Consider the following 62511-nt stretch of genomic DNA (forward strand, 5'->3'; position numbering starts at 1 on the left):
GGACCTGGCAGAGGGAGAAGCTGAGAAGAAAGATCATTTGCACAAGTAGTCTTTAACCTGCACAGCCATTTTATACACACCACTTTGTCCCAATCTGTCCAATCCTAAACAGTGTTTCACATTTGCTCTTTTCTTCCCGACTTTTTTTTGGGTATTTTTATTGAAAATGTTTCAATTATAAATAAAGTGACGCAAGGAAAGGAAAGGAAAAAGGTACAAAACTGGGTAGAAAGAAACAATATATGAATATATAAAATATACGAAGAAAGCTCTAACCCACACATTATTATATAAATTCAATATTATTATCCCGACGCATATGTAAATGTTAAAAGAAAGCCTACTGCATTTTGTATAAAGTCCTCAACTTCAAGATGTGTTCAAAGCAATAAAATTGTACCTAATAAAATTAGATACTAAGGGGAGGATATGGTTGGTTCCTTGCAAGTGGAAGGAAAGCTAATGGAGGAAGAAGGCCAGCAGGTAAGAAACTCTGTACATTAAGAAGTATACACAAGAGGGGGAGACTATAGCAGGAGTCTACATTTACCACTATGTTCTTTTCAGCTAGAAAAAGTATCTTTGACCTGCATTCTGCACTATCAATGAGATAATTTCAACAACTGTGGCTTGTCAGGCAAGCCCTTTGTTTTCCTCTGGACAGCCAGTTAGGCTGAGACATGGTGCCGAGACCATGGTCATCTAGATGGCTTTATGGATGAGTTGGGATTTGAACCTGGGTCTTCCCAGTACAACATCCTAACCATCAACCCATGTTGGATCCTGATGTAGCACTCCCATGCATCAGCTTCTTAGCCCTTTCCCTGTGTAGTGTGGCTATTCCCAAACATTGTGACTCCGGGTCCTTTAAAGGGGGAACAAGTCAGTTGACAAAGAAATGCTAGAGAATGGTTCATGAGTTCCTAGTAATGAGCAAAAGGGGCATTGTAGTTTATAATTAGTGCCGAATTCTTCTAGTGCAAACTGGTCCTCTGGCAGGAGGAAGAAGGGGAATGATGCTGGCAGCAGAATGGGGAAACAGGACAAGAAAAACTGCAAAGTTGCAGTGTCATTAAAATAAGCAGCAATGCAAAGAACAGGAACTGAAACTGCAGGTAGGGGAAAGTGCGGAAGGTTAACAATTTGAGCCACTTTCAACAATATAGCAGAAAGGTCAACAACAACTTTGAGCCTAACCAAATTTGTTATGGCACAAGCTTTTGTAGACAGAAGCCCATTTTATTTGTGGATCGAGGACCCAACCCCCGCAATGTGGAATGAATACACAAGGACACGTGATATAAGGTTAATGGGCAAGAAAAGGCCACAACTTTATTGATTACAACAGTGAAAAGGTATTGGCTTAGGCATTGGATGTCTAAAACAAGGGGGGGTTATTCACCAGTAGGTGGAGCCTGTTGATGCTAATCCAACTATAGGCTCTCCCCTGATGTCACCGAGGGTCGTGCCATGGCCTCCCGCCAAGCAGGCATCGGACAGAATACACAACCACCAGATTCCTTTAACGGAATACCCAAAAATTGAAGGCATAGGCGATGGCCACACCTAGCCTTCCCACACAGCATAACACCCAAATCCAATGCCTAACCACCACCCGAGCCGAAAAGGCTCGCCGCCAATACCCTCACAGCTGCAACCAATCCCTAATGCTGCTGATGAAGCTATCCAGCCAAATGTCATTCCCTTGGTCTGAGAGATGAACCCCGTCATTCTGGTACAAGGCCTTGTCGCCAATCCGGATACGGTCATGAGAAATGACTCGGCCATTCATAAAGCACACCCAACGGGCTATTGCCCGATTCAAGAGTTTCCTGGTTTTTTCAATGGCCATACAGCTCTGCGCACCGTGCCAAACAGTTCTCTTCAGGAAGGAGGACCAGAACACCGTTCCGGAGGGGCGCTGTGCGAAAGAAGGGGAAGCAGGGAAGCAAAATCGGAGGCTGCGACAAGCCGCTCCAAGGAGCGCCACTCACAACTAGGTGAGGACACAGACGGGGGTGGGGGTGACAAAAAAAGGGGGGTGTCCGAAGCAGTCACACGAGGGATACGGCGGGGAGGCAGCCAAGTGAAAACTGCCTGCAGCTAGAAGGCTTTTATAGGAGCTTTTTACAGTGCGCTGCTGCTTCAACGTTTGTACCACAGTTTGAATGGGAAAACAGTTTGAATGGGAAAACAGTTTGAATGGGAAAACACCCAACCCCACGGAAGGAATTACTGGTAATTACTGGGAGCAAGATAAAGGAAGAAAAGAGGCCAGCGCACACAACAAGCAAATTAAGGCAAACCTCCCTGGTCAAGTTCCTCTTCCTTGGATCCACGTGGTCGCCTCCCCACAGTTGAGCACACAGAAGAGAAGGATGGTCTTGACTCATGACGGGACGACGGAGAGTGAGGCCGAGGAGGGGCTGGCGGTGCAGCATTTAGGCTGCTGTACACGCCCCCCTCGGCGGCACCTGGTTGGGTACCTGCCGATGGGCGTGGGCGCCAGCCAGGTAAGTGGGGGAGGCAGGGGGCTAACGCCCCCTGCTAGGGGTGGAGCTCGGGCTCCCGTCCACAACCACTCCCCTCTCTTCCAAGGAGGAGAGTCTTTATCATCATATATATTCATGTCATGTCACAATAAATCTGTAGGAGTGGTGTTTAGTTTTGTTCAGAGTAACGCCACTGAAATGAAGGAATATGACTAAATTAGGCCAATTTATTTCAACGTGTCTGTTCTGAGTAAAAATTAATTGGCCTAATTTAGTGTTGAATATCATCCCATGTCTTTAAAGTACCAGAGCGTCAGGAACTGCTGACCACTGCTCCACGGGGCAAACAGGGTCAATGCATTTTCAAAGCACAAAACCAGTTAAATGCTAGTTTCAGTTATACAAGAAGGCTTCTACAAAGAACTAAGAATGGTCTGCAAGATCAGGCCAATGGCCCAAATAGCCTGGCATCCTGTTCTCACAGGGGCCACCCAGACACCTAGGGGGAAATCAAAAGTGGGAGCTGAGCACAAGAGCCGCCTCACCTCCTTTCATTTCCAGCAACTGCTATTCAGAAGCATTACTGCCTCTGACCATGGAGAGAGAGCATAGCCATCATGACTAGTAGTTAATTCCAAACTTAATAAACACCCATTGTCCATTCCCTGACAAAAAATCCCCATGGGGATAAACTGACCTAAATCTATATCCCTTTCAAACTCTTACTTACTGGAATCTTGGTGAGCCCAAGAGATAAATCACCTGCATTTTTCAAACAAGGATCTCCTTATTCAATTGACTTCATCAGCTGCTGGGGGAAGCTTGGCAGATTTATAAATTTGGGACAACCTAGTGAGACCACCCAATCCATGAACAAGAAACCAGTACCTCTGGTTACGTACTTAATTCGTTCCAGAGGTCCGTTCTTAACCTGAAACTGTTCTTAACCTGAAGCACCACTTTAGCTAATGGGGCCTCCTGCTGCTGCTGTGCCGCAGCACGATTTCCCGAGGTACTATTTCTGGGTTAGCGGAGTCTGTAACCTGAAGCGTCTGTAACCTGAAGTGTATGTAACCCGAGGTACCACTGTATATGATGATAATGGCAAATGATCCTTTAAAAAAAAAGTAACAGGAATTGTGCCATTTATTTTTAAAAATCAAAACAGTAACTAAACAAGAATTTTGTGAAAAGTTCTGTCGTGTCCCAAAGCATTGGTGTAATTGACTAGCCTGCAGCTGTGTTAGCAACAATGGAAGATACCAGGGGGATTGGAATCCAGGAAGGTAGAAAAAATGTCTCTCGCTGGCGTTCTGGGCGGGTCTCAAACTTTGTCATTTTCTTCTAGCTCAGCATCTCTTAAAAAGCTCCTGCCCTTTTGCCTTTGGAGTGGACAGAGCAAGGATACAGATGGAGCTGGTAACTGGGGCAGGAGTGCTCCTTCTTCTTTTTCTGCTCACAGCCTTGTCCTTCAAACTTCACAAAGCTAGAGGCCAGCTACCTCCAGGACCCGCTCCCTGGCTCTTTCTGGGGAACCTCCTGCAGAAAGAGGTCCTGCCTCTACACAAAACCTACCCCAAGGTAAGTGTCCTCTCTTGCAAGGCTGCCCCTGGAATCCTTTCGTTAAAAAGGCAGAGAATAAGAAATGGCTCAAGAAGCAAAGGCAGAAATAAAGGCAGGAGGTGAATGCATATGTGAGATTTCCAGGAATACGAATCCAAGAATGATATCTTACAGCTCAATGACTCGTGCTTTTCTTGGATTCTGTCCTCAGCTTTTTGAGAAGTATGGCTCAGTCTTCACCATCTGGCTGGGGCCAAAGCCTGTGGTTGTGCTTTGTGGATATGATGCGGTCAAAGGTGCATTGGTGGATCACGCTGAAGCATTTGGTGGGCGGCCACCCATAGCTCTCCTTGAAAAAGTGACTGATGGCTACGGTGGGTGCTCTTAACTATCTTATCTTCCCCTTAATTTGAGATGCAGTTGCCAAGAGTCATGGCAATCTTTCCCAGGAATTGATGGCTATCAATCTTCTTACAAATCTTGGGGACAACAAGCCATGTAAATCCTTTGGGAGAAGATCCTTGCCTCTGGACAAAACATGCTGCAGGCTTCAGTGTTGTCTGATTAAACATAAATGCAACAGTGCCAATTGTATTTTTCAGGGCTCATCAACTCAGACAATGCAAGATGGAGGGAACTGCGCCGCTTCACTCTCTCCACACTGAGGAACTTTGGCATGGGGAGGAAACGGATGGCTGAGCGGATGCAAGAGGAGGCAAACTGCTTGGTGGAAGTGCTGGCAGCCAAACAAGGTTCTCTAGGCACCTTCCTGGTCTAGTACAGAGATGGGGAACCTGCGGCATTCCACATATTGTTGGACCCCAGCTCCCTTCAGCCACAGTCAGCATAACCAATGGCCAGGGTTAATGGAAGCAGGGTTCCAAAATATTTGGAACATGCTAGATTCCCATTCCTGGTATAGGGAACACAGAGCAGCCCTTCCTTTAGGGTGCGAACAGTTAAAGAGGAAGTAAAGAAGGGTATGCTGGGGCATATAGACGTGTGACCAGGAGCAGGGGAATGCTGTGGACGTAGTGTATCTTGATTTCAGTAAAGCTTTTGACAAAGCCCCCCATGATAGTATTGCAGAGAGGTTGGTAATATGTGGGCTGGATGAGATAACTGTTATGTGCTTTTGTAGCTGAATAGTTGTTGTGCTCACTAATGGTTTCTCATCATCTTGGAAAAAAGGAGGAGGAGGAGGAGGAGGAGGAGGAGGAGTTTCCAAATCACCTCCAAAGGTAGCCCCACACAGAGTGCATTGCAGTAGTCTAAGTGGGAGATAACCAACGCATGTATCACTCTGGTGAGACAGTGCGCAGGCAGGTAGGGTCTCAGCCAGCGTACCAGATGGAGCTGGTAGACTGCCGCCCTGAACACAGAATTGACCTGTGACTCCATGGAGAGCTGTGAGTCCAAAATGACTCCCAGGCTGTGCACCTGGTCCTTTAGGGGCACAGATGCCATTCAGGACCAGGGAATCCCCCACACCTGCCTGCCCTCTGTCCCCCAGAAACAATACTTCTGTCTTGTCAGGATTCAACTCAATCCGTTAGCTGCCATCCGTCCTCCAACCACCTACAGACACTCACACTAGGACATTCACCACCTTCACTGGTTCCAATTTAAATGAGAGGTAGAGCTGGATATCATCCGCATACTGGTGAACACCCAGTCCAACCCCCCTGATGATCTCTCCCAGTGACTTCATATAGATGTTGAAAAGCATGGGGGAGAGGATAGAACTCTGAGGCACCCCACAAATGAGAGCCCAGGGGTCTGAACACTCATCCCCCAACAGCACTTTTTGGACACGGCCCAGAAGTGGGGTGCCCCAGGGTACTGTCCTGGGCCCGTTGTTGTTCAGCATCTTTATAAATGACTTGGATGAAGGTATTGAGGGAATGCTAATCAAATTTGCAGATGATATCAAACTGGGAGGGGTAGCTAACGCTGCAGAAGACAGAATTGGGATTCAAAATGGCCTTAACAGATTGGAGACCTGGGCCCAAACTAATACAGTGAAATTCAATGCAAGATTCTACACTTTGGCATGAAGAACCCATTTCCCTGCTCATAACACATGCATTGGCATGTATCTCTAATGTGATAGATGTACATTTCTCATAGGTTAATGACTGGCTGGATTGTGGTAGTGAATTCTGCCATTCATTTCACCTTTTGTCCTTGCCAATATCTTAGGTGTGTATGTCTGTGGAGGCATTAAGGCAGCGATCCTATGGCCATTTACCTGGGAGTAAGCCCCACTGAACACAGTGACTAACACATCTCTCTTTTGGTAGCTTTCTTTAGGGAGCAAAATTGCTTGCTCCCATGCTTTTCATAATGCTTGTTTTAATCAGCCTCTTCATGTTACATTTTTTTCAGAAATGTGTCTTGCTAGAGCTGCTGTATTTTCCATATAAATTCTGTGTGGAAAAATTGATTTCATGATGAATTCAGATGAAATTCACTTCTTCTTCTTCATCTTTTTAAAAAAGTTCATCACTTTGGCACATCACCTTCACTTATTTGAATGTGCCAACCTTGAGCTTTAATTTCAGAACACACAGAGATAAAAGATCCAAATGCCAAACTATCGGTCACCGAGAAAGTTCACAAAGCTTTGACGGATGAAGGGCAGAGGATACAAAGGCCAGTCACCTTTTTAACCCTCTCTTTGCGGTTGTAGGGCAGGCCTTTGATGCACTGCCAGACATCGGAACTGCTGCTTCTAATGTGCTCTGCTCTGTTATCTTTGGGAGCCGATTCAGCTATGAAGACCCCCAATTAAAGGAGCTCTTGGATGTAATCAAGAAATTTATGAACCTCGTTTTGCATGTCTCCGGAGCGGTACGTCACCCTCATGCACTAGGAAAACTGGGGACTTCTCCCAGTCATTGAAAGTGTTCATTTATGCAGAATGCTCCTTTTATGAGTAAACATTCTTCTGCATTCTGAAGGAGAACAACCTGGAAATAGGTTTTCCATGTTAGTGAGTAAGCCACTCCCGAACTTAAAAGGGGGGGTTTGCGGGCTAACGCCCCCATCCACATCCTCGCGGGGCTGGAGCCAGCCCCGGGGGACTCGGAGTTCTCATTCCTCATTATTATTCATTTTGGTAGCACCAGCCTATTGGCTGGGGGCGGGCCCACCTGAGAGCACTTAAGGTCAGGTCAGCCCGGGCTCACCCCTTTCCATCTGTGGGAGGGGGCGGGTATAGCCACGCAACAAGGGTTGACACCTATCCTGTATAATACAGGATAGTCCTGTCAGCGGTGTAGCTAGCTGCTTGGGTGCCCGGGTGGGGCGAACTACCCATGGGGGCAGGGCGAGCCAAGGCAAGGAGCGCTGCATGGAGCCTCTCCGCAGCCTCCCCCTCAGCTGTAGGGCAGCTGAGGTGGTGGGCAGACACAAGTCTCATGTTGCTCCAAAAAGCAGCATGGAGCTTGCAGGCAGTCAGCCCGCTGCCTCCTCCTCAAGAGAGACACATGGCTCAGGCACGCTGCAGTGTCCCCCGCTTCGCCTAGCTATCAGTGGCGTAGGAAAGGAGCTGTGGTGGGTGCGGGAGTTATTTTTTCCCAAAAAAGAAAAGTGTCGTGAGCCCAATTTTTATTTATTTATTTTAAAAACACAAATTTTGCCATTTTGTCACACACACCCCTTAGTGATGACACCCAGGGCGGTCCGCACCCACCACACATCCCTTCCTACACCACTGAGTCCTATATTTCAATGTAAAATGCTGAGTCCTATATTGATTTCATGCAGAATGCAGTTTGTCCTGTATTTCAGGTCAACTCTCTTCCTCTCCCTCCCCCCCCCCTCCAAGTTAGGGATCCTCTCCAAATGCTTGTGTGTGAAAAGGGGTTTGAAAGGTTATGTATTTAAGTTCTGGGTAGCAAAGCACAGACAGATTTACAAATTTATGTGTATGTGTGTGTGCATGCATGCATGTTTGTATGTGTGTCAAATTCCAGAGGGGCCATTCTGTTAGACTGTAATAGATTGTTTTGAAGTCATTTCAGCACCAGATTTTAAAAATAAAAATCACCCCACCCCCCCTTGCCCTGCCCTGTATTTTGCCAGAAGGAATGTGGCAACCCTTCTCTAATACATGGGTGCATATATTAACGTGTGAATTGGGCCAAAGGTGGGAAAGTAAGGCACTAAAGATGGGGGCGGGGGGGGAGGGAATCACTGTCTCTAATGCACTGCATTGCTTTGTCCCAGGCATACAATACTATCCCAAGGATCATGGACTTCGTACCTGGACCCCACAAGAATTTCTTCACTGACTCTTCCAAGCTCTGCCAGTTTATCCGAGATAGCGTGGAATCTCACAAATTGAACCTGGATCCACAAAATCCTGGTGATTTTATTGACTGCTTCCTGCTCAGGTTGAATAAGGTAGATGAGAAATTTGTCGGCGGGAGGGAAGCTAAGGGAAGTGGCTTGTTGCGTGTAACTACAAAACTTGTATCTTTTCAGCCTGGGGATTCCCCACCCCACCCCAAAAGCTTAGGGCAGACTATTTTGATTGGAAATTGGCTATGCTCCCCAGAAAATTTTACGTATGTGTCATATAATGTCATCAACATGTCCACCTTGCTTGGCCATAGCCAGCAGTACACATATCAGTCGGAGATGCTTATCAGGTAATGGGGGAACATGAAAATTTTGAGGGCCCCTTGAAGTGGAAGGCAGTGAGAGGAAGACACCAAGTGCATCAGTCTAGAGCTCCAAAGGAACATAAAAAGCAGGGTCCAGAAGAGGAGAGGAGGAGGCTCTGGCTGAGAGGCGTGTAAGGCACATGGCCTTCCTTTGCACAGAGGGAAATGCTGAGCCACAAAAGTTATCTGTGGCAGGGCCCCACAGAGGGGTAGGTGGTGGAGGCAAGGGAGTAAGACACATCAGATATTAGGAGTTTGCTTGTACAAAGGCCATAGGAGAAGGAACTGGATCACCTTCACCTCAGTCCCTTTTCTTTTCCATTCAGCCATGAACCTAATCTGCTACCTCTATCCAGATGGGTGGGACAGCCTCAGTAAGTTCCATGGGACATCCACATTAATGTGTAGAGTATTGCATAGGATTGTTGCTTTTGGTGGTCCCTTCCTATAGCTTGATCTAGAATAGGGTTACCAGATGTCCCCATTTCCCGGGGACAGTCCCTGGATTTGCGAATAAGTCCCTGGACAAATTCCATCCTTGGAATGTCCCCAGATTTCATCTAATGTCCCCGGGAAACACAGCAGCGGCAGTCTCAGCAGCCCGGAGCTGTTGGCTCTGGCTGGCTTCAGGAGCTGCTCGGAAGTCCCCATATGATGGTGGTTCAGGGGCTCTAAGATGCAGCTTCCAGGCTGCCTCCACCTTCACTGACCCCAGCAACTAAGCTGTGAAGGGAGGCTTCATGCTGCCTATCGGAGCTTGCGTGCAAGCAGGAGGGGGCAGGGATCTCTCAGTTAGGCAACAGGAAGCCTCCCTTCCCAGCTGAGGGATCCCCACCACCTCCTGCTTGCACGCAAGTAGGAATGGAATTGGGGCTGCTCCAATGGGAAGGGAGGCATTGCACTGCCCGAGCCTTACCACCACCACCGCTCTTGGCCCTCCTTCTCCGCCTTCCATGCCTGGCCCACCACTGAAGAACCAACAACTCAGGGGCTGCCCAGGCTCATGGAGAAAGGAGATAGGAGCCTCAGAGGAAGGGGAAATGTGGCGGTTGAGGTCAAGGCAGTGGCCGCCCCTCTGCAACTAGTATCGCTGCAGCATCAACATCCCAAACGTGTAGTATTTATTTATTTATTGTGTCCCCGGATTCATTGAAAAAAATCTGGTAACCTTAATCTAGAATGGAGCTAAAGCCGAGAAAACCATCTTGACGGCTTACTTATGCACAGCTGTCTGGTGTTGCACAAATTCTGGTCCTTTATTTTAAGCAGGCATTTCCCTTCCACCTCTTCCCTTTCTTTCTGCATTAATTTACAGGAACAAAGCTCTGCTCAGAATATGTGTGTTGAAGACCTAGTGATGACTGCGTTTGTCCTCTTTATTGCTGGTATAGAGACCTCAAGCAATAGCATCTTCTATGGCCTCCTGTTGTTGGCAAGGTTCCCACACATACAAGGTACACACTTTTAGCACCCCAACAGACACTTCCAGATATTTCAGAGCTCCAGCTTAGCTCTCTAACCACCCCCACCCCCAGTCTGTGGTGTCTCTCCCACAAAACTACAGGCTGTTTCTCTCTCCACAAGCGCCACCCTTAGAGAAAGTGAAGGAAGCCATGCCCACCACCCTCTAGTAGGAGTCTCTGCTTCCCGAGCTGTTGCTAAACTCCTCTACTTAACAGCTGGGACATCCTGGGCAACTTATTTCTGGAGTTTACTTAACAATGAGCCTAAACCTGCCTGTCCATTTCTTGGCCCACATTCTCTTAGAATCAAGAATGGCCAAGTTGAAAGAAACCCCAAGAGATTTCTCTGACCACCACAATCCCACCACCACCTCAGTATTTGAAATTAACAATTTAACCATGTTTGAAAATACATTTCATATTTTAAATGTGCACTAGATGTATAACCTCCTGAGGCAGGTCCAGCCTAGCGCATTTTGCTGCCTGAGGCAAAACAGAAAATGGTGTAAAGGAAGAGGGTTGGCCAGCTGTGGGGAGAAGGTAGTTGGCAAATGGGGAGGCAGAGCTGGCGGGTGGAGCAAGCAGGGACAGACCTCCTAATTATTCTTTTAACGATAGCTCAGACTTGATGGATTGATTATGGGAAACTGCTAGAGTAGTGGGCCTTGGACTTTTAGGAATAAGAAACTAGGTGCAGAATAAAGCTTAACAGATGCAGAATTTCATCTTCATGCTCCTGTTCTGGTTTCAGCAGGAGCAGGTTCCTTTTATTGTTTCTAGAATTCCACTGGTCCCTTCAGTTGAATGCAAGTCCTTGGCGGTGCTTTTTTTCTAGAAAAAGAGGTACTGGAACTCACCATGCATGCCTCCCTTGTTCTCTTATAATGGCAATAGTGCCCACCTGAGAGGTGCTGGAACTGAGTTCCGGTTGAAAAAAAAGCCCTCGTTCGGGGTCAGACAAACCTGTGATTAATCCTAAGCATTTTAGATTACTGGCCTGGATCAAGCAGTGGATCTGTCATGCAGCAAGTGACTGTGGATCATTGGGCCATCACTTCAAACTGATCTCTCAAATAGGGTTGAAATTGGAAAGCGAAAGTCGGCTGTATATCCTTGGTTCTACACACTGTATGGTGCAGGCCTGTATTGTCAATATGGGGGAAATGGGTTCCAGACTAACATGTAATAATATTATTCATTGCAATAAAATATCATTCTTTGCAGCCAAAGTCCACCAAGAGATTGATGAGATTGTTGGAGTCAACCGTGCTCCTGGCATGGAGGACAGGGTGAAGATGAACTACACCAATGCATTTACCCATGAGATACTGCGTTATCAGCTAGGGAGTAGTGAGGCTTTTCCACGTTTGACAACTCAGGATGTGGATTTCAAGGGCTACACCATCCCTCAGGTGTGGCAAGTCAGAAAATAAACAGGGTATTTTGTGAAGCAAATGTATTGTGCAAAGGATGGTTAGATATGGCAATTTCAGTTTTTTGTTTGTCATTTCTCCAGTCATAAATTCTAGTTCTCCACTTTCCCACATCACTTTGCATGTTTTAAAAAGTATTTATGAAATTTCATCAGCATTGCAGTGTGAATTTCTCCTAATATATACATTTTAGCTTATTACAACGCAGCTTGTATGTTATTTTCATCAGTACAGTGGTGCCTCGCAAGATGAAATTAATTCGTTCTGCAAGTCTCTTCGTCTAGCGGTTTTTTTCATCTTGCGAAGCAACCCTATTAGCGGCTTAGCGGATTAGCGCTATTAGCGGTTTAGCGGCTATTAGCGGCTATTAGCGGCTATTAAAGGCTTAAGGGATTAGCGGATTAGCTGCTAAAAGGCTATTAGCGGTTTAGCGGCTTAGAAAAAGGGGGTGGGGGGCGGGAAAAAATCTCAAGACTCGCAAGGCATTTTCGTCTTGCGAAGCAAGCCCATAGGGAAATTCGTCCTGCGAAGCGCATTGAAAAACGGAAAACCCTTTCGTCTAGCGGGTTTTCCGTCTTGCGAGGCATTTGTCTTGCGGGGCACCACTGTATATGAATTTTATGCACACTTTATCTTAGTATGTGTGTTTTTGTACACAAGGCCAGAGAATTGCACTGCAAAACTGGGAGAAGTGCAGATATTGAATTGTTGGTAAAACACTACACACACTTTCCCCCACACATCTTGATACAATTGATCATAAATTGCATAAAGACATGGGGTGGGGCTTAACATAGTGCCAAGTGGGGTATGCATATGGGGAATGAGGCCTGCTTGTGCAGCAGAACTTCCCCACCTATCCTCCCCACTGATCCGTTCTTTAAACCTTGCATTTTCCCCAACCCTCCAGAAGAGATTTAGGGGGTGAAAGGCATGTGGTGGGAGGAGAGTGGGGAGAGTCTTGTTGTGCCAGCGGACCTCATTCCAGAACCACACTTTTCAAAACAACATGATAATGGAAACAACATGAAAATGGAAAATTCGAATCAGTTCGAATTTTATGATATAGTCTCTCCAACAAAACTACGGTTTACAGAAATGCATCAGTAAGGGGAAAGTTTGCATACAAATGGGTAGATCCATGAAAAAGCATTCAAAAATGCATTACTTTTGGGGTGGGGGGTTGCTTGTGAAAATTGTGTACATTTGTCAATGCTGCATACAAATGTGTTTATTAGGAGATATTTGCACTAAAATGCTGAGGAATTTTTATGAGGATTTAAGAAAAAATGCTGCGGGGGGTTGGGGGAATGAGAAATTGAGATAATTGAAACTGACAGATCCATCCACCCTTAGCTCCCACCATCTTTCTGCTACTATCCTTCTATGAACCAGCTCTTCCTCTGAGAAGATTTATTCCATTCAACTCTCTGTCAAAGACAAGACTTCTTTATTTGCTCTCTGTTAAATTGAGCCGAGAGTCTTGATTATGCATCTTCTTATCTCCCTAAAGGACACCTTTATTATTCCACTGCTCATTTCTGTGCATTTCGACCAAGCCTGCTGGGAGACTCCTGAAAAGTTTGACCCGGGTCACTTCTTGGATGCAGAGGGTGAATTCAGGAAGAATGATGCCTTTATGCCTTTCTCTGCAGGTAACAGTAAGAGCTGTTCACGGGGCTCGCAGCCGCATTTAGGTACCTAAGATCCTACAAAAGCCTGGAGCAGGACTGAGGGACCTCAGGAAGCTGAATGTGGCCCTCCAGGCCTCTTTATTTGGCCCTCAGGACTCTCCTCAAGCAAACACCCCCCTCCCCAGACCACACCCCTTTCTCCCAGGCTGCATCCACCACTACCCCTGCTCCATGCCCACCCTAAGTGCTCTGGCTGACTGGAATATGTCATTGAACTGTGACAGAGCTTCTTGCTTAGCTGGCTGGCTGGCTGGCAAGGGGCAGGTGCAGAAATAATCCTCTGACTTGCAAGGCTGGATAGAGCCTACTGTGCAAAAGGATGCTCCATTGCTCTACCCACTATTGCCTCTGGTCCTACCCACCCAGATCGTGTGAAAAGGTTTCCCGCTCCTGGCATAGAGAGTGCTTCATGGCGGTGCCGGATTAAACCCTGTGGAGGCCCCTAGGCGGTTGAAATCTTGGGGCCTCCCTAGTGCGCGCACTCCCGCGAGATAACATTGAACTAAGAAAGCTCGACTGGAATTTTCTTTCAAGATCTAATCAATATTATTTTGGTCCGTGGTTGTGGGGTCCATAAAAGGCATGGGGCCCATAGTTTGGTGCCTACTCTGCCAATTTGGTAATCTGGCATTGCTTCTTGGAGTCTGGTCTTCTGCTATCATGGCTGCTGCTGAAATTCCTGCTTCATCCACATGTATTGGACTTGCTCCCTGCCATTGCTATTGACTGTCTTGTTTTTGAGATTAACACCTCGAGGACATGCAAATCCACATATAAAAGTAGGTAAAAGGTAAAGGACCCCTGGACGGTTAAGTCCAGTCAAAGGCGACTATGGGGTTGTGGAACTCATCTCGCTTTCAGGCTGAGGGAGCTGGCGTTTGTCCATAGACAGCTTTTCTGGGTCATGTGGCCAGCATGACTAGACTGCTTCTGGTGCAACAGAACACCGTGATGGAAATCAGAGTGCATGGAAATGCCATTTACCTTCCCACCGGAGCAGTACCTATTTATCTAACCGGCACTGGTGTGCTTTCGAAATGCTAGGTTGGCAGGAGCAGGGACCGAGCAATGGGAGCTCAGCCCGTTGCGGGGGTTCAAACCACTGACCTTCTGATTGGGAAGCCCAAGAGGCTCAGTGTTTTAGACCACAGCACCAGCCACGTCTCAGCATGTAAAAGTAGCAGCCATGAAGACTATTGTGCATTGGGAACAGGAGCTTCATATCTGAGCCTTGAAGCAGAATGCTATTTATCTTGGTGTCAAGCTATATAAATATGGTGGGATGGAGATATCGATGACTAAATCTCTCAGAGTGGGGTGGGGCAAAGGTACAAGCAACCATGGGAGTGATGGAAGGAATGTGCATTGTCTTCTTGCATTGGGAAAACAGCATAGGGAGATGGTTAACTTTGCAGTCCTAGTGTGCTTCACCTATATTTCCCAGAGTTACTGTCTTTTACTTTTGCGGAGAAGGGAACGCAGGTGATCTGGTCACATATCACCTGATAACACATCCTTTTGGGCCATAAGTCAGAAGTTCTCAACGCATACTTGATCTTAGTAAATCTCCCCAAGTGCTGAACTAGTTCTCTTTCCCTTTCCGTCTTCTAGGGAAGAGGGCCTGCCCAGGAGAGGGTCTGGCCAAGATGGAGCTTTTCCTCTTCATTGCCACCCTGCTCCAGAAATTCACCTTTCAACTGGTTGCAAACCCCAATGAGGTGGACGTGGATACCCTGTTTTCTGCTTGCAGAGGAGAGAGGAAGCACCGCCTGTTACGAGCCATCAGACGTAAAAATGTGAAATGAGATGGAAATTCATGATTCCAGAAATACTCAGAGACCCAGAACAATGTCTCTCTGTCTCTGTGTGTCTATTTGTTTCTCTGTCCAAAAGCTTCAGGCCTGTGCCAGAGTAGAAAAGTGGAGGATGTGGAATCTGCTGAGAGTCACCAAGTGTGACACACGGCATTATGGTTATTCTAAACTTGAGGTTCTGATGTCACAGAGCTCCCGCTGAGTGTCCTATCACTCTTCCCTTGCCTCTAGTGGACCATTCCAAAACCACAACCCTGACAATGCATTTGGAATATACAGTAGGCTTCATACAAGAACCCATGCCTAATTTTCTTTGCTGCCTCTCTCAAATGTAACCATAGAGCAGCTTCTGGCTAGCCGTTATCTGTGAGCAAATAAACGCTTTATACTGCGTTAACAAAGTGAATGCTAATCTTGTTTGTCTGGTTACAGCTGGAGGCTTAAAACGGCATACAGGTTGTTGAGATATTTCAAATGAGTCATTGGCAACAGATTATTGTTTTTTAATCTTATTGGATTTACCCTGGATTGAATTGAGGGGGAATATGGGTGGCATTTGTTGTGTGCAACCCCCCCCCCAAAAAAACACACACACACTTGAATGCATGAGGAACACTGATCCCACAATTAGAACCCAACTGAAAGCAAAGAAAGCCTGTGAATAGACATGTCAAATAAATATCTCTTATCTCTCTCCTCTGCACCTGCTCAAGAGGCAGTACCCCCAAATTCCTTAATTCTGTCTATTTAAATCTCTGAAGAAGAAGAAAATAACTCTCTCTGTTTCAGCGTATCTGAAGAAATGTGCATGCACCCGAAAGCTTATACCCAGAACAAACTTAGTTGGTCTCTAAGGTGCTACTGGACAATTTTTTTAAAAAAAATAATTATATATCTCACAGACAGGTAAGTGACAAGTGGTCAAGGGGAAAATTTCATTGGAATTAGAGGAAACTGAGACTACTGTAGGAGGACCATATTCCTTCAGAAAGTGTGAACATAATTTAAAGTCATTTTCACAAAGACACAAATGAAATATGTAGTTCGGGCTAGGAAAAGGCACAAACCCATGAAAAAATGCCAGCGTGGCTGAATAATAAACAAGAAGATGTGGAAAAACTTGGCCTAAATAAATAAATAAATAAATCATTTCGTTTGTGTGCCGCCTTCCCAAAGTTAAAACCATGCTCCAGGTGGCTTACAAAGTGCAAAAAATACATAAATACGAACAAAACAAAAGTAGTCATGAACAATAAACACAACATCAAAAGGTACACAACCTGAATCTTTTTAAAAAATAAAAAAACTGCATTTATTTAGACACTGCTTAAGATATATTGTAACTAAATTTGGCACAATGGACCCTGAGGTCAAGGAGTAGTTTCCTGACTATATTTGAACACCATTTTGAAACTAAATAACAAGCTAGGTCTTTCAAAAATGCACTGATTAGGACAACAATTAAGATATTTTAACAAAAATTGGTACAGTGGCTCTTCAGATCAAGCAGCAGGTTTTGGTCTATCACTGGATGCCATTTTGAATCAAAATGGTGGATGGAACCTTTCAAAACTGCACTGATTGCCAGTAAAGGGTTGCTGTTGGTTTCTTAGAATTCCTATGTAATGCCAGCAGTCCCCACTAGTTGATTGTAAGGAAAGCCAGTTAAGAGATTTAAGAATAAACACTAGTAAGTAATAGTAACATGGTTTTACCCACCTCAAGGCTTTACAATAAAGCAGGACACAGGTTTTAAAATATATAAATACTGTGTTTAAAATCACCCAGAGAAGCAGTACGTCCTTTAGTTGACAAACGTGTGATAAAGAGACCTTAAGGGAGGCAGAAATAAATTCTTTCAAAAAGTAAGCCAACTCTTTGCATCAGTCTTCAGGTGCTCAGCCATGCTCCTGTGGGTACCGCAAGCCAGATACCACAGCAATCTTGCATCTGCCTACAAAAGGCAGACAGCTTTAGACTGAGTTCTCTGTCTTAGTAGCCAGCTACTGTTTCCTGCTGAAGAGTGGCTCCACATACCTCTGAAGCTATTGGTCTAGGAAAAAGTCTCCAAGGCCACTTCCACCACTTCTAGGCAACCTGTTTATTGAACATTCACACTGATTTGTTTGCACAAAGATTGCTTGGAACCTGCACAGTACCCACTGTTTGTTGAGCATTCATTTGGATTTGTTTGCACAGAGGTTATGCAACGTCCACTATTTATTGAGCATTATATGAGCTTTCATCAATTCATCATTACCCTACACTTTGACACCTTCCAACATTCCTCTGATGAAAATAGGGAGTCCTATTTAATAATAATAATAATAATAATAATAATAATAATAATAATAATAATAATACCCCACCCATTTGACTAGGTTGCCCCAGCCACTCTGGGCAGCTTGGAGGGTCTGCACTCTTCTTACTGCAAAAAATCTGAGCGGGTTCCTTTTTTTTTTAAGTGAGCTTGCTGCAGAATAACACTTTAATCCACTTTTGCAGCCCAAACCTAAATGTGCTAATATATGATCAAATCCCTCCCACAGAATATTGACCACCTGGAAGCAAACCAGATATGATGGAAATGTAGTAGTAATACAATAAGCACATAGACCTTATTAGAGATTAGTGACTGGTTTCAAAACTGAACACGAAGCGGACAGTAATTGATTTCACAGTGTAAGGGATGTAAACAAGAGTGTGATGTACCAGAGCTCTCCTTTGCAATTATTGCTATCGAAATAATTCATAAAATGATTTAAAGTCAGATGGCGCCAAACACCTTTAGAATGGTAAAATCCCAAGAAGACTGGGAAGATGGCCAAAAGGAATTCCCCAGAATGAAAGCAGGGGGAGATGAGATTCTGTGTGAATTCAAAGTGTTCCCTCATGGAGACAAAAACAGCACAGAAGACTGTGTGCTCAATTATAACGAGTCTGATAAGTCTATTAGGAGAGAGACTTGCTGTTAAACGAGTTAAGTGGAAAATGTAGGCCAAGATGCACAGTGAAACAAATAGACAGAATTTCTGGGAGGCCAGTTGAATATAATGAGACTTACTTTTGAGTAAACTCAACATGTGTTAAACTACTGGTAACTTTGGATGGACTTCTGGTGAACGCACTTCTGGTAAATGCATGCAAGCATAAGCACCTGGGAGACCAAAACAAAACATGGTTCTTTCAAATAGACCTCCCCTTCAAGACCCACCAATATCCTCCCAAGTTTTTTAGAGAGATGGCAGCAGCTTTTTACTCTCCAGGGCTTGGTACCCAGGAATTTAGGATTTCAAAAGGTTGTGGGTTTATTGGGGGGGGGGGATGTACATTTTCCCTCCCCAACAACTGTATTTTGTGGGCAAAATCTGAACCCGGAGCCATGTTTAATCTTTCTGTGTCTATCGTGATACAGAAGCAGCTCTCTCCATCTATTAGAATCTATAAGGTATGTTAGCTGCAGACAGTTTTGCCCTGGCAAGTTCTAGGAGAATTATGGTACTAACTGTGTCTCCTAGGAGTTCTGAAAAATAACGAGTTCCACAAACAGAAAACCGTTGCTGCTAGACAGAGATTTAGGGTCATGGAGGGAGACTCTTAGGAAGCTGCTTGCTTGCCTTTGGCTGGTGGCCCTTGTGTCTGTTAGTGTGTGTGTGTGTGTGTGTGTGTGTAACACAGGCTAATACAATGAAGACCCACCCGGTGGTGGAAGTGGTTCCAAAGCTCCTGGAATATAAACTAGAGTACTCTCCAGATCTGCGGTGTGACAAGCAAACAGACTTGGTGCCTGTTTGCTATCATTGCAAATCCTGCATCTTGTCCTGGAAGGCTCTCTCCACCCAAGAGTGGTTTGTGCGGGCCAGCCATATTTCTAAGGGGCAATTCTTGAAGGGGATCATAAGACGGTTCCAAAGCCAAGACCTCTTGAAGTATGCCTGGAACCTCCTGCAGTCCACCAATAGCAAGGATTTCACCTACAGCCGTTCCTGCGTCAGCTCCAGCTTCGCAGCATCTTCCACCTTGGACCGAGCACTTAATCCGAAGAAACTGGAGCAAGCCATGGAAGACCTTTGGAAGTGGTTCTTAAATGCCAGTTTCTGGAGCAAAGCAAACTACCTCTTGCTTCTGCTGCAGATGTGTGACTCACAGTTGTTGCTGATGGCTGCCAACCTGGTTAGCATCCTCTTGAGCCAAGATGAGGCCACTTGCAAATCGGCGGACAACAAACCAGGTAATACTCATGTATTAGGGGGCTGAAGGTGCTATCTCTGACTCTCAACCAGACATCCCAGTAATGTGTGGAGGGGGAAATGGACAGTATCCTTTACTATTGTGCTAATCCTCATTGCATAGATCTGTGTGGGGCAGCCGGCATCCTAGTTGCTTGTGGTCAACCAGCGAAACTGAATGAACTGTCCCAGCTTACGTTGCTCAAGGTTCTAGTTACATTCAGAAGTTCATGTGAAGAGGTGGGTGTGGTGGGGAACCTCCAGATGCTGCTGGACTTCAATTGCCATCACCTCTGGGTGGGTCTGATGGGAGTGGGAGTCCAATAACATCTGGAGGGCCATAACTTCCCCATACCTGACTTCAGAGAGGACCATGTTAAGTGTAGCTTGTAACTGCTCTTCCTTTGGTTGCAGACCAATCAGCAAAGAACCTAGATATAGAATCATTTCCTGTGAAATGTTTGTCTCTTACTGTTTTGTTTTTTCATCTTTTCTATCTCCTGTGTTATTTAAATCTTTCCAGCTGTGCCACATGAAGATCAAACAAGCAAGGATGTGATTCCTCTTAAGAAGCAAGAGAAATCTATCTCCCAGGTTCGGAGCCACCTCACATCTCACACCTCTGGTTTTACCTCGGGGGTTGCTTCAGAGAAGAGTGACTTATTTGGTATTATTTAATTCTGTTTATCCATCCATCCATTTCCCATTCCTAATACAGTCATACCTCTAGTTGTGTTGGGTTCACGTTGCGTTTTTTCTGGTTATGAACACAGCAAACCCATAAGTGTTTACTTCCAGGTTCGCCACTTTGTGCATAAGTGATCTGCGTGCTTTGTGCATGCGCAGGAGTGCTCTATCATGTCACGCACACACACAGAAGTGGCGCTTTACTTACGGACTTTTTGGGGTACGAATGGCACCCCGGAATGCATCACGTCCGTAAGTAGAGGTACCACTGTATATATATGCCACTTTTAATATGCAAAATCCATAGTTATTTTTGGGTCAGCCAAAATGTCACAGAATAGTGAGCAAGCTTTCAGGTGCTCCAGAGTTCTTCCTTGGGCTAGAAGTTAAACTTGTGGGGCTGGGAGATGGTCACATCTCCCTTTTGTCAAATTACCCTAACCAATGCCATCCCTATCACAAGAAGAGTGTACAACAAAGCTCATGCTGCCAACCCCACCAACCTCTGCAGCTGATCCAACAGACTAGACTTTGTCTTCCAGCCAAATGTCAATGTCTGCTTCTAACAGTGGCACCCCACTGGAGCAAAAGAGGTCCACACAGTATGAGCAGGTGGGTGGGTGGGGAACAGATGGCAATGCCACTGTTAGCCTGAACAAAACATGCTATGGCATTACTTAACTGCCTCCTTGTGATTTCAACTCTGGTGGCAGTCTTGGCTCTCCAGCATAGCTTCTGTGGCCATGCTGGCCATCCCAAGGTCATGGCTGGGAAACTCTCAATCAGAAAGTTGAGATCAGCCTTCCCCACTCAAGTTATGTCAAGGCTTGTTGATACCCCTGAGCTGCACCACCCTGTAGCTCTGGCGGGCCATCCTGCTCTACTCTTCTTCTCATTCCACCTAATTCCCCTTCCAGCAATCCAGTCCACCAGTTGTAATTATAGATAACAGCCAGAATAACAGTAGTGGATGTTTTGATGAGATCAGTGATAATCAAGACAGACCATTGGTCTGTTTAGCTCAGTGTTGTTCCCAGCAACTGGCAGCATCTCTCCATGATTTCACACCAGAGTCTCTTCCAAGGTCTCTACTTGAAGATGCTGAATAGAGCCTGGGACCTTCTGCCTGTGAAGCAGCATCTCTACCACTTCTATGTTGATTCATGACTTTTCATTGTTCCTGGGTTTTCTCCAGGAGGTGCATCTTGTTTGTAAATAATTGCAACTACTACCCAGTTAGCATAATGGAAATCTGGTGCTACATAGTCCCTCTTGAGATGTGGGACTGTATGAGACATTGGCTACGTCATCTACAAAGCCATGGCCCATATATAACCTATGTATGAGGAGGTCCAATTGCTCAAAGGCACAGGCTGCTTGTTCACTGCGGGGCTATAGAGGGTAACTTAAGCTTCTTATCCTGCCTGTTCTTTTTATGGCCACTCTGTAATACTCCCTTGGTTGGTTTTCTCATCCACTTGACAGGTCGTCTACGTTTGCAAAGGCTTTGGAGCAAAGAGTCAGATCAGATGTCTGAAATAATGTCAGAGTACATGGATGAAGCCGCCAGCAGTTCTATCATACTGAATGTCACGGAGTCTGTACCCACCCATCCCACAAAGCCCTTCAAAGTCAACAAGTTCAAAGACTTCATTCGCTGTCTGCCCATCCACTTGTCCAAGTTCATATTGCGTAAGAACCTCTTGCCTTCCTCACAGTGCCAGATTTACTTATACACAAGCTAAATTAAGCTACATTCAGGGGCTTCAGATTATGAGGAATCTCTAAATACATTCTTTTAAAAACTAAATGTAATATTTTACATAATTGGTTAAAAAGGAGAACAGGGAAAGCACTCTAAAACATACAATATTGCTCTGATATGACAACAATATACTTAATGGCTACACATTTGTCATATTGAGTTCATTAATTTGTGCAGAAATAGCTGTATTTTATAAGGTGTCCACAGTTAGATGGTTAGTTTTTTGTTATATCCTTACCTGTGCCACCACCATATATGCCGATATTAAACTTTGTTATTTCTATTCCCATTGCCTTTTCTGTTTGTTTGTGTTTTAAAAAAAGTTCTCCAGCCTCTTAAACTTGACAAAGTTTGACAAAAGCGTAGGGACTTCAGTATGTCTTAATAAGTCCCTGAAGCAGCTTTCTAATGCTTCGCTTTTAGGAAGCAACAGAGCAACAAGCTTCTCTTTGTGATTCTCTAGGAATGCTGGACATGAAATCCTTGAACAGATGTGCTCTCGTGAGTGCACACTGGGACTTCCTGGTCAAACTAATCAAGAGGGATATGATAGCAAATCGTGCTCTCCATAGTGAGATTGTATTCCTGCAGGTACTATGGGATTCTCCTCAACCCTTGTGGTTTGTTAAGGGTACTGGGCATTGTAGCTCTTTGAGGCGCAAACTACGGTTCCCATGATTCTTTGGGGGAAATCATGTGCTCTCAATGTATTGCGTATCTGCAGTCATAGTGTGTGGAGTGCAGTCAGGAAGGATGGACCTGCCCTCCCATGCAGAGGCCAAGCTTTATCTTGCACCAACTGCAGCCCTTTTTGTTCTAACATTTCAGTGTTGACATATTTAACTAAATGATTTTGTCTTCTTTCTGTTGCAGGGGTCATGCCCTAAAGGAGCAATTTCCAACTATGCCAAAATTGTCAATGTTGCCATTCCTCGCATAAACTCTGAAGGTGACATCATCCGAAGCAAGGCCAAGTTAATCGTAACCATAAAGGTGCATTGTGGGTGTTCTGCATTCCTGGATTTTCTTGGATTGGGTTTGAGTAGGTGGTGGGAAATTCTTGGGCCCTATTCAGTTCTCTGCCATTGGTTGATCTCTCTGTTGAGAGAGAGAGAAAGAGAAAGAGAGAAAGAGAGAGAGAGAGAGAAACCACAGAGAAAAACCATGCCTAGAGTATGGAAGTGTGAAGTTGTGTCAACCTGAAGCTATGCTCCTTCTTTCCCAAGAAAGGAATAATAGCCCATGTGTGTGCACAGCTTGCGGTGGGAGTCTGTGTACTTGTCTTGCCCTAGCACACTCTCCATACTGGGTAGAGGGGGCTTCTAATGATGGAAGTGGTGGTGGAGACAAAGCCCATTTCTGCCAGTTGAAGCACAAGGCCATCTACTTCCTCGTTTGTCATTCTCTCATATAATCAGCCATCATTGCTCCTCATTCTGCTTTAAGGAGAATGAATACCTGCGCAAAGCTTATCATGGACAAGAGGTAGACATTGTCAAGTTGGAAGAACGGAATGTCTTCTGCAGTGGGTATAATGTCCGGATTCTAATAGACAGGTATGTGCACCCAGCAAGAAGTGTGTTTTGCCTCATTCCACCCTCCTTCCCCCCAAAAATCTCTAGATGTGCCTCACAACAACCAATGTTCCACAACATATGGGGCATTTTGTAAACCCATGAACCTCTGATGATATTTTCAAAATAGTGAACACATATAGCTTTCCCCCCAGGAGCAGCACGCTAAGGAAAACCTCCCTGTGTCTTTTATCTGCTTCCTGCCTCTGAATAAATTGCCACAAGTGGTACAAGTAGGACGTACATTCCCATAATACATGCAAGTAGTCCAGTTCATAGAGGCCAACAACACTTGGAGGAAACCAGATCTGGGCAGCCTGGCTTAGACTTTGGGAAATAGTAAAAATGACTGCAAGGATGAATGTTTGGTTAGTGTTGCTTCTGTTGCTACAAACAGGGATCTGGTGTGAGGGCATATGAAGCTAAGCAGGTCTGGATCTGCTTGCTGCTTGGATGGGGGACCTCCCAGGAATACTGTATTAGCTGTCATGATGAATTCCACCATGGAATAAAGGCAGGATATGAAAGAAATAAGTCTATCAAATAAAACCAGGTTCTCCCTTCAACTTTCGCTTCCTCTTCAGTTTGGATCCAAACAGAGTGATTCACTATGGTGGTGGGAAGCTGATGGCCACTGGTTCTGTGGACCGGAAAGTCCGTTTGATGGATGTGGATGAGATGCGCTATGTCCCTCCTGTCTTTCTGGGACATGCTGGTAGCATCCGGGCTGTGTACCTCAATGAACAGAAAGGATTGCTGCTGAGTGGCAGCTATGATCTCAGCATCAGGTGAGCTGTGCTGATCCTAACATCTTTACATTGCATTTTGAGGGGGAAAGGCAAAATATGGAAGGTGTTAAGGGTACTTGTGGCCCATTTAATTCAATGTCCCTTGAGTGCTTCATTGCTGGTGGGGCTTAAAAATACTTCACATTGTATTATTATGCTCCTTGAGTCTAAAATAAGTTATGTACTCCCACAACAAGGATGAGAGCTCAGGGGTAATCTGTGCAGAGGTACATTCCAGCACTGGGTGGAGCCATGGCAAATGATGGTTGGAGCCAGAGAGCTCCAGAATTAGCTACTGTATTTTATTTTTTAAAAATAATAATAATTATTATATACCATCCTTCATTCTCCAGTTCCAGGGCACTTCACACAGTAATGAAATACAGAGCCACAGATTACAGAACACAACAGCAGATGAAACAGCAATGCACTTGCAGCTCACCAGCAGAATTTCAAATAAATTGTTGGTGGACTAATTTGTTGGTGGCTCCAGTTCTTTAGGGAGTGTCAGCTTATGAACGTTGTTTATTGAAACTCAGAAAGCGCATTAAAAACACACACAGTATAGTGCCATGTGTTACATTGTATTCCATAATATATCATACCCGTATCATCAAACTATTTAAACTTTAGTATATACTAGAGAAGCTATAAAACCTGGTACCAACAGATCAGACAAGAAGATAGGTGAACGGAATGTCAGAACTTAAAGCAATTTTCATGCACATATCTACCAATTCAATCTCACCTTGGATTGGTCATTGCCACATATTACCAATCCCCATACTAATTTAGTAGGCTGCATAGTAGAAAAAGGGAAATGAAGCATTAACCCCAGTATCGTAATCCAAACAGAGAAAGACCGTGCAAAGCATATCGCTTCCAGATAGTTATTCCCATTTGTTTGGTTGCACCCCTATCTAGATATGCTTGAAATTTCAATACAGTAACTCGTTATATTCTGGTTGTGTACACTCTTCTGTTTACTCAGCATCTCATGCACTTCCGCTACTAGTTTGGAAAGCAATGTATACACCATGTTGGCCACAATGCGTATCTATTCTGTTGTTTCTTGAGAAATACTGCATTTTGATGCAATTTTCCCTAAACCCACTTTGATCCAAATTGATGGGGGAAACAGCCCAGCTGTATTTTAAGCTGGTAACATACATGCAACTTCAGTGTTTGTTTCTTCTCATCCTCTTGATCCGTATCTTTTAGAATGTGGAATATCCTCACTGGGGCATGTGTGAAAATTTTTAACGGCCACACAGGAAGCATCACTTGCCTAGATTTCTACAAGAGCAAGTTTGTGTCTGGATCCAAAGACTGCACAGCAAAATGTGAGCAAAACTTTGCCTGTCTCCCAGGGAAATACGGGGAAATCTACATACTATAGTTAAATTTAAACTTTGCAGAATGAAAGGGTAAACAATTGTAATGCAGAACTATGACCACATCGTCAAGATACTTTTAAAGCAGAATCATATCACTTTAAACAAACATGGCTTCCTCCAAAGAATCTTGGGAACTGTTGTCATTAGAAGGCTCCTATTGGCACTGTGGTCTAAACCACTGAGCCTCTTGGGCTTGCTGATCAGAAGGTCGGCGGTTCGAATCCCTGCGATGGGGTGAGCTCCCGTCGCTTGGTCCCAGCTCCTGCCAACCTAGCAGTTTGAAAGCATGCCCAAAAGTGCAAGTAGATAAATAGGTGCCGCTCTGGTGGGAAGGTAAACGGCGTTTCTGTGTGCTGCTCTGGTTTCGGTGTTCCATTGCACCAGAAGCGGCTTAATTATGCTGGCCACATGACCCGGAAAACTGTCTGCGGACAAATGCCAGCTGCCTCGGCCTATAAAGCGAGATGAGCGCCGCAACCCCAGAGTCGTACTCGACTGGACTTAAGTGTCAGGGGTCCTTTACCTTTACCTTTTATTGCAGAATAACAAGGTGTTGCAGTACATCCTCAATACAGTCGTACCTTGGTTCTTGAATGGCTTAGTTGCCAAACAAATCGGCTCCCGAATGCCGCAAACCCAGAAGTAAGTTTTCCAGTTTGCAAGTGTTTTTCAGAAGCTGACTGTCCGACACAGCTTCTGCTTAAGTGCAGGAGACTCCTACAGTCAATCAGAAGCTGCACCTTGGTTTTTGAACGTTTTGGGAGTTGAATCGACTCCCGGAACAGATTAAGTTTGAGAATCAATGTACCACTGTATCTAACAGGAGTGTTCCAGTTCAAGGTGCCAATCATGCCTTCCTCCATAAGTTGCAAGGGGTCAAGCAAGACTGTTCATGCACACCGTTTTCCATTTTTCCTCTCCAGTAGGCACTCAGCATTCTATTTTGGCTGAAGGCCACTAAGGCTGCTCAGTCCTCATTGGGATCTTCTTTTCTGCTTCCAGAGCAAGTGCTGGGGGTTGCTTGGTCATCAGGAGGAAGGGGACTGAGTGACTCTTTGGAGCAGATGCTGCTGCTAAATATGCTGCCACCTTTAGAGATTTTTTGCAAGAGAGTACTGTCCATCTCCCAGCCTATCTGTGTCTTTGGCAAGGTCTCTGAGATCCTGCACTCGTCACTTCAGCTTAATGGCACCAGGAGACCGCTCAGGGTTGTGCTGAAAATGAATTAACGGCATCTTTTTGTGTTTTTCACAGTGTGGGATATAGAAACTGGAAAGTGCGTTAAGACTTTCGCACACAAAGCTATTGTTTGGGCTGCTAAGATGAATGAAACACATGTCGTGAGTGCCTGCGATAAGGGCATAGTGAAAGTGTGGCATGCTGAGACATGTATACTGATAAAGGTAAGACTTATAACGCAGTGGCTGACTCTGAAAATGCTGTCAGCTCAGTATGTGGCACCAAGCAACACATTTAAGGTGGAGTCAGAGCAGTGGTGGGGAAACTCAGGCCGGGGTGGGTGGGTGGGAGCCTAATATGGCCCTCCATACTTCTCTACTGCTCTTGCCAAAAGTTTGTAGGCAAACAATGGGGCTCTATCTTCCTTGGGAACACAGAGAAAGGTCAGCGAGACCTTTCAAGCTTCTTTGGCATTTCATGAATACAGGGATAGCAAAGGGACTAACCCAGGCAAGCGTCAAACAATCAGAAGAGAGCTGGCTTACAGTGACCACTCATTCAGAGCGAAATATGGGAACTGCCACCGGCAGCAGGGGTTTTATAGGCAGCAATAGGAATTTAGTGTGCAACTTCACCAAAAGTGGTTGCTAATTGCAATACATCATGTCTGTGACACACTCATAGAATTCTGAATGTTTGGTGAGGCAAACCTTCTCTGTGAGAAAGTCTTGCTGGTCTTTCTTCAGCAGAGCTTGTCCGTCTATATGTTTAATCACAGGTAAAGTTTTAATTATGCTTTCTACAAATTTTCCTGGGATTGAAATTAGCCTAATCAGTCTGATGATTCCTTGCTCCCCACTATTTTTAAAGGGGCTATTTTGATCCTCTTCCACTACAGTAAGAAAGCTGACATTTCTGATAGGTTAGATGCTTAGCATTCAGCAACAGGCAGCCAGTGGAGGTTAGTCACATCTTTACCACCAACAAAGTAAACAATGGCATCATAATCCTGTGGTTGCTGGAAGCCTCTAAAGAGCATGCAAAAACAAATCTGTTTCGTTTTCCAGACTTTACAAGGGCATCTGGGCCCTGTGACATGCCTGTCGTTTGATGAGTGGCATCTTGTGACAGGAAGCAATGACGGCTATATCCTGGGATGGAGCATGCACGGAAATCACAAGAGATGCCTGGGGGCTTTCAGACACCCCATGTAGGTATTGTTTATTGCAGTCAAAAAGCTGCAGACTTGGTGATGTCCTTAGCAATGACTCTTGATCCTTATGTGTTTGGAGTAGTTTTTATAAAGGACAAAGCTAACTGGAACTGTGAATCTTCCCCATTGCCAAAATCCCTTCTGTACGAGATGAGATAGCTCTCTGCTTTTGAACCATACAAGGTTTATCTTTTCTTTTAACTCCCACCCACCTCCAAGATGGCAAACCTAAGACCACAGAACCTAGCATGATTCTACTATGAATGGCTTGTCTCCACCTTCAAAGGTCCTCTACGTTAAAGCTGTTCATGGGATTTACCACTTCAGTTAATATTTAGTCTATATCACATCTCAAAAGTGTGTGTGTTGTGAACTGGTAATGATGAAAGGATACAGCAAGAAAGAAGAAGAAGAAGAAGAAGAAGAAGAAGAAGAAGAAGAAGAAGAAGAAGAAGAAGAGTTGTTGTTTGATTTGATATCCCGCTTTATCACTACCCGAAGGAGTCTCAAAGCGGCTAACATTCTCCTTTCCCTTCCTCCCCCACAACAAACACTCTGTGAGGTGAGTGGGGCTGAGAGAAGAAGTGTGACTAGCCCAAGGTCACCCAGCAGCTGCATGTGGAGGAGCGGAGACGCGAACTCGGTTCCCCAGATTACGAGTCTACCGCTCTTAACCACTACACCACACTGGCATGTGGTTACAGGCCTCTGAAAGATGGTGGCCATTTTTCACTTTCCATCCCCATCAGACTACTTTCCTCCAGAAAGGCAGTAAGTTGTGCCTCTTCATTCACTAGGCTGTACTCCAGGGATGGTGATCTTGCTGGCTGGGGCTGATGAAGGTTTGAGTCCAACAACAGTTGACGAGTCACCTACCCTTGCTGTACTCTCTGTGGTCCTCTTCTCTAAGTTCGTCTCACTGCTCCCAGGTTCCATGCTGGCCTGCCTTGGCACATAGAAGAAGGTGCCTCTAGCATTTCTGGACTCGAGCCAATGCCAGTTCTCGGTTCAGGCGGTTCTCCACCCAGCCCCTTATGTCAGCATACAATCCTTCAACACGGTGTTGACTTTCTTTCTCCCTCAACTGCCTAAAAGTAAATTGGCTCACATTTTGTTTGCTTACGTTTAGCGCTCTGCTGATCCGGGTGCGTTCTTGCAGTAACTTTTCACTTCAGGTGGCAGACTGTTTAAACCTCAATTTGTCATTTTCCTAGTAAACAGCACTTGCTTGACATATTTTCTGCTCAGAGTAACACATGAGGGAAGGGTAGGAACTAGGGGTGGTATTCCACTAAGTTCTACTCAGAATAGACTAATTCAAATTAATGAACACTGACTGCGTTATGTGCATTCTACGTGTGTGTGCAAATAGACAAAGTTGTACTAGTAATAATCCCCCCCCCCCAATTTCACCTCAGTCATGAATATTCCTTGTAAAACACATCCTCCATTTGTTTACTTTGAGGAGTGTTAATTCATCATTCTACACCAAGACACCCTTACAGTCTCAATGTTGTCCTCATAAGAGCAAGTGCTGTATTTCAACAACTTTCCTTGTTTGTAGGGAGGTTCTGTCCCTGGGATTTCTCTATCTCAGAGTCATCAGTGGCTGTGCGGATGGGAAGATACGCATATTCAACTTCCTGACAGGGACCTGCCTGAGAGTTTTGAGAGCCAATAGCAGAGGTGACCCCGTGGTGTCCTTCTGTATAGTGGAAAACACGTAGGTTGCAGACATTATTTCCCAGTTCTTAAATAATAAAGGTTGTCATATACATTTCTGAGGAAATGTGTGGGCTGGCACGTGAAGGGCCTTGGATTGCTTCCGGAGTGATTGTCTGAATTGCTGGTGGACGACACTGCTTTGCAGTGGTTCTGGTCCTGTTTGGATGGATGTTTCTAGAGAGTGACGCTTGGGGAGTGCTCTTCAGCCCTGTGGAGTCTTCAGTGCAGGGTTCCTTGGGGTTTGATGTTATCCCCTATGGCTGTTTAACATCTACATGAAACCAACGGAACCATCCCCATGCAAATGACAGCTTTAGAGGAGCAATTTTCATTAGGACTGCACCAAGGGAACGAGAGTTTAAAATTTCTCCTCCCCCATTTGCTACAATTCTATAATTCTCAGTCTTCCACCCCGCCACGTGATTGCTATTTGCATTTGAAAAAAAATAAAATCATGTCACTAGTTGCAGTGTGGAAAAGGCAGTGTGGCAGTAAGCTACATCCATACCACCTTTCCTTCCTTGCAGATTGAAGGTTCTAATAATGCCTCACTCCTCAGTTTATAGCACTACACGTTTGGTACTTTCTGACAGTTGGCCATGGTGTTTTCTCACTACCTTTGCCTTTCTTTTAGGCTACTGGTCAATGCACTGGGCAGTGTGGTTATGTTCCAGTTTGAGGAAGTAGTGTGGGACCACACACTAGCTTCCGAACAACTAACTAGAAGGAAAGAAAAGAGCAAATTTGACGACAAAGCATTGCAAGTAATGCCGCCACATTTACTTTCTGGGCAGAAGAAACGGTCCCACAGGAATAAATGGAAGCTTTACAACACTGAAACAGTATTGTCCTATGACATTATTCGGAAGTCGACGAAATACTTCAGAAATTCTACTCCAGGTACTGCTCCTGATGCCCATCAAGTATTAAGTTAAATGGCAGGTGAAATCCTGCAAGTGTTGGTAGGCGTCAAGAAGGGAGGGACTTCTTCACCCTTTTACAAATTCTTCCAGGGTGTTTAGATGGCTTGTATACAGCCTTGTTCATCTCTCCTTTAAATTCTAATACCCTGTGATGATAAGCATCATATTTGATCTATGTTGCATTTGACATGCAGTAAAAGGGTGGTCTGATCCTCCTTTTATCACTCACAAAGAGGAATGAAAAATCTATCTGTACTCCAAATGTTGTTGGACTATAACTCATATCATATGCAGCCAGTTTAGCCAATGGTTAGAGATGATAACTGCTGTCAAGCAACATCCGGGGACCAAAGGCTGAAGGATATATCATCATTTAGGATTATGTGAGCAAGCTGCAGACTGCCCCTGCCACTCTGCTGTGGCTACAAGGAAGAGTTTGGACGGTTTTGCTCAACCACAGCCTGTTTGTTTTGCCCCAACTGCAAAACCATGGTTGATGTTAGCGATGGTTTATTTGACACAAACTAGCTTTGAACTACATTGATATTAAGCACAGTTTATTGGTTTGGAGAACTCAACAAGCTGTGGCTAAGCAAAAGTGAGAGCTTCCAAGTGCCTCTTCATGGCTATATCAGAGAAGATGGGTGACCTTTCAAACCTGAGGCTTGCGGCGGCTCACTCCAGCTTGTTCATCAAACTATGCTTTAGCATGACACCCCAGTGCAGCCATTGAGTTGTGCAAATGCCGAGTAATCAGACTCCTTTTGCCCACTCAGTTTGCTGCAGGGTAAAGCAAGCACAACCAAAATCTGAGCATATGAACCAGTTCTGGGTACATATGCAAAACAAATGGCTGTGTGGGGATATTTCAGGTCATTGGTGGCTGTTTGAAGATAGAATGAATTATCTGTAGGTTTTAATACACAAGCGATCTGCAATGTCCTGCTTTATACTGTTTTTTGGATAGGTAAAAAGCGGAACTCATGTAATATAATCATGGATTTGTGAGCAGGATTGGGGGACCTTATGCCCAGAGACCAAATCCAGCCCTGACTGCAATGCATCCTTACAATAAGATAACACCTCTTACTTGCCTGGATGAAGGATGGAGACACGTGGCTGTGTGCGCGCGTGTGCATGGGCGCACATGCACGTGCAGAAAACTAGCCCTTTTGTGTCTCAGCTACTGTAGGAAGATAAAAGTTACATCCATTGTTCACCCACTTGGGCCACACCCAAGATTGTCACGTGACCCTTAAAAGGTTCTCCATGAGGAAATGTGGCTTTTAGACTAGAAAATATACAATCTAGGGCCACCTTCCCTTCATCAGATGGCGTCACATTCTGCTTGATGACATTCTCCTAGGTTATTATTGATTAAACTTATTAGTCACTTTTCTTTTTTTCATATACAAGATACTCAAAGCAACTTAACAACAATAAACATATAACACATATATTAAAAGCAACATTAAAAAATTATAAAACCTACCTCCATTACAGAAAGAAAGGCTGGATGTTTCTGGGTTCCTAGGAATATTCATCAGAAATCTTTGTGTAGTTTTGCAAGATGGGTTTGATCTTGGTTCTCTGGAATAATGAAGAGTAAGACGGGTTTCTACTGAAGGACTCCTTTTGAATGTGTTCTAATAAGTTCTTAAGAATTATACAAGACCAACTGCACAGTAGTTAGATAATCCCTTTGGTGAAGAAGTCCTATCAGACTACTTTTCACATTTTTCTAATTTCACAATATTCCAATTAACTAGAATTTCTGGAGAGAGGAAACAGATATCAAGTGATACATTGCTCATATATGTTCAGGATGTTTGTAGCTGACACAAAACTGATAAGCCCAAGCTCACTGGCATGCACAGTCCCACTGATCCACAAAACACAACTCTGGAGTTAAGCCATTTGAAGATTGCAGCCATATAGCCATATTCTCATATACTTGGAAGAAAGTCTGACTGCGTTCAGTAGGACTTCCTTCACAATAAGTGTGCTTTGGATAGCAGCCGAAATTATTCCCTTCTTTTCTAGCTCTTCATTATCAAATTTTGAAGGAACCTCTTCCCAGGATGCGCAAAAATGTAGTAACCCTGGAAATGAAGCCAGATGAGCAGACTAAACTCTTTTCTATTGCCGCACGTTCAAAATCTGTAACAACTCTAGTAGGTAATGAACTATGGTGTATTGAAAATGTGCAGCTGCATTTAAAGGTGCCATTTGTTCCTGTAGTCCAGCTTTAGGCCACTAGAGCTGATTAGCATACTCAAAATAAACAGTATGCAAATTGTAGATTTGGGAAGTGTAGTGGAAACGCCAAAGAAGGATCAAGCAGGCTTAGGATTGGCCTTGCGCAATCAACCATTCCTTGAAGGACGCATGTCCTCGCAGGAGCACTCCTGCCCTTGAGGGTGACCCAGCTCGGGCTCGATTGCCCAGATTATGGGACTGGGAGGAGCCCTAATCACCACAGGTGGCGGCCGTGGAGGCATTTGATGCAGAGAGTCTGGGTGCGGGGCAACATAGTCAACGCTGCTGCATCACAGACTGGACGCTGCTGTTCCTGAGGCTGCCTCCCCCCCATGGCCGGAACAAGGGATTTGGTGATCTGGTGCTATATGTGGGTTGTCTGAGTGAAGGTATTGTGGGGATTGCTTCTTTGTGATTGTTTCTTTGTGTAAGAGGGTGGATCATAGATTATCTGGGGAGGTTTTACACGAGAAGCCTATTTTGTTCAAACAAAAATCTTTCCCCCCACTAAGCGCTCTATGGTCCATCAGAGATCCATTAAAAAACCTGCTATTGACTTGGCAAAACAGGAGGGGGGAATGTAGATTTTAAAACAGACTGACGGAAGGTGAGGGTGGGGAAAGTAAAATGTGGGTCAGGGCATGGGAATATCCTTTACTACATGTTAAAGTGAAATGGTAAAGACGCAGGTGGGATGTTAAGCAGCAGGTTAAGGGATGTTAAATTAGAAAGAGAAACAGAGCCAATATACATTTTAGATCGTACAAATGTCAAACACGTACTATACCCTTCGTCTCCATAACATCCACCTCACACTCCTGCATGACATAATAGTAGCCTGGAACCGTGCTTGTCTTGGCGCACCATGGCAACCACTTTGACATCATCAGCAACAATGAATTCATCTCACAGTAAACCCAGTGCTGCAGTTAGGTGAGTTGAAGACTTTGGGCCCTCCTTTACATGGTAATGTGCAGAGCGAGCTCCACATTTTTGTGAGCCATTGAGCAACAAGCTTATCATCTGGCACCACTCCTTCCTCCTAGTCATATCCCTTCCCTCTTTGGGCTTTCGCCTTTAAAACTAAAGTGCCATCCAACATGATTTATTCCTCCCCACCTCAAACAAACACCCAAGCCTTCTCCCCATCCTGCTCTACTCATCAGGCTTTGCAGGCCCCTACCCATATTCAGTCATTCAGCCCCCCCCCCCATCCTGCACAAACCACAGCCCCCAGTCTCACAGAGAGAGGAGAGGGGAAGCATTCAGCAGGAAGCTAGCTACTCTTCTTCTAGCTCTTCTGACAGTGGAGCTCCTGATCCCCATAGGTTCCTCTTTCAATCCATGGATTTTTAAAAGACTTCATTTGGGGGGTCTTTTGATCTACCAAGTAGGGGCCCAGACCTGTGCTCCAAGTTCTGCCCTGCCTTCCCCCAGGTGCTAATCTTCACTCATCTCACTTTTATTTTTGAAAACAGGAGATGAGTTAGAGGAAAACAAGCCCTTAGCCAGCAACTTTGCATCGGGCCAGGATGCTTTCGTAAAGCACATAAAGAAGAGGCGTTTCCATGGTCCCCTGTCTGGTGACCAGATACTTCTCACTGTAAGCACAATGCAGCATGCCTACCAGACAGACCAAGTCAGTGCCAACATGGCATACAATATGAAAATCAAAGATGCCTGGGGGCCTGCCTTTCTCCAGAAAAATTTGCCCCAAAAGACCCCTGCTGCCCAAAGTGCAGAGCAACTGAAAATGGATCCATCAAGCCAGCTGAAACGACTGAAGGCTGCCCGCTGCATGCTCGGCATGGAAAGGATTTCCACACCTTATGAAACCAAAACGCTGCAGTTAAGCTTGAAGAACTCCTTGCTTGGAAGCAGGGTGAAATCCTTCATTCCAGCCCCCACTATTACACGTTCCCAATCATGCAGCAACTTGGCCAGAGGGGGAAAGATTTCTCGCCAGGCAAAGATACCATCTCCACCTGCCATAGGGCACGTCGTTGGTCACTTTACAAGCTCTGTCGAATCCATCAAAGTGCCCCGAATGAAGATTGCCCAACCCGATAGAGACATGATACCACGGCGACCCAAACTCTTCTTCACCCACACTCCAAACCCATACCGGCTCAATTCTGGGTTCCGGCTTTTGACAACCCAACAGATGAAAGAGTATGAAGAAGCTAAGGCGCACGAGTATCAGGCACAGAAGACCAAGGTTATAGCAAACAGAGAAAAGGAGTGTAAAAATGCCTGGCTAAGGAAAATTAAAGGTCTCCCCATCGATGATTTCAACAAGGAGGGCAAAGTTGCAGCTCCTGAGCTTGGAGAGAATGTTTTCATCTGAACTTCGCTTTTCAAAGCAGCCTGCTAGTCCTTCCAAACAACTGCCTACAAACCAAACAGCTGGCACTGGAGAGCTTTGGGCTGAATTTTTACCCTCAGCTTGAAGCTACCTTTCAGAAATTGCTAACAAACTCTATTGAATTATCCAGATTTTCACATAGCTGAGAAGGTGGGACTCTGGGCTGCACTGGGGGTGGGGTGGGCTGGATATGATGGGGAAACTACTTCACTCCCCAAAGAAATGTTTTTCCAGTTTGCAATGAGTGCTGTTTACAAATGCTCCTGGTCTCTAGAGAAAGGTTTATTAACATGACTCTACATGATTCTGTTTGTAAGCTTTGTTTCTAAGACTGTGTGTACACTTCTCAAAGCTCACCATATAGCCCAAATCTTAATGAAAATGTTCTAAACTTTGCAGTCTTATTGAGGACATCCTCCAGGTGTCCAAGAGTCACCATCAATTAATATATGTTCAAAAAATAAAGAAACCTGGCTACAACAGCTCTTACAGCGGTACCTGCTTTGTAATGAACTTGTTTCCTTACTTGTTGCTTTTCATGTGGGTCTTGTTCCCACCTTCCAAACAGGGTGGAAGGAGCAGCATATTAAATTCCCCGCAATATCAGACTGTCTCTATCCCACTTCATGTTTAAGTGGGCCTTAAAGACAATTTTTTTCTCTCTGCAGCCTTCACTAGTTGAAATAAATTAGACTGCTAATACTATACAATATTCCAAATTGTTAATATGTTGAGTTTATGCTGGGCTGGCTAATAGTTTGGGGTAACTTTTTAGTTATTAGTGTGGTTTTTATTTAGTGTTTTTAAATGTTATTTGTATGGGTTGGTGTTTTTTGTATATTTATTAAGTTTATTTATCAAACTTCGAAGTATCTAGGACAATATTGTTCCTCTAACACTGAAACTACCTTAGAGTGACAGGTCTGAGAGTATGTTTAGCTTCTCCTTCACAGGAAGAAGTTGAGCAGATCCATTTTGTCCCAGATGCTGGTGTGGTTTTGGCATTGATTCATCTTTGACACCTGCTTTGTGTGGTTCACAAATTATACAAGGGGGAAGACAAGGGGATAACTAATCCCATTTGAAAGAAGTCCAACCAGATGATCCCCAACTTGGCACAGAGCTGTAAATCTAACTTGGTGAGACCAGCTGAAACTGAAATGTTGTTTAAATTATTATTTTGTGGTTGGTTTTACTGTTGTTGTTTTAATTTAAACATTTTAAGCCACCCAAAGTTCCTGACAGTTTACAGGCTTTGTGTTAATATTGCAGATAAATTAATAAACAAAATAAATAAATTTGTCCTTAGTCCTGCTTTTGGGGATGGGGCAAAGGGAAAATATCGTGAATAAATGTAATTTTCTATGGAAATTGCAGTCGAATTGGTGCTGGACTTTCTGTCCTTTAGACTTCTTTTTACCGTTTATAAGCAGTTTTAGCAACAGCTAACCATCTCATATGTTTGCAAACATAGTATAAACCACCATCTAGTTTTTCCTGACTCTGGCCACTGAGTTACTATCAGTATTTAGTTCTTCTTATTGACATTAAATACCGTATTTGGTATGGAGGTTCCTAGCAGAGACACAAACCTACAAACTGTTCACATTTAACAGTTCTTGCCATGCTGAAATTATCTGCCTTTTGGCCTGTTCGTTTGAAGATTTACTCTGAAATTACAGTGCTATCCTAGTCATTTCTACTATGTACCCTCCAATTCAATGTGACTGATTCGCAGATTGCAACCTAAAGCTGTGTGCACATTACTGCTTGCCTCCAGCACCTTCCCACCACTGGTGTTTGAAGCTGAGTAGACATGACAATAGCCATAATCCATAGGTATCCTGTGACTTCTTGAGAAATACTTCTGTTTGATGTGTTTTCCCTCAAACCAGCTTTAATCTGATTAGAAAACAGAAGCCACAGTTAAGCTGAGGTGTGTACATTTTGGGCAGCATTGTGCACTCATGGGTGACAGCACTTGCACAGAGGGCGGCTTCAGTGAACTGGATTAGGCAATGAACATCATATGAAGACCTCCCTGCCCCGTCTCTGGTGGGAACAGCAACTTGAAATATGGGGGGTAGGAGGGAGACTACCTCGCCACATTTGAAATCACTGACGTGTACATAGCCTCACTCTCACAGAGCCCAGGGGTGCTTACTGCCTGTAAAGCAGGCATGGCCAAAGTTGGCCCTCCAGATATTTTGGAACTACAATTCCCATCATCCGTAACCACTGGTCCTGTTAGCTACAGATGATGGGAGTTGTAGTCCCAAAACATCTGGAGGGCCAACTTTGGCCATGCCTGCAAAGAATCTGCATCACGTTGCATGAGTTTCTTGGGCCCAGCAGCATTTTAACCATGCTGCTGTTGCACATGTACAGTTGATTTTGGCTATACTCCTCCTCAAAGCTTTGATGGGAACAGCCTCAAATAGCTGCATAGAATAGTTAAATCCTTTTGGAAAGGATGAAACCACCTGTAGAAGAAGCATGAAACTGAATGATACGGAAACAGTAACAAACAGGGAAGGACAGGGGAGATCTCCACTGAGGCCAGGGCTGGATTTAGGTTTGATGAGGCCCTAAGCTACTGAAGGTAATGGGGCCCTTTATATGTCCAGCTGTCCTTTGTCAACAACAAATTGTTGCTGGTTTTTGTGTTGAATATATGCTATGTGGTCATTTATGGACCTAATAGGTATCTAAAGCAATTTGCCACTGTTGCTGTATGTAGGTTTCATTTTATTTGTTTTTAACTTATATTTTGGGAATGTACATCCAGTTTTTCCCCTTTAATTTTTTTGGGGCCCCCCAAGAGAGTGGAGCCCTGAGCTATAGCTTGTTTAGCTTATACATACATCCAGCACTGACTGAGGTAGAACTGACTGCAGCCTGTAGAAATCAACTGAGAAATTCAAGATTTTAATGTTGCTCACAGTGAATGAACAGGCAGGTAGCAATAAAGAACAAGCTTGTCAACATTTGAAGCCATGCAAGTCCTGGAAGGGCAAGGCTTCTGCACACAACTGACACCTGGATATGGGTTTGGAGGGGCCCTGAGGGGGCAATATAGGGTGATTGGTCTCTCCTTGTATATATGAACAGTATCTTAGGAGGAGTGGAGTGGTGGTGGATGGAAAATATTGTGAGCCATTCTCTCAGCACCATTGCTTCCCTTTGCAATAAGCGGCTATATATATTTGGCATACGGATTCACATGCAATGGCATTAAAACACACGAAATAAGCCGTGATCCTGGAAAAGCACAGTCTCCCGTCCCTCCTGCCGCTTCCTTTCGTTTTGGTTGGACAACCCGCTGTAGCAGCTCAGTCCCCAATACGCCGGCGAAGACACCTGATATTCTCCACTACGCCCTAGGACACATGTAAAACAGCTGCCGATGAAAATGAGAAAATACTGGTACGTATTCTGAGATGTGTCTCTCTTTTATTTTATCTGTCGGCCAAAACGGATGCTCTTCGTTGCTGTTTTTTACTCCCGGAAGTTCAAGAAGCGGGTCGCTCTTGACTTTTTTCTAGTTCTATCTAATCGCGCGCGTCAGTCGCAGAGCGACGGCGTGTCGGGTTTCGCCCGCTGGGCGGTATTGTGACGTGGCAGAAGGCGGAAGCGATGTTGCGGCAGGTGGGGATGTGGGGGACAGCGGGTGGGCGACACGGTTTCCTTGCGAGCGGGGCGGGTCAGAGGGAGCCCTTGAGGGGGCGCGAATTGGGGGAGGGTCCGGGGGAGGGGCTAGATGGCTGGGGGCCCGCGGGGGAAAGTGGGTCGCAGGTGGGGTCGCTGTCTGGGGCTGCTCGACTTGGGGGGCTGCTTTGCTTGCAGAGGAGGAAGGGGCGGGATGAGCCTCCCCACCGACCTCCTTTCCTCTATGCACAAAGCTAAGGGCTTGTTTATTGGGGGGGGGGGGGGATGTTGCTTTCTTCGCACTTGGTTTTCTTTTCTCCCTCTTCGTTTCTTTTGCATTTGCTTTATACGCATCACATTTCTTTAGGATTTCCCAAACCGTAGAAGTTAGGCATCATTAGAAGGAAACACTCTGTGTCAAAATGAAGAGTAGCGGTGGCTGTGAAGTTTTTCCGGCCGCAGTAAACTAACATGATTCCAAGTTATGGAGGGGGGAGTGTTGGGTTGTTGCTTTTATTTTGGTTATGTATTCTGTGGTTGTATATTCTAATTCTGTTCTGTGAACTGCCCAGAGACCTTCGAGTTTAGGGCAGTATATCAATTCAATCAACAAACAAACAAACAAACAAACAAACAAGTTGCCACCACAACACACTTTAACTGCTGTATTCCTTGTGCACACATAGGAGTCAGTTTCATTTACCTTTGTGCTACTTATTTCTGAGTAAGCATATTTTTATTTGTATATTTTTATTATTTATTTATTCATACCCCACCTTTTTCCCTGACAGAGACTCGAAGGCAGCAAACATATTAAGTGGCAAATTTTCTTTCCAATTAATTGTCTTGGCGTTCTCCCAAATTATTGGGTTCTTGCTGTGCAAAGTGCCTTTTCATAATAATTAATACCCCTGAAAATGAAACTATATGAAATACCACTTTGAATGGTCCTTTAAGATGAGAAAATATTAAAATATTTGACTTTTTCAGGCATTTGCAGAAATTTACAAAATGCTGAAGGTTTTAAAAATGCATTTTTAAAAACCACATACAGTATTTTGGATCTGGAACAAGTGGCCAGAAAAAAATAGATAACTGACAACTACATTATCTAAGGAAAAGGATGTTTATGCAGTTGAAGTCATTACTGTTCTCTGAAATAATTTGTTATTCTCTATAATGTCTCAAGAAAACAGAGATCAGATAAAGTGTTCAGAATGTATTGTCTGACTGTATAAGCTGCCCTCCTGTGGTCAGTGCGTCTGACTGTTAGCCAGAAGGTTGGGGGTTCAAGCCTACCAATGGATGGCTGTGGCAGGATTCCTGCATTGCAGGGGGTTAAACTAGATGACCCTTCCAATTCTACAATTCTATGATTTTATGTAATCTCACCACTGATGCTGTCTTTTTTAACCCTTGCCCATGTGCTTGTCCAGGACAGTAGTGATGACACAGAAGATGTGTCACTCTTTGATGCTGATGATGAAACCTCCAGGAGGCCGAAGAAATCAAAGATAAAGTAAGTAATTGACAGAATTGTCTTGGGCTGCCGTCTCCTTGGTACAAGACCTGCCATTTCTTGTGTCTGTCTGTTGGAGTGAGCTTGGGGAAAATAAAAGCTCTGGCACTGGCTTTCTTATATGCTTTATTGAAGAGCTTTCTTGTAGGATTTCTGTCTTGAATATCATATGATACATATATTTAAACTTTACCTGCTTTATATTCTAGTTCTGTATGGGTCAAGTCACATCAGATATATATAGTGAGTCTGTATCTAGTAAGAAGTATTTTTGATATATTTTGGTAAGGAATCAACCATAGAGAAATCCAGTCATGCTGGGCAAGGGCTTCCATTCTAATGGCTCTGGAAAACCTTCCCATATACCTTGAGGAAATGGCACTGTGGTGCTAGTCTGGAAATAGACCAGGATTATATGAAATGGAGGAGATCTTGTGACCCAACCCCATGCCCTATGTTTGTGCTGGGGACCATGTAAATTGGATCACAGCAGGAGTTTGATTGCCTTAACTGCCATGAAGGTACTAAGGCCTGTGGATGCATATGGAATCACAATTGGGGGTCTCTTGCCACCCGTAGGGAATTGTGGCTGCAGCACTGGATAGGAAGCTCTCTTGTAGTAAGTCAGACCAGTGGTCCATTCAGCTCACTATTGTCTACACTGGCTCTGTGGGATTTCAGACAGGTAAAACCTTAACGACCAAAGACTTTTGGAGGCTAAAAATAAAATGCAAAATGCTACGGTGGGTAGCTTTCCAGACAACTCAGCATTTGCTTGTCAATGCATTGTTGCCACTATGGTTTATTTATACTATCTGACACAAAGGGTGTGTTTATGTTCTTATCCAGGTGCAAGAAACCTGGTTTGGAGCATTTACAGATGCTGGCATGCTAAGGTGGCTTTGAAATTCCCTGGTTCAGAGCGAGCAAAGAAAAATTGATCCAGAGTTAATGGATTTGACATATGCATAGCATTGAATGCGCACTATATCATTAAGCACAGAACTGCTCCAGGCCAGTCTTCTGGTGTCTGAAAGTGTTTGACAAAGCTCTGGATAGGTTCCATCCAAATGATTCACCTGTGCATGCAAATTATTATTTTAGAAGGAAATAGATGTATGCTTCTGAACTGCAATGTTTACCTGCCCCTGTATTCTTAGCAAACTTTGCAAGGAAGTGCTGTTAGAGAGTTCTGTCTCACAAGCTAAAGATTGACGCTTTCTGTCTGCCCACACTGATTATGCTATGGTAATTAATTAGTTGGTTTTTATAATTACTTCTGTCTTTATGAAGTGCCATAACATGGAATTATGATTGAAACTGTAACCCTTGCTAGGCCTTTTGATTTGGATAGAGTGAACATATAAATGAATTACTAAATTGTTGTCTACATGTGCCTTTTACAGACATCCGATAGCCTCCTTCTTTCACTTGTTTTTCCGGGTCAGTGCAATAATCGTCTACTTACTCTGTGAATTGTTAAGCAGCAGCTATATTGCCTGTATGGTGACGATCATCCTACTTCTGTCATGTGACTTTTGGGCAGTGAAGGTAAATACTGTTGAGAGTTTGTCGGTGCTATAAGATGGCTGTTCTCAAAGGAGAGTGGGCAGATTGGCCAAGTTTTTAGATTTTGAGTTAGAATTCTCTCTTCTAAATCCCTTAACTTCAGTAGTAAAAGTAAGCAAGTGTTTTTGCATGTACTCTCATACCTCTAGGTATGTGCAGAGTACATTTAATGTCTGAACAAGCTTCCTTTTGAAAGTGTGTGTGGGGGGTAGGGTATTGATTAAACCCAGGGTATCCCTAGTCCTAGTGTGACACACTAACGACTACACCACACTGGCTGCCAACATGAATTGAGATCCAGCCATTTCTAGGGATGATTGTAACTGGCTGGTCTCATGCAGAGAGGCATCTAGACCCCTCTTGAGGAGAACTCAGCATCTGTGATGGAGTTGCACCCTACATACCACCCATGTAAAGCCATTTGGTGGGAAGGAATACAAAAAAAAAAACAAAAAACAAATAGACCCCCTTTTTCAGACTGCAGTCCCCTCTAGGGCATGAGATGTCTCTGGTTTCCCACGGTTCTGCAAAGCCCAGGCACATTCAGAAGCATCCAAGGCCACCAGGCAGGCTGCTATGTAATGGGAGGAATCAATTCATTCCTGCCTTCACTTATCCCATGGAGTAATCTCGTATTTCTCTCTCTAGAATGTCACAGGGAGGTTGATGGTCGGCCTCCGCTGGTGGAACCAAGTTGATGATGACGGCAAAAGCCACTGGGTGTTTGAAGCCAGGAAGGTAAAGTTCTCCCAGTCCTTGAGGGAAGTCTGCAGTTGGTGGTATATGGTGTTGTTTTCCAGGGCTGTAGACATCTTTCATTCAATATGCCATTTGGGGGGCATAAGACAGATTGAACTGGAGCAACAGTTAGTGTGGGTGTGAAATCTGGCTTTCCCTATCCTCTGCTTTAGAGACAATGCTGCAAAGACATGTCATTAATTTCACAGCGAAAGAACACAGATTATATTACTGAACTTGGAATAGAGTATTTACAGTTAGGCATATAAAGACCAAACTATATTTATACAAGCTATATGAACAGTGATGTTAACTGTTTTGTACTAACCAGATTTCATTAAGTGGTTTCAGAGCCTGGGTAGCAGAATACCCTGGTTACTATTAAAACGTTGACATGTAACTTTTAATTATTGAAATGTAACTTTTAATTATTGTGAAGTCTTACAATGGAAATCCATATGGAAAAGGAGAAGCCTTGTGGCAGGAGGCAAACATCCTAGAGCTTGGTCTTGATCCAGTAATCATATGTGGGATTCAAGCCCTGTTACATCTGTATAGGCCTTTAAAATGATAGGAATAATGAGCATTCCGAGGATAAAATAACCTTCACCTCCACTATGGCTACTCTGAGATACTATTTGCAGTTGTGGCATGCTTTCCTTCCCCGTTATTTATAGAAGAATTCATTGATTTTAGTTGGCTAGTAGTGGAACACCTCTCATCATTATTCGACTAACACTCATTTTCAGGATATGCAGCACTGCTCAAAAACTACTTTGGTTTGATCCTTTATGTTGCTGTATGCAATTAAAATATCACATTCTGTTACATAAAAAATACCTCAGCTGCTTTTCATTGGGATGTTTTAGTTCAGTTTGCTGAATGATCTTTTTTTCAGGCTATTGTATGTCCAAGGTCAGTGCTCCCAATTTTTAGAAGCTTTATAAAGAGGCTATTGTGTCATGGCATTGTGCCATGCCTGGAAATGTTGGGGTGATGGTTTGTGGCTTAAGGTGGTGGAAATCCTTGGTATTCTGATTAGGTGGCTCTTTTTTCCCCCCTTCTAAAATAACAGGCTGAAATATATTTTTCTCAGTAGGAAACATGGTTGTAAAAATGCAGTTAAGTGTTCTTACTGTATGACTTGCCAGTGCAATTTTTAGATCCTGCTGGTTCAGAGCATTACATTTGGTAAGCCACGTTAAAAAAGAAAACTTTTGTATTCCTCTCCAAATTATTAGGCATCTGCTCAGACGAAGAAAACAACATCAGAAGCAGAGTCCAGAATCTTCTGGCTAGGGCTTATCAGCTGCCCTTTGCTCTGGGTGATTTTTGCATTCAGCGCCCTGTTTTCTTTCAAAGTTAAGTGGCTGGTGAGTGGCCTGCTTGGCAAATATCTGACTGAACTTGTTCCTTTGAGTGTAATGAGACCTAAATTCCATTACAAGTCTTTGTCATCTCTCTCCACAGGCGATAGTGATAATGGGTGTGACATTGCAAGGGGCCAATCTGTATGGCTATATCCGGTGCAAAGTAGGCAGCAGGAAGAACCTGACCAGTGTGGCGACCTCTTACCTAGGCAGGCAGCTCCTGCGTCAGGTACTTGAGATTTTGTTTGCATGGCCATTTTTCCTGCTTCACAGAGTGTATTTTGGTGCTTATCAATTGATTTTGCATTCCTTGAATTCATTGTGGCCCAGATATTGGCAGGCTTTTTGAATTCAGTCTAAATCACAGTATGATCTGGCTCTTCCATTACTGGAAAGAGAGTTTGTTCTGAGCTTCAAAGGTACATTACTTCACAATTTTTCCTCTGCCTTATCCTTCTGAGAAAGTAAAGTACAGGATCTTTAATGTGCCCTGTTCTGTAGTTTGCCAGGCACCTGGAACCATGTGGAGAAAGGAGAATTGTTTCCTCAAGGCCTGTGGCTTAATGACCACCTTGAGAAAGACAACAAGTCTTTCTGTACGTCTCCCGGTACTTGTCCTTGACTTTTCCCACACCTCCTTTCCTATTCAGTGAGGCAGGAGGGCACATCCTTTTGGGGTCCTAGGACCTTGTGAGTTTGTGGCCACACTGCCTTCTCCACACTCATTCACCCTCTCTTAGCATGTACGGATGAGTAGTTTTAAACCCCTCCTGGCAGCATGTCAACATCCCATTGAGCCACGCAACTGATTGGCTCTGGGAGGAGTATGCTCATCAGATCGATGCAAGGTGCAGACCACAGTAACAGTAAGTCCCATGTAGTTCCTTGGAGCCCCTGAATTCCTTAGAGGAAAAGTCCAAATATTGACAAAAGCAATCCAGCCATCTGTAATTTGGGTCATTCCCTTCTGTTTCTTCCTTCTCATTCCTGATGTTGCCTTGCCTGTTGATAAATGCTAATACAGCATTGTTTTCTCTGAAAAGATGTGTGGCTTCCATCTTTCTATAGGGCATTATTTCTAAAAGCCTTGACCATGCAAAGTTTGTAACAGTTTTTAATTGGTCCAGAAAATAATAGGAGGCTGCTTCAGGGTTTTCAACATAAGACCCGTACATTACTGTGCACACTTATATCATTTTAAAAATAGGTTTCCAGGATTCGTGGAGTGAAAATGATGCACAGCTAATTATCCATAAGTGAGGTTCAGAATCCTGAGATCCAGGGTTTCTCAGTGAGAAGTTACACATTAAGCAATACTAGATGATTAACAATTAGTTCAGCATGTCTGCTGGTAACAGGGTCTGAGCAGGATACCTTCCTCCCGTATCCGCACTTAATCATTTAATTCTTGTTTTGGAAATCTATCCTGGTCAGTGGCCCTCTGCTGCTCTTTAGCCTTCTCCCCCACTGCTATTTAAAAAGATATTAAAGGGAATACTTTTTCAAAGTTGGGAACAGTTCAGCTTCTTGGTGATCTTTCTCCCCCAGGCAATTCCCTGTCTTTTAAAGTCCTGATCTAATGCTGCTTTCTTTCCTTTTATAGACTGTGCCCAAAGAGGAGCAAGCAGTATCTTGAAGATCAGGAAGAGTCCCGTTTTGTTTTCAATTCCTCCTGGAGAATGAGAAATATTTCCTTGACGCCCTGTACAGAAGATTTATAATCTGTGTGTGGATTTTTCGTAATTAAATGCATCTTCTAGAAATGTAGGTTACCTCTCATATTCCTTACAGCTTATATTTTGCAGAGTCCTTCTTGACACTTGATTATGGGCTCTCTAGGTGCAATAGCTCCACTTATACATAAGTAAAATATATTGATGGCAGTGAGTTCATGATAAGTACCATAGTTTATTGCCATCAGCATTTTTTGTGAAATTTAGGGCAGTCCCAAAAGCTGAGAAGCCCTTTGAGCAGGGACTTGAGTAATCACTCATCCCCCGGAAACTACAAAATCTGACCTCTAATATGAAATCTGAGATATTATCTACATAATTACAATATTATAGGTTTCTTGTTTTCTTTTAAAATGAGGAAGTATTTTAGCCCATAAATGTGGAGGGGGCAACTTGAAAAACAGGTTGATAAGTTCTGCTACCAGGAATTGGGAGAATTGCAGTAGAGTACCAATTTTGAAAGTTGAACAAAAGCACTTTGATGTCTCAACTTTCAAAACTGATTTCAGCTCAAAGTTTCTCTTTGTGTAGGACCTGAGACTTTTTAGTGTGGATTTCAGAGCACCTGGCTAGTACGGATAGGTCTCTTTCCCCTCCCTCTTCTTTCTAAAACATTTTATTTACTTTCTTGGGAGGACCAAATTCTCATGGTGGAACTATAAAGTAGGCTGCTAGGATTGCATCGGAGCAACCCTTTTTGGTTTTCGGCTTTTTTCCTAAATAGCCAGCAGAGGTAAAAAGAAAGAGGAATGTATTTGCATCCTAATAAAGTTATGTAGAGTTTTTAATGCATCTGGCCATCCTTTCCTTGATAATAAGTTAATATAGGTAAAACATGCTGTAGGTAATCAGTAGAAAGTAGAGAAGATTCATGCTGATGTGATTATGACAGACCTTTGCTATAGAGTTTTATCTCTGTTCTTGTCACAGGAGATAAATAACTAATGTGGTAGTCCATATTTTCGTATAGAATACCTGCAAACCTGACTTCAGAACCCTTCCTCCTTTTACAGATACGTAATAGCTGTGTTCCAGTGTGGTGTCTCAAGCTTGCATGCTTCTCTCCCATCTGTTCCTCTAGCGCACCCATAGGGCGATCAGAAGCTTTTGTTTCTGTTTTCACCAACCCCAGTTCAGTGTTATGCCTGAACCTTGACAAGAGTGTGGTTTGTATTAACTATGGTTTACAGAAACATGTCAATTTCAAACTGTGTGTTAAGAAATTGGCTTGTTTCAATAAACAAACCATGGTATGAGCAACCACAGTTTGGATGTGTATACTCTGATTAATTGGAAAGAGAAGCCAAGGCTTCCCATCTCTTCTTCATGGCTGAAGGATGGGTGAGGGCATGAGTCTGAGGCTCATTCACCTAATGCTTATACCATAGTTTAGCGCTCTGTTCAAACACAGCCAATGGCAGTTAAAGGTCCAGTGCAGATATTGCCCCAATGTGTCCATGCTACATACATTGTGGGTCAGGAAAGAATCTGGGGCTTGCATGCATGTGTTCACATACACGAACATGTGTTCACATACATGCACACTCCCGTGCACATAAAATGTATTATATGAACTGGAGCTTGTTTTCATGCAGTCATATGTATTCTGCTTCCATGTAATCTTCCCATCTACGTATGGGGTGTTATTGTGTGCATGCACAACATTCTACAGGTATAGAATGCAAGCCTGAGATGACTTCTCCTGCATCACTTGTAGAGCATCTCAATGCAGTATGAGAATGAACCCTAAGATACTGGAACACCAAACCATTACATTTTAAAAAGGGTAATTTAACTGGTGCAATTTGAGAAGGGTGTGTGTGTTAAACTTGGGAGCGTGTTCATACACACAACCTGTGATGGCCAGAGGAATTAGAAAAACTACCTTGAGCCAGTCATCTGCTTGTTAAAGTCACAGCCTCATTCCATCCAGGATTAGGATTGTGGTCCTTTACATCAAACGACCCTCTTTAAAAACTGCATTTCCTCACACTCCCTTTGGAGTCATGTGAACAGGCTCCTGGATTGACCATATTATGTAGCTGGCTGGCTGGGCAACTTTCAGACTCAGTTCTAAATCATACGAGCATTACTAACGCTGGCTGAATGCAGTTTTCTAATCAAAACGCAACACTTTTAATATGACGGATTTGCATAAATCTCAAGGTGTTTAAATGGAAGTTGCAGCTGTATTATTCAATTACTGTTAAGAAATTGTAGTGAGATGACTGGCAAAGAAGCTCTGTTACAAAGAGGAGAATACAATGTTGCCTGATATTGGTTAAAAAGAAGAATCCATTTATCGGGCAACATTATATTCAACGGAGTGCTGAATACTGATAGTTAAATGTTTGTGTTTGGATATCTGGGTAATGTAAAGCTGTGGGTTATTGTTTCTTTGAGGGATACTAAAGCAATGTATTTAAAAATTCTTGTGCACGCTTGTGAAGCCTTTTGAATTAACATGTTTTTCAAAAGAAATATATTTTTTTAAAAGTTCTGTACCTTTCAACTGGTTTGATTAGTGTCCTGGATTTCTTTGCCTGTAGTGATGTGTTAATCTGTCTGGCCGATTAACAAGTTTACATTTTTAACTTGGCCTTCTAAAGCCCTCTTTTCTTTGTATGTTGTGCTTGGCATTTTCCCCAGACCTGCATTTGATGTCTTATGCAGAGAACGATCACCTTGCTCTGTGGGCCAGTGATGGACATGGCCCTGAGGCAAAAGTGGCCAGAGTAACCAATGAGACTCTTACCTTTGTACGTGCAAAGTGTGAGTGTGCACATACACATATACACATGTATATATATATATACACACACATATATACTTACACATATACAAGTGCATGCAAGAGATATTGGCACAGTTATTGACAATCTCCTTGTTCCAAAGGATCACGTAGTCCTTTTTGTTCATATGAATGCCATTGCTAATTGTTAATCTTGATGACCAATCAGAAAGGGTTCTGTCCTCGTTGGCTGGCCAGTGGAACTCTAGGAGGAGGAACCTGCTAATTGGTTGCTGGAATCCCCAAAGGAAGGTATAAGTGGCCCTAGAAGAGTTAAGCTTGGGACGCTACAGCACTGGTGTGATTTAGTGCTCTGAGCTTGCTATTAATGAGGCCATGGCTGGCTATGGCTAGGTCTGGCTCATTTTATTTATTTGTCAAGCTTCTAGACCACTCTTCATACCACAGAGCTGTTTCCAACACCATTTGAAACAAAGCATTGTGCCATTTAAAACAAATAAAATACTGTTTAAAATTCCAGCAGATTAAAATGATGAAACAGCAGGACAACGCAAAACAATCCTAAGACCCAGAGTTGCTGGCAAAATGGTTGCCACATCAGGTAGTGACTGACAGATGTAGGAATAGCCATTGCAGAGTGCATGCAGCCAATAGATCTTTTATATGATTTCAAATGCAGTTCATATGATCACATACCCTCTAACATTCAGGGGCAAAACTAGGCTTTATTTCATCCGGGTCAAAGACCCAGTTTGGCACACGTACACACATGCATTTGCAGGCACACACAGGCTGGGAGCCTCAATGGCACCCTCTGGAGGCTTCACCCAGGACAAAAAAACCTGGCTAGCACCCCCATAGCTATAGCTCTGCAACCTTCCACATGAAAATAGGGACATTCTATTCACTACATAATGGAGCAAGGGAATTCAACTAAGATCCCTTTGCTGATCTTAACACCTCAGAGGGTCAATAGGAAAGGAGGTGGTCTTTCAGTTGTTTGGGGCCCCCAGTTATTTAGGGCTTTGAACAGCAATATGAGCACCTTGAATTAGACCTGGAAACAAATTGGCAAGCAGTGAAGCTATTTTAAAGGGGGCCATTTTGTAGAATTCCACAAGCTGTGGAAGAGCAACAAATAGCCATGGCGGGTGAGGTGGGTTGGGGCCAGAATGTGTGGTAGTGACCGTGTCAGTTGCACACACAGGAAAGTCGGACTGGAGCAACCCAATTGTGATATGAAGCCCTAATCTTGAAGCACACTTCGTAATATCTTCATGTTATTGTGGAACCTAAAATACTGTACTAGGTAGTCATAAGCAAATACTCTGTGGAAGAGCAGATTAATATATTCATTAGAAACTCTTGGTTTGACTTATTTCTGAGCAGACTGTAAGTAAATATACTCACGCACACCTCTTCCCCAAGTACAGTGGTACCTCGGGTTACATACGCTTCAGGTTACAGACTCCGCTAACCCAGAAATATTACCTCAGGTTAAGAACTTTGCTTCAGGATGAGAACAGAAATCGTGTAACGGCAGAGCAGCAGCAGCAGGAGGCCCCATTAGCTAAAGTGGTGCTTCAGGTTAAGAACAGTTTCTTAACCCGAGGTACCACTGTATTGGATTCTTTGGCAAGCAGGAGTGAATTCTAAACAAATGTGTTATGAATACAGTACAGTGGTACCTCGCAAGACGAATGCCTCGCAAGACGAAAAACTCGCAAGACGAAAGAGTTTTTTGTTTTTTGAGTTGCTTCGCAAGACGAATTTCCCTATGGGCTTGCTTCGCAAGACGAAAACGTCTTGCGCCTTTTTCTTAAAACCGTCAATGCATTCCTATGGGAAACCGTCAATGCATTTCCTATGGGAAACCGTGCTTCGCAAGACGAAAAATTCACAAGACGAAAAAACTCGCAGAACGAATTAATTTCGTCTTGCGAGGCACCACTGTAGAGTTATCAGAAAACCCACTAGGTGGCAGTGTGTTGTTATAAGTGCACCACACTGAAACGCAATTGACTTTCTAAACACTTTGAAATTTGGTTTTGCTCATCCTGTTCTGAGCTAGGCATCTTTTATTCATTTATTCATATAGAGTTCTGGGGCCCTTTTAGTCAGTGAACGAAATACCAAAAGACAATTTAAAAATATATTGGATCACTTAGAAAGTGTCTTAAGAGAAAGGAGATAGCGCTTCAAAGGATATTTGGTAATCTCAGTGAAAAATGGGGTAGATGAGAAGCCTAGCCTCAGGGTGGGGGTACTCTGAGCAAATTGCTCACAGGGTGGGGTCCAATGCCAAGTGGGACCCAAGGATGTTTGGGAGATTTAATCTTGTTAGGCTTGGGGAGGGGGGTTGTGAAGTATTGTTGATGCTTTGTAGTGTATGTTGTGATGCTTTTAATTTTTAAACTGTAACTGTAACAAAGTCTGAAATCTCAGCTTAGGGTAAACTTAAAAAAAAAAAAAATTCTTACAAAGCAATAGTACCATAATTTTGAAGGCAAGGGAGCAGGCGATTAGGTCTGATTTGAGATCAGCCTGGGATTCAGCTCTCCCCACGTTTGTACAGTTGTGTTGCAAACAACAACAACAGTAAACAGCTTTTTTACTGTTGTGAAGCCTTGTCCTATTGCAGAACAGTCTCTTCTGATGTATGTTTCCATGTAATTATAGGTGCTTGTGGATAAGATCAATGAGAGGCCTGATAAAAACTCCCTCAAATTTTAAAAGCCTTTGTTGCTTAGTGGATTTCTTCAATAAACATCCCGCTGTGGTGTTTAAGGAAACTTGGTCATAGCAGCAGCCACTGTCGAACTCACAAAAGTGGAATCCCCAGGCCTATAAGTTACCATATTTTTCGCTCTATAAGACGCACCAGACCACAAGACGCACCTAGTTTTTGGAGGAGGAAAACAAGAAAAAAAAATTCTGAATCTCAGAAGCCAGAAGAGTAAGAGGGATCGCTGCGCAGCGAAAGCAGCAATCCCTCTTGCTGTTCTGGCTTCTGGGATAGCTGCGCAGCCTGCATTCGCTCCATAAGACGCGCACACATTTCCCCTTACTTTTTAGGAGGGAAAAAGTGAGTCTTATAGAGCAAAAAATACGGTACACAGGTTTATATAGAGGCATTCCCTTGCCTTAGCTTGACACATGCGTAGAAATTCAGTCACGTTCTTGGAGGAAAAGCATGTCTGCGCTAACAGAGCTGGATGTCTCATTCAGAGAGAAGGACAGGGTGCCTACTTTCTATCAGGCTAGCTCAAGGCTGAGTTCTTCCTGCAGAAACATTATTGACCCAATCTTAATACAGCCTGAGTAAGCAAATTCCCCTAACATCCTTCCACACTCTCTTTTACAGTTTCTACATCTCTTCACATGCAGGCTACCTAGCAGAATATATCCTATAAATTTCCACTGCAGTTGCCTTGGTGTGGTTATAAGCACCTTCCATTTGGTGTTGTGATGCGAGTACATGTTGTAACAGAGCACTCCCTGCGTACTGTGGGCTTCCTCGTTTCCTGTCAGGAAGCAGAGGTTGCGTTCCAGGGTTCCTTTCCTTTCGGTTGCAATTGTTGCCTCACTGCACAGTTTGTTCTTCGCAGGATGAGCAATTTATTCGCACTCGCTTCCCACCCGCCGCCTTGTTTCCTCCCTCCCTGCGGTTTCTCACACCTTTCACTAATTGTGGGTAGCTTTCTCTGCTTCATGGGCTCATGCTGCTTCCCAACTTGCCTCAAAAATGATGGAAGCTTCCCCCTTTTATTGTCTTTCCCTTTTACCTATCTATATACAGTGGCACCTCGAATGTAATCCATTCCAGAAGACTGTTCAAGTTCCTAAATGTTCAAAAACCCAATAAGGAAGCTTCAATACGGAAAACTCAGCGCAGAAGTCTCGTTGCATGTTCAGTTTCCGAGGTGTGCTCAAAAACCAAAGCATTTACTTCTGGGTTTACAGCGTTCTGAAACCGAAATATTCGGCAATGGAGACATTCGAAAACCAAGGTACCACTGTACCAATGCCTTGGTACTCGAACAACTTGCAACCCAAACACTGCAAACCCGGAAGTAAGTGTCCCGGTTTGCGAACTTTCTTCAGAAGCCAAACGTGCTCCGATTTCAGTGTTATGCTTCCAATTTGAATGCCACACTTCCATTTTGAATGCCGCACTTCCTTTTTGAGTGTTACGCTGAGATCTGTCTGTTTTTGCTATTTATTTTGCGTTTTTGCTGCTCTTTTTGTTTTGTTTCTGTTCAGCCACTGATTGATTGATTGATTGATTGATTGATTGTGTGACTGCAGTACATTGTTTATTGCTTTCATTTTATGGATCAATATTAGATAGTAAAATCCATGTTAAATTTCCCTTTTAGGGGTTGTTTTAAAAATCTGGAATGGATTAATCCATTTTGCACTACTTTCTATGGGAAAGCATGCCTTGGTTTGGAAAGCTTTGGTTTTGGAACAGACTTCCAGAATGGATTAAATTTGACAACCAAGGTACCACTGTACTTGTTTTAGTTTCATAGCCATTTAATTGCGATGGCTTCACAAGCACAGTTAAAGGAATTGGGCACCACGTGGCTGGCATAGTACCATCTAGGGAATTTTGTTTACCAACCATGCATCAAGGAGAGGAGGCACAAAATGGCCCCCAAGATTGAGGGGGCCCAATGCATGATGTGACGATATCTGGAGGAGGCTGAACTCTCAGGAGAAGCCAGCCACTGAAGCTGAGCTGCGCTCGGCTCCATATTCGGCCTCTTCTGCCCCCTCAACATTGAGAGGGCCCAGCCCCCTTTCAACAAATATTGAGGAGGCAAACTGCCTGCCTTCTTTACAATGGGTAGTGTGCTGTTGGAGAGAGTTGGCTTTACTACATAGTAAATACAGTGCTTTCTTTCTTTCTTTCTTTTAAAGCCACCCAATTTTGGCCGACCAAAGCCCTATTGGGTGTGGAGAATTCTTCTTCCGCTTGCTTGCTGGTTTGAATTATTTCCTGAAAGTCATTTACTGTTTCTTGGAAATGCAATTAACTTCCTCAAGACCAGAAAAAGTCTATTAATAAGCTCAGATAAATATAGCACCCTCTGCAGCTTTTTATACCCTTTGCTGTGTATCTAGGCTCCCGGCTGTTGAGAAGCCACACTTTCCCATTGTGATGCTATGCGTGGGTCGGAACTAAATAGCCTTTATCTCACTTCCACTTGGGCTGCTGTGGGAACTTAAAAATTAAAAAAATAAATAAAGCTTGGACGGGCTTTCCTGTGTAATAATAGAAATAGAAGCCGTCATGGTTTGACAGGAAGGTGATGAGGGAGCCTCGCCTCATGTCCTTCACACTACACTTCTTAGAGGAACAATAGGGTGGGGCAGGGTTCGCGAAGTGGCTCAAGGGTCAAAAATAGAAGGGAAACTTTGACACACTTCCAGTTTTAAGTGGGTGCAAGTCTTATTCCTAATTTGGCTTTGCTTACATCCAACAAACAATCTTTGATTTGGGCAGCGGTATCTACATCATCAACATCATTATTTTAGGGATGCTTTTAATATTTGTTTAGAGAAGCTTTTAATATTTGATGAATGATTGTATTTTAATATTTTGTTGGAAGCCTTCCAGAGTGGCTGGGGAAACCCAGCCAGATGGGCGGGGTAGAAATTATATTATTATTATTATTATTATTATTATTATTATTATTATTATTATCTGTATGCCACCCTATACCCGAAGGTATCAGGGTGGTTCACAACACAATATAAAAGCACAAAATACATAATAAAAATAATTAAAACAATTAACGATACTAATGTATACAAACTAATTAAAAATACACTCCCCAACAAAGGCCCCTAAACAGCCCACAGATACAAATGCAAACATCCAAATTAACACTTAACATTGAAAAACAATTGAAGGCAACCGCACCCCGAAATTCATATAGGCACTTCAGAAATACAGTCTGTGCAGATACACTGTCCAATACTGGGATGAGGAGAAATGCTACCTGTTACTCTTATGTAGTGGGAAGATGATTTTAAAAGACAAAGCTGTCAGGGGTGGCAGGCCATTTCTAGCGGCTTGGTGGGCTGGGTCTTTCCTGGGGGCCACAGGCCATCGACTCTTTTTGTACAGAAAATAAACATTTAATCATTTCCATTCCCTTTCTCTCTCTTTCTCTCTCTGCCCCAGCCACTCTGGGTAGATTTCAACATAGAGTGGTACCTCGGGTTACAGACGCTTCAGGTTACAGACTCCACTAACCCAGAAATAGTACCTCAGGTTAAGAACTTCGCTTCAGGATGAGAACAGAAATCATGCTCCAGCAGCGCAGTGGCAGCAGGAGGCCCCATTAGCTAAAGTGGTGCTTCAGGTTAAGAACAGTTTCAGGTTAAGAATGGACCTCCAGAACGAATTAAGTTCTTAACCCGAGGTTCCACTGTATATAAAAACATAATAAAACATTAAACATCTTGCCTATACAGGGCTGCCTTCAAAGGTCTTCTAAACGTTGTTTAGTTACTTATCTCCTTAGCTTGGGGATCACATAAAGCAGAAAGATAGTAAGACATAAAATGTTCCAGTTGTCACAGATCGCGCAGTATCCAAGTTGAGACACAGCAGGAGAAAGAGTAAGGAAAGCCTAGAAAATGAGAATGTATGCAGGTAAATGCCTACTTGCATCAATACAAATTTCATACAGAGCTTTTCTATAGTTAATATTTTCTGTATTTAGCTACTTGCCTTTTTTTAATGGACAGACAATAGAAGAGGGAAAAGGGTTGTAATGAGAAAAGGGGGTAGATAAGGTGTATTTAGTGGTCCAAGCGGGCCAGATCAAGGGGACTTTTTGCTCCTCTTTCCCTATCAGTGGTACTGTATAGACTTTTGTTTACAGAATCTTCTGCTTCAAGCAGCCAGTTCTTGTCTTACCAGCAGAGGGAGCCACAACCCTTCTCTCCTTTGCAAAGGCAGGAGGAGCATGCTAGAAAATGGCTACTTTTGGCACAGAGTCCTTTTTGGAAGAACTCCTTTGAAATGGCTCCAGGAATCAATTTAAGTGTGAGAAGTGGAAAAGAATAAGGCAGCCCTTCCCCGCCAGAGCTTCACTTGCCCGGAAAGAGGAGGGAACAGAGCGGGGAGATGCGGAGCCGGGTGGAGCCACAATACGGGGTCACTCTTGGCCTGTGCCTACATTCCTTGGCTGCTGCTGCAGAAGTTCTTGACAGGAAATCCATGACAAAACAGAGCAAGAGTCGCTGTTTCCACCCTTTCTCATAGCCCGCTCACTGCTCCCTTTGGGTCATCGGTGCAGTGATGGGGGATGGGGGGGGAGGAAGATGATTTCGCTGAGCTTTCTTGGAGCAAGGAGCCAAGTGGGAAGGAGCAAATTGGAACCAGGCAGTTGTGTGAAGGAGGAGTGTGCAGGATTGCAAGGCCGAGACCCACAGCCTGGCTCTACTTAGGAGGCGTTTTGAACTCCGTTTAGACTCGCAGGCTCCAGTTTCGGGAAACGGGGCTCGCTTCCCACTGAACGCCTCTTATTAAGCATTTCAGGCTGCAGTCCTGTTTGCCCTGATTTCACAGCCCTCCTTCATCATCACAGATCGAGTTGCAAATCAGACCCCCACCTGAACTCCGCTGTATTTCCAAGTGATGCTTGGTTTCCTTCCAGTGGCTGTTCCATAAAATCCATCTTAGCTCAGCAGAAACAGATGGAAACCTGCTGTCAAGAAAATATAAGTGCCTTGCACGGCATTCCTATGTATAGCCAGAGGTGCTAACTTGAATAAAATATTGGGGGGGGGGGTTTGGAGGTAAGCACTGCTCCACGTAATCGCTCACATGACATGGCACCCCCCCACTTGAATGGCAATGCCCATTAAGTTGGGGGGGTGCGTGCGCTCTTTTCTGATTTCTCCTTTCTTCCATTTCTTATACAGTGGTACCTTGGGTTACATACGCTTCAGGTTACATACACTTCAGGTTACAGACTCCGCTAACCCAGAAATATTACCTCAGGTTAAGAACTTTGCTTCAGGATGAGAACAGAAATTGTGCAGTGGCAGCACAGCAGCAGGAGGAGGCCCCATTAGATAAAGTGGTGCTTCAGGTTAAGAATAGTTTCAGGTTAAGAACAGACCTCCAGAAGGAATTAAGTTCTTAACCTGAGGTACCACTGTACATTCATTTCTTACATCTCAGCTCATCTGTAAGCTGCTTATGTGGCCACTCTGGTTTCTTTAGATGCCTCCCACTTTAATTTCTTGTCAGGTGTGTCTGCCTTTGTGCCCTCTACATTCCACCCTTAAGAAACTTCCATCCATCTTGGACTCCCTTCTCTTTGAGTATTTTAGACCATGGGATCTCACCCAGTAGTTCCTTAAGCTTTTTGAAATCAGCCTGTCCAGTGTGCATGTCAGACTACACTCAGCTTTTCCTTGCCTCTGTGTGATGAAACCCAAGAGGACATGATCACTTCCTCCCAGGTTTCCCAGTACTTCCAGTTTGTTGATCAGTTCCTCCCTGTTGGTGAGAACCAGGTCCAAGATAGTTCATCCCCTTGTCACTTCTTCCACCTTCTGGGAAATGAAATCCTCAGCGAGGCAATGGAGGAATTTGTTGGACCTTGCATTATTGGCAGAGTTTCAGTTCCAACACACATCCGGATAGTTGAAGTCTCCCATGACTACTATATCTCTCCTTTTTGAATGTTTGGTAATTGCTCTAGGAAGGCATCATTCAGGTCTTTGGTCTGGCTTTGAGGTCTATAACAGACACCCACAGTATGGTTCCTGTTGCTTCCCTCTCCGACCATTTTTACCCCTTTACAATCCCTGGTGGCCTTTTTGGGGAGTGTGATGGTAATCCTGTCTACATATGCAAGGCAGGCATGCCCAGATGTTCTCTGCAATAATTTCCCTCCTCCAATCACTGGAGGGATCGAATCATGGCATATTCTTGAACAGCAGACAAGCTTTAGAATGTGGTCTGTCAGTATATCCCCAGCGAGTTGAAACAGCTGCAAGGATCAAAGGCAGCCTCAGGATGGAGCCTCTTACTCAAGCAAGGCCAATTGAAGAAGCAGGAGGAGGAGGAGGAAACAGTGGTGGAACATTTCACTTGAGTTATTTTGAATCTTATGCTCTTTTCTGGGAAGAGCTATAATATACATGTTTAAAGGATGGGGAACCTGAGCTTCGTCAATATAGTAGGAGATAGCTCAGCCAGTAGAGAATGAGATTCTTAATTTCAGGCCTGGGGGTTTGAGTCCCTTGTTGGACAAAAGATTCCTGCATTGCAGGGGGTTGGATTAGATTACCCTTGTGGTCCCTTCCAACTTTGCAGTCCTGTGCTTCTGTGAAATGTTCTTGGGCTCCAGCTTCCACCAATCCCAGCTACCAGGGCTAGTGTTCAGGGATGATGGGAGCTGCACTGCAAAAACACCACATCCCTGATATATTCATTATAAAAACCATTAGCCCTTGCCTTTTAGGAAGGGGCTGTAAGTTAGTGGTAGAACACCTGCCTTGTTTTCAGGAGGTCCCAGGGTCCATGCCTGGCAACTCCTCTCAGCCTCAAGCAAGATGGCCAATGCTCAGGAGTGATAGGAGTTGTAGTTTAACAACCTCTGGAGGGCCACAGATTACACACACACACACACACAAACACACACAATGTAGACAATCTTGAGCTCAATGGGCTTATAGTGTGGCATAGGATAAAGCAGCTTCCTAAGGCTGCACAACTTCTAGATTATGCCGGATTGGTGTGGTCATTGCTTTCTGTTTGGCATTAGGTTTCAAAGTTGCTAGCAGCATTTCTCATCAATGACACATCCTTTGGCTGAAGAAATCCAGCATCTCCTCTGCAGGCAGCAACCCGGCAAAAGGGATTGTGTACATTTTTTTGTAAAAGAGCAAGGTGGTGGTTCTTCGCCAGCAGCCAGCCCTCCTCTCTTTCTGTTTGGGAAACCACAGACAAGCCACACAAAAGCCCTTCTAGCCATGTGAACTCTCTGGCATTCCAGATGTAAACAGAGCTGTTCGGCTATCTCCGACCTTCCACATGTGTTTTGCAGCCATTTCCTATGAATGGCGCACTTACGAGGACAGTCGGGTCTCAAGCCACATGACTCTAGTGGTGCTTTTTACTCATGTGAACCCTCCAGCAGATTCCTTTTTGCCTACATCTCTCTGAAGATGAATGTCAAATCTACACTGGCCAGAATGTTCATCTGAGTGACCAGTGTCTTCCAGTCTGACAGCACAACCCCACGTAAGGAATGTGTGAGAGAAGTTTGATGGCTATTTTCAAGTCCATGCATGGAAACTTTGAGGGCTGAATATTAGATTCCTGGGACTTCTGTCTTGTTTCAGTGCCCTAATGAAACCAGTGACACCGTCTCTGTGTCAATACATTCAATTCGAGAAGATCTACCACCCAGCAGTTGCCTTGAGGCCCTGAAGAGCAGAGAATTGCAATTTGGAAACTGCTCAGCAAAAGATCTGGACAAGCGAAAGAGATGCTTGACTGCTGCTCCCTGGCTAGCCATGGTGGTGCTTGGAGATGGCTAAGGAGGAAGGTATTTTTATACCAGCCATTATTTATCAAGATAAACTCTTTAAATACATTTCCACCGCAGAGGTGAATCATGCTTCCTGGAGATGAGCTTATCTCATCCTGTCCAGGAACAAAAATCCTGGAGGCCTTGCAAAGTGCGAACTTTGCCTTTCCCAGAGAGCACATACCAATCCTTCTAGTTTCCTCACTGAGTTTCCTGATTCTCAGACTCCCTCACCCAAATCCTAGGCTCACACACGGGGACACACCTAGCTGCTGTCATCATATGTGATGGAACTCCAGCAAGTCCTCCCAGCCTTGAACACTCATTTGGAAACAGGGTTGTCAAGAGAATTCTTTTCATAAACAAACAGAAATTGGAAAAGCTTCAGGAATGAAATCATGCGATCATCATGCTAGTGCTTAAACTGGACCAACATGGGTCCCAGAGATGACACAGGGAGAATGATCCCAAAGCTTAACAGCTCTGCTGCCTGATCTCTAAATCCCCTTTGTCTGACTCTGCTCACATTGTCTCCCAAGCTCCAGTGCCAATGTCTAGCAGAGAGGGCACCCAGCACCAAAAGGAAAGGATTCTCTCTCTATTCTTTGGTTCATGACTAGATGGTTTCCAAAGCTAAAACTGTTTTTGTATGTAATCTGCCCAAGTTGTGAGTGGTTATTTCAATTCATGCCATGCCAAATTGTTTTTCAGGTGAACAGTTTTGGTGCAAAAAGGGGACTTGGAGAGCAAAAGACATTTCCTTTTATTTTGCTGCCAGCTTGCGCCCTTTTTACTTCCACAGATAACATATGCTTTGGGGGTATTTCTTGAAAAAGAATTCATCCTGATGCCCACATGATCCTAGCCAACCAGTGCTACATTCTGGAACCATCCCTGGAGTTATGACTAGAACCACCTCAGAACTCTACTAACTGACATTGGGCCTACCTTGTGAGCAGGGCTGATTCCAGACTGCTGCTATTCAATCACTTCCTGGCAAATCCAGGCTGTGCAATTAGGGTTGACCAACTTCTCAAGAGGATCAGACCTTTTATGATAAGGAAATTGATGGGAAAATGTGCTGGAAAGTGTGGGATAACATTGGTTCTGAAGCAATGTCATCTAACCTCTTTGAAAACAAATCAGGATGAATGCTCCAAAACGAGGTCATCTTGAAGAGCTCAACTATTCATTTGAAGAAGAAAAATGCTCATCACACACATCTAGTTTAGCCCTCAGCTGAGGGAAGCAATAAAGTGGGTTGAGCCTGCAAAGAAGAAACTGTTAACTAACATTGCTGGGGAACTTTGCTGAATGGAGTTTACTGAGTAAGCATTATATGAGGTTATTTTACTATGGGAAAAGGTCATTGCTGGATAATATGGCTATAAGTTAAGGCTGCATATTCTGCTCCTGTTTTCCTGAGAGGAAACACCATTGGATTCAATAGGACATATTTCTGAGTCTTCTTTCATAGGGGAGTCTGTGTGACCTCTTTTAATTTTGCTTCATCCAGGTAAGAAGAAGGACTCTAGCATGGAAACAGCCTAGCTCTCCATGCAGCTAGACCTCTTGCTGCTAAATTCATCATATGATTCTCCTTTATAACTTGTAGCGATATGTGTGTTGCTTGATCCAGCTCCCTTTGAGAGACAAACTATTAACTTTATAATCTGGGTTAAACTGCTCACTGTGTTTGCACATCAAACAGCATGCCCAAAATTTAGTAGGTTTCTCCATCTTCCACCCCATTCCATCTGAGCTATTACGCTTTTCTTTTGCTCTGCTACTCAACTGGTGTTGTACTGTTCTGTATTTATTTAAGCAAGCAAATTCTCTTAAGTCACCCCCTGGCTGCATTAAGTAACAGGGGGCTGACCAGTTCCCTGACTGCTGCAGTATTTCAGAGAACCACTTGGATGGCTGAAGGTTGCATTCATTCACACTCAGGTGGCAAGCGCAGCTAGTTAGAAAGACATGTCCCTGCTCTGCTGGCCTCCAGTGTTGATTGGCAAGCTAGCTGAGCAGGAAATACTATTCCTGCCCTGCTCCAACCTTGCCTTCCTCATACACCACCTTTCAGCATCAGTCAATGAAAAAGAGCCCCCTTCTGCCTGATTGTACTGAACATTGCATTAGGGGAAGGGTGTGTGAAAATGTTTATAGTGTGAGCTCATGGAAAGAGAAGCGCTGGCAAGAATCTAGATTGCAGAGCGAATGCCAGAGGAATCTCAGAGCCCCAGCATAAAGTGCATCATTGCTTTTAGTGAGTGCTGACTTGCTGCTAATGTTGATGTGCTGGTTGGAGTGAGGGATTATCAGGGAATGCAATAAAATTGACATCATGCTTCGGAGCTGAGGCAAGGTTGCATCTGTCAACAGCACGGCCATCTTCTTTGCTCACAATTCTAAAAATATATCTGTATTGAATGAAGGACTTCATCGACTTCATCCGTGGCCGAGAGAGAGGCTTCCTACAAATGCAGACAGGAATTGTGCATCCCTAGAGTAGCTTTCCAGACATCTTTGATACTCACGGGAGACATGGTGGCCCAGCTTTTCATAGTGGGAGAGGTATTTTTTTAAAAAATGCAATTACCCCATTAATTCTTAAACTTACATATACACAGAATATTATTCCCTTCCCTCAAAATAAGCAGCTTTTCCTTTTTATGTAATGAGGACACTCTGTGCGTACCAATCGGGCCTAGAGTCAGTGGGTGGGGGAATCTGTTTTTGCAGACCCTGTACCCATTTTTCCTACTGGAAGGTCCGCAACACAGCCACACAATATATTTAAAGCACATGGTTTCTCTCAAAGAATCCTGGGAACAGAACTGGGAACAGAACTACAATTCCCAGCCACCTTAACAAACTACAGCCAGTTGGGTAGGGTATAAATAATAAAATTATCATCATCAACATCACCTGGAGTCTGTTTTTTTGGGGGTGGGGGTGAAGATGTGACCATAGTCCTTACTTCCTGTCTGACACCTAGACTCTTTCGCAGAAGCTTCTTATACATCCTGAAAAAACAGGGAGGGTGGTCCTTCTGTACCAAGCATGAGTGATCCCAAATTGAGAAAAACTAACATTTAGGGCTGGGTGATATATCATCCAAAATTGGTTTGAAGTCCACATCATGGTAACAGTTTCATAATATTTGGCATGGCGATATATTGCAAATCACGATGTGTGTGTGTGTGCTATGTAAAAAATCATGACGTGGGGGGGGGGGGGAATCATGATTCTCTCATGATTCCTGCCATCTCTGTTGCTCTATACTATAAAATAACAGTTGGAACAATATGTTAAATGTAAGTAAAAATATCTCTGTTTTAGACTCCTGAGTAGTAGCAGTTGTCAGGACATTGC

At 44.0% G+C, this 62511-nt stretch overlaps 3 protein-coding genes and 2 long non-coding RNA genes across 10 annotated transcripts; 3 read left to right on the forward strand and 2 right to left on the reverse strand.

The window, feature by feature from the left end:
- The first annotated feature begins 3701 nt into the window (after positions 1 to 3701).
- Positions 3702 to 15533, forward strand: LOC310672509 (cytochrome P450 2B4-like). The gene is made up of 9 exons (XM_083429794.1): positions 3702 to 4073; positions 4267 to 4429; positions 4658 to 4807; positions 6748 to 6908; positions 8289 to 8465; positions 10044 to 10182; positions 11416 to 11603; positions 13138 to 13279; positions 14930 to 15533. The coding sequence occupies exons 1-9, from the start codon at positions 3903 to 3905 to the stop codon at positions 15121 to 15123; spliced, it is 1485 nt and encodes a 494-aa protein (XP_083285920.1). The 5' UTR covers positions 3702 to 3902; the 3' UTR covers positions 15124 to 15533.
- A 3107-nt stretch (positions 15534 to 18640) lies between these two features.
- FBXW10B (F-box and WD repeat domain containing 10B) lies at positions 18641 to 35718 on the forward strand. The gene is made up of 14 exons (XM_083428388.1): positions 18641 to 19363; positions 19885 to 20028; positions 21534 to 21740; positions 22277 to 22404; positions 22687 to 22806; positions 23260 to 23369; positions 23972 to 24175; positions 25397 to 25518; positions 26827 to 26975; positions 27819 to 27961; positions 29529 to 29687; positions 30324 to 30589; positions 32656 to 32790; positions 34350 to 35718. The coding sequence occupies exons 1-14, from the start codon at positions 18820 to 18822 to the stop codon at positions 35216 to 35218; spliced, it is 3300 nt and encodes a 1099-aa protein (XP_083284514.1). The 5' UTR covers positions 18641 to 18819; the 3' UTR covers positions 35219 to 35718.
- LOC310671983 lies at positions 23932 to 34398 on the reverse strand. 2 transcript variants are annotated; one of them, XR_014508329.1, is made up of 3 exons: positions 34276 to 34398; positions 32105 to 32202; positions 23932 to 24122 (listed from the first exon to the last, which is right to left on the reverse strand). It is a non-coding gene; the product is annotated as an uncharacterized lncRNA (long non-coding RNA). The 2 variants fall into 2 exon arrangements; XR_014508330.1 differs by lacking the exon at positions 34276 to 34398 and adding an exon at positions 33654 to 33779.
- LOC310671989 lies at positions 29392 to 31764 on the reverse strand. Its single transcript, XR_014508336.1, has 2 exons — positions 31703 to 31764; positions 29392 to 29669 (listed from the first exon to the last, which is right to left on the reverse strand). It is a non-coding gene; the product is annotated as an uncharacterized lncRNA (long non-coding RNA).
- Positions 35719 to 38794: 3076 nt separating the features above from the next.
- LOC310671980 (Golgi apparatus membrane protein TVP23 homolog B) lies at positions 38795 to 48313 on the forward strand. 5 transcript variants are annotated; one of them, XM_083428438.1, is made up of 7 exons: positions 38795 to 38884; positions 40321 to 40403; positions 41810 to 41954; positions 42621 to 42710; positions 43952 to 44083; positions 44181 to 44309; positions 45684 to 48313. In XM_083428438.1, exons 1-7 carry the CDS (start codon positions 38873 to 38875, stop codon positions 45714 to 45716), a joined length of 624 nt encoding a protein of 207 aa, XP_083284564.1. In that variant the 5' UTR covers positions 38795 to 38872; the 3' UTR covers positions 45717 to 48313. The 5 variants fall into 5 exon arrangements, with proteins under 5 accessions (XP_083284564.1, XP_083284565.1, XP_083284563.1 ...); XM_083428439.1 differs by having other exon boundaries at positions 38836 to 38906; XM_083428437.1 differs by lacking the exon at positions 38795 to 38884 and adding an exon at positions 38905 to 39190.
- Positions 48314 to 62511: the final 14198 nt, after the last annotated feature.

Source organism: Podarcis tiliguerta (assembly GCF_965153285.1).
Source record: "Podarcis tiliguerta genome assembly, chromosome: 2".
Taxonomy (NCBI): Eukaryota; Metazoa; Chordata; class Lepidosauria; order Squamata; family Lacertidae; genus Podarcis; species Podarcis tiliguerta.

Bases quoted from the DNA above. Each gene is read 5' to 3' on its own strand.
- LOC310672509 (XM_083429794.1), top strand. From the start codon at position 3,903: ATGGAGCTGGTAACTGGGGCAGGAGTGCTCCTTCTTCTTTTTCTGCTC. The intron at 8,466-10,043 runs GTAGATGAGAAA...ATTAATTTACAG, and splicing joins TCCTGCTCAGGTTGAATAAG to GAACAAAGCTCTGCTCAGAA. The intron at 11,604-13,137 runs GTGTGGCAAGTC...ATCTCCCTAAAG, and splicing joins AGGGCTACACCATCCCTCAG to GACACCTTTATTATTCCACT.
- FBXW10B (XM_083428388.1), top strand. From the start codon at position 18,820: ATGAAGACCCACCCGGTGGTGGAAGTGGTTCCAAAGCTCCTGGAATAT. The intron at 29,688-30,323 runs GTAGGTTGCAGA...CCTTTCTTTTAG, and splicing joins TTCTGTATAGTGGAAAACAC to GCTACTGGTCAATGCACTGG. The intron at 30,590-32,655 runs GTACTGCTCCTG...CTTCTTTTCTAG, and splicing joins CTTCAGAAATTCTACTCCAG to CTCTTCATTATCAAATTTTG.
- LOC310671980 (XM_083428437.1), top strand. From the start codon at position 39,170: ATGTTGCTTTCTTCGCACTTG. The intron at 39,191-40,320 runs GTTTTCTTTTCT...GTGCTTGTCCAG, and splicing joins TGTTGCTTTCTTCGCACTTG to GACAGTAGTGATGACACAGA. The intron at 44,310-45,683 runs GTACTTGAGATT...TTCCTTTTATAG, and splicing joins GCAGGCAGCTCCTGCGTCAG to ACTGTGCCCAAAGAGGAGCA.